This window comes from Dermacentor variabilis, chromosome 4 (assembly GCF_050947875.1).
Source record: "Dermacentor variabilis isolate Ectoservices chromosome 4, ASM5094787v1, whole genome shotgun sequence".
NCBI classification, from domain to species: domain Eukaryota; kingdom Metazoa; phylum Arthropoda; class Arachnida; order Ixodida; family Ixodidae; genus Dermacentor; species Dermacentor variabilis.
Window position 1 is genome coordinate 106,757,540 of NC_134571.1, and position 72,089 is coordinate 106,829,628.

The window sequence follows — 72,089 nt, forward strand, 5'->3', positions numbered from 1 at the left end:
ATAAATTGTTGGGTTTTACTTTCCAAAACCCCGACCTGGAGCCCTCAACCGCAGTGGAGGGCTCCAGAATAATTTTGACCACCTGGAGTTTTGTGTTTAACGTCGACAACAAGGCGGTATTCCATTTGACCTCCACAGGGAATCGATCCCGCGACCGGACGAATGTGATCGATGACACTACTTTGTTTTATTGCTTCAAGCCAGGCATTGGCTTTCATTGACCTCGACGTGCAAGTAAAAGGGCGAGCAGAAGCTGTGATTGTAAAATATGAAGTCTGCCAATAATCTGCGCTACGTCAGCGTCATCGGCCCACCTACGAAGGCCCCGCATGGAGCTCAAGCCCTCCGACAACGTCGTCATTGCAACGCGGACGTACCTGCTAGAGGCGTTGTAACCCATTACTCAGCAACTGACATAAACGGGACATCAAAGTGAGACACGTCATCCGTGTCAACATTACGCGAACCTCACACACTGCAGCCGAACCCAATGCGAAACATCGCATGAAATTGCGCATGGCAGGGCGCGTACGAGAAAGTCTTTTACGAGAGTAAAATCCACCCACCTTCAGTGTCGGCATTGTGCGGGTCAACCATCAAGGATAGAAGCAGGATTACAGGTGGTGTGACTTCCATTGGGAGGCTAAAATGAATCGCGAAACATTAAACACAACATGCGCGTGAGTGCAAGCCGAAAATGCCGAAAATGCCGAAAACGGCGCAAAACTCGAGGAATGCTGGGCACTTGCGTAAGCGGATGTCCGATCGCGCCCCCTGGCAATTGCTTTGGCGGGAGTGCCTGTGTTTCAGTCGCAGATTTCATTAGGCTGCCCTACGCTGTCGAGGAGTGCTCTGGCGCGGAGTTCGTTGGCCACTCGTAATCTGCCATTGGAATTCACTGTGTTCGCCCCTATCATTGTGCTTTTAGTGTCGCCAGTTTCTCTAGGCCTAATAAAAACTTAGTTTTGTCATTCACAGTTACGCTACCGTGTTCTTCACCGTCACTACAACGTGACAACATGCTTAGAGCATTGGTGGAAAAAAATTGCTGGCTCTCCCGTCATCTACAGTAGATGTTAGCACGAAATGGAAACCAATAAAGCAGATTAATTGGAGATAAAGTCTAGCGGCAATCTTAAAATGGGCGTAGTGCATGTTCGACACCACACCACACCGCACCACGCCATACTGTACGCTGGTCCATATGGATGTTGCCCAGCTAGAAGAAGAAAACCGGCTGAAGGCCGCACGACAGGCAGCGAAAGACGCCAGGAAGATATAGTAAACTGCCCAGCTAGAAGAAGAATCAATCGAATTCTGTGGTTTTACGGGCCAAAATCACAATTTGATTATACGGCACGCCGTAGTGGGGGACTCCAGATTGATTTTGACCAAAAGGGGATCTTTAACGTGCCCCCAAGGCAAGGAATACGGGCGTTTTTGCATTTTGCCTCTACGAAAAGGTGGCCGCCGAGGCCGGGAGGCCCCCTCTCCGGGTAGAAACACCTGAAGGAGGGGCTACGCAGCATGGCGCCATCTCTCGAGGCGACGCAAAACCCCGTGCCGCAGGGCTTGCAGATGGTTGGCCTTCAGCGTTCAGCACCAAAAGATGACAAGAAAGTGTATAGTGCCCTGTATCTTCCTTTTGAACGTCGCTATTGGAATGATAAATAAAACTCTAGCGTGGTAGAATTTATAGCTTGAGTGATATTGTGAACAAACATTAGGAAGAACTGGGAAGCAATATTTTTTTAGCTTGTTTGGGCAGTAACTAGCGTATTTAATGCGATCCTGTAGGAAGGGTTTGGGTGCCAGAGACCGCACAAGGTTGATCCAAATACGTGGCGAAGCTTCGGTCGAAAAGCTGTCCAGAAGAAATTGCCACCGACATCAGCAAAGGTGCTTATGGGAGCAGCGATTGAAGTGCGCCGGCGTGTAGAGGGAATAAACATTTGGAAAGAAAAAAGCGTTTTTTACTTATAGCGAGGCACAATTAGATTCATTCAACGACAATAAAATTCCTAGTCAATTTATACATCCGTTACGCCGGCTCACCTGAAAGGCTCGTTGTCTTAAAGAAGAGTGAAGATACCTGCTAAGCAAGCCGGACATTTGCACACACAGCGCAGCTATTTCCGCGATTTCCTCGTTGAAATCCTTGAGACCGATCCAAATGAAATAATCGGCAGAAAGGACCCTCTCGGATTCGACGAAGCAATTTTATTCTATGCCGAAAACCAGAAACTTCTGCACAGGAAAAAAAAAAGAAGTTGAATTTGGATGTCGTAGCCATTTGTGTTTACTTGGACACTATTGCCAGCAACACTAACAGATTACGCACACGCGCACAGCACGTACTCGCATGGAAACAACTTGTAGAATCGTTTCCTTGTGCATCAGCAGACAGCTTTACCCAAGGTGTAATCGGTGGGGCTCAGAAGGTGAGGAGAAAGCATGTGCAAACTCTAGGTAGTGGAGCCGAGGGTGAGACAGCAAACAAGTGAACTAGACGCTTGGCATCCGCGTTTCGCGACGTGTGCCGAGCGAACGCGCTGCACGGCATAGACTCGGCGGTCCTCTCTATCTGACTCCATGGTAAGTAGGTACGTGTCACAGGGTATGCGCTGCTCTTAAATGAACCTCTTTGACGCTGATTTGGGCCACAAGTTCATTGCCACTGGGCATGCAGCACACTTCTATAAACTTCTTTGATGCCACCACAGGTCAGTGAATATGCGCCGCAGTGTATATGCCCCGCCTTTCATTACAATCGCTATATCAAACATGTAATAAAAGATCACGCACTAACCATCAAGTCGATTGCTAGGAGCAATAAAGTTGCCAATCATGTTTGAAGAATGAACGCACCGCCAATGTTTTCTGTTGTAAGAGTGCGAGCGTCGGGACCAGTGCGAAAAAGAAAAGCTACGAAGCGCGGTTCTGGTGACTCGCGCAGTGAAATTTTAAGTGTAAGCCACGTAAAGCACGCTTTCAAGCGGTGCTTCGTGTAGTTGCCGCGTTAAAGCACATCACCTACGCAGTGGGCAGCCTTCTCAAGACGCTCTCGGCCTTCCTGCATGATATGCTGATAATAGGAGTAATGATGCTGTGCTACATATTTGATAAATAATCGATTGCAGCGACTAACACATGATCGATGAGAATACTGGGAAAGCTTTGCACGAGTCAAGCAACAATTCTGTCATGCCACTAAAGAAAAAAAAATAGCGATAAACGTAGTAGCTATAATGATACCATACGAAAGCATAATATCAGGAAAAAAAACATTCTTCAGATACTATCCGGTGTGATCACAAATAATTTAATAACGGAAATTATTTTACAGTGTTGCTAGGGTAACATTCTGCGCCTAATCGCTTCCTCTTTTTCAGAACATGAAAGCAAATGTCTCGGAGAAGCTATCGACAGATGCGACCTAGGAATAGAAATTCGACGTCTAGTGTCCTCACTTTGTGAAATAATTATACTTGCGCCACTAACGACTGCTGCTCGGTCAAGCATCGATCTCTGAGACAAAATAACGCTGTGTCGACATCGATTCTACTCAAGGTACGCCACTGGACAGCCGTCTAAGATCATACTGAGTGTGCACAAGATAGCAAGTGACCGACGGTAACAATGCGCTACATTGAAGAGCTCAACAGCACACTGATAAAAGGACAATATGTCCCGTACGGCTGTATCTGATCAACATGGCAGTGTACGGCCCGAAAGCACATTAATTAGGTGGTGCATGGCGCAAGCATGTTGCTGATATGAATCAAATTTGAGGACAGTGTGTACCTTTACAGGACAATAGAAACTATGTAGAAGTGACTGGCTGGCAGGCAAACATCAAGTCTCCCTGATAGCCTTAAATACATAAAGAATCATCGAATCTTTATGTGATCTCGCTATTGCCATTACAGATGAAATATGACGTGTTGATTGTGGACCAATATAAACAGTGCGTCTGCTCGAGACGATTTTTCAGGGGCTAAAAAAAAGGGTTTCGATTCTGGCTAAAAGCACGTTTACCTGAGAGAGGCAACCTGTAGCAGGCATCTTACTGAGACGTTCGGCGCTGTACGCCCTACGTGCACACTTAATTCTGGCCTGCCTTTGTCAATATTAGACTAATTCCTGAACGAACACGCCCAGAATGCCACAACAGCGAAGAAAATCAAGGCTAAAGGTACCTGCACCGTCGACAACAATCAAAAAAGTTTTGTTGAGGTTAAGCTTCCGCCAAGGTTTATCAGTACTTGCTGTGTTTCTTAAACAGTGGTCTAGTTCTTACGAACAGTTCTACGGAATTACCTAGGAGCACTGCATATCTGACTGATTTACGTCCCGACTGCAAATTGACAGAACTGGCAAGTTACTGCCTACATTTCTCAGGCTAACCTTAACCTGGAAAGAACAGCCGACAACAAATGTGACTTCTATGATTGATGCGCATCGCAAACTCATCCTAACAAGTTCTCCTTCACCAGCTTTAAGTTAACTTTGAATCTGCCAGATTGATAGTGCAGGGTTTGAGTAATTCGTGAACAGCTTTTGTTTTTTGTTTTATATTCGGCGCTGTAGTTTAGCACTTGTTTATAACAAACGCTTATAGAACATTCTACAAACCACTAAAGTGCCACTAATGCGCAAATCATTTGAGAAAATGTCAACTTGTCGATGCCAGAAATTGAGAGGTAGCCCTTCAGAACACTTACACAACTAAGACGCTAATTACCTGGCCTTGTCCTGTCCCCCTCGCTAATGAGTCATGGTTCGATAAAGTAACTTGTCATAAGAAACCACTCTACTACTTGTCATAGCGCCTGAGAACAGTCCTGTTTTATTAATGATCTTGCCATCTGCTCGCAGCAGTAGCCTGTGCACAGCGTTGTCGCTTAATAATATGTAGACCATGATGAATTGGCTCGAACTATCTTGAAAAACGATGTGACAGAAAAATGTCAAACAGAAGTATCATTGTGACAGCTGAGTTCCATTTCCACTGATAATAGCCATTAGGGACAAGAGGTATGTTACTATGTTCTGTAGTTTTTTTAAGTGCTCTAACTGTACTCAGTATGCCACGCTACTCTTATATGAAATCTCAGCTTCTACCATGTGGAATAAAAAGTTGCGGAATGAATAACAATTGCGAACATGTGTTGCGGCACTAAAGAAGGAAAATATAGGTCTTGGTTAAATGGGGCGCTTTAAGTATTTAAGAGACTGCCTGTATACATACGTTATTCTTCCCTCACCAGGTAATAATATATCGAGCGATTTTCTGCAGAATCATGTTGCAGCCTATGGTAATAAACTTGAGTTTCATTTCTAGAACTATCATCATCATCAGCTTAATCATATGTCCAGTGCAGGCCGACGCTCTCTTGCAGCGACCTCCAAGTGCCCCTGTCTTGCGCTAGCTACTTCCGACTTGCGCCTGCTAATTCGCTGATTACATAACCCCGCCTAATTTACTGCCGTCCTCGACTGTGATGCCCTTCCCTTGGCACCTATTCTGCAACTCTAGAGGTCCACGGGTTATCCGCCCAACGCATTACATGGTACAGCTGCAATTTGTTCCTCTTATTCTCAACTAGAGTATCGGTTACCACTGTTTGCTCTCTGATCCACACAGCTCTCTTCCTGTCTCTAAATATTACGCATATTATTTTTCGCTCCATCACCCCTTAGCACGGTCCATAACTTGTTCTCGAGCTTAATTGTGAAGCTGCAATTTTGTACCCCATATATTAGCCCCAGTAGAATGCAACAATAGTAAACTTTCATTTTTGACGACAGTGTTAAGTTCCAAGTCACAATTTGGTAACGCTTTTCGTAGGTACTCTAAACCATTTTTATTCGGCTATTCTCATTTTCGTGATCAGGGTTTCCTGCGAGTAAATGACGTAGATGAACGGACTCCTGCACAGACTCTAGAGGCTTACTGGCGATTATGAATTCTTGTTCTCTTGTAAGGCTATTGAACATTGTATTCTGCATGCTAATATTTAATCCTGCGCTTACCCTTTCTCAGTTAAGGTCCTCAATCATTTATTGCACTTGATCCCCAGTGTGGTTGAACAGAACAATGTCGTTTGCAAACCGATGGTTGTTGAGGTATTTGTCCTTCATTGTAACTCTCAATGCTTCCCTATCTGGTATCTCAAATACTCCTAAGGATACAGTGAGTACCGCTGGAGTGATTGTGTCTGCTTGCCTGACGCCTTTTCTTTATACGTATTTTTTTACTTTTCTTATGGACAAGCAATTTAGCTCTGGAATCTTTGTAGATATGTGCCACGATATTCACGCATTCCTCCTGTACTCCTTGATTATGCAATGCCACCATGACTGCTGCTACCTCTACTGAATAAAATGCCTCTCCATATTCCAAGAAACCCATATAGAGAGGTTGCCTATTCGCCTCAGATTTCCCAATTACCTGATTGGTGAAATGGATGTGAGTCACTTAAAATTTTTCTTCGTGAAGCCACCGCGTCTCTCGCTAGGTTGAAGCGAAGTCTTGCTCTGATCCGAACCCACGTTGCTTAGCTACCGCTTATCGCATCCACGTCACCTGGGTTCAAGTACAGTAACGCGACGCTTAACAGGGTGCGCCACGAATGCACTGGGTCGCTGGATGGGCTGCTTTTCAAGAGAGAGAGAAAAAAAATTACCGACGATTACGTTACTTCCTAATGCGAAATTTGAGCGCAGCAAATAAGCTGTTTCACCTTTTCGATAGATTGAGGCAAAGAAATCGAGCAACACATGTATGCGCTATCACAGAATTTTTTTTTATATTTCCCGTACTCCTGGATCATCTCGACGGCGGCGACGGTAAGCTTCTGCTTCGGCGGCACGCACCTCTGGATTCTGACGGCGACGGCGCTGGGCCTCTGCTCTGGCAGCTCGTTTAGCAGCACCAGCAGCAGCAGCAGCAGCAGACGGAAGACTTCCATCGGTCGTCTCGCTCATGGCTCAGAAAGAACTGGCAGATAATTTCGCAGTGGCGAACGGCAGCGGCAATTTCGGCTCGGGCGGTGCACATATACAGATCCGCCGCCACCGATCTGGCTCTCTGATTGCCACCGCACAGGGCGAACGGCAGCGGCAATTTCGGCTCGGGCGGTGCACATATACAGATCCGCCGCCACCGATCTGGCTCTCTGATTGCCACCGCACAGGGGTTGCATTGGAGGAGGAGCGAAGAAAGGAATTAAGTTCGAGCCGGCGCTTTAACAACCGGAGACTCGCAGGAAGAGGGGGGAGGGGGGCGGCGTGTACACCCAGCGGCAAACGATGGGGGCAGAAGCGCGCGCAGCAAGCGGACAACACGATAAAGGGAGGAGGGAAGAGATAGCAGCGACTCACTGATGCCGCTGACGCCGATACAGGGGGGGGGGACCCTTTCCTCCTCTTTCTGCATGGCGGCGACGGTGTTCTATGCAGTCACGTTATCTTGACTCTCTAGCGGCGTCAGCGGCATCCAGCGGTATCAGTCGGTCGCTGCTAGCGCTGGGGGGATGAAAGGGGGGCGGAGCTGGTTACGAGGCCGACGACGACGCGAAACCCAGGAACGGACGCCAAAGAGCTGCGCTCTAAAAACATTTATTGGGACCCTCGAGGTGGTTGCTCTTGAGGTCGAGTGGGTGGTGTCTTCATTCCAGGACTCCACTGGCCATGGCTGCTCGACGTACTTGCTGGACGAGAGCTTCGTGTCCCGCTAGGGTATCGCCGGTCAGCTGTACCTCCTGCCGCTGAAATGACGTGCTAGGAGTCTTTAAGTGCTGAGGTTTGCCCTCGCACCCCCACGAGATGTGAAAGAGTGTAGGGCGTGTGTCGCCGCACCAGAGGCAGATGCCGCGATATGTATGTGGGAACATTTTACTGTATCTGTGTAGGTTTGGAAATGTGTTGGTCTGTATAAGTCGGAGGGCTACGGCATCTTCAGTGCTGAGCTTTTTGTGAGGCGGAGGATAAATCCTGCGGTTGAGTCGCTGGATTTCGAGTCGGTCGCAGTAATTGGATGGCAGGGGCATGAAGGTAAAGGGTGGGGATTGATGAGACGATTGGTCTTGCCCCGCTCGGTTGATTAGCGCTCGACGAACGTCTTTCAGGCCAACAATTTAGTGAGCTGCTCCATGACTGCGCTTGGTGTCTGTCGCTTTGCAATAAACCTGTATCCAACTCGGGTCACTGAGTGTGTGCCACTGATATTGCGGCAAATTAGGGAAAATTCCTCAGCCTTCGCAGGCACCAGCGTTCCACGTTTCCGGTCTAGAACGCCCCGCGTGAACTTCTAGGTAGCGCCACTAGATGCGCAACGGTTCGAGAAAAAAATAAAGCGCGAGATAGGAGCTCGGTGGCCGCATCGTGTATTCGCGTTCCCACGCACCGGCACGCCTGAAATATGGAGGCCGGGAGCAGGCTTTGGCTGCTGCAGGGCTAGATGGTGCCGCGTTGCATGAGGGAAGCGCGAATGACGAAACCCGCTGCCATCAACGCCTCACGCATATCCCGTTTAGACATTGGAAATATGTTATGTCGCTACGTTTATTCAATGCTAAACGCGTTACCGTCGACTTTCATCGTGAGTTAGGTTCTGTCGCATATTTAGGAACGCGCGAAAGAAGCGTCCAGCTGCAGTACACACATGATACGTAACTTGATTTGACAGCAGCAATACGTTGAGTCACAATAATTATTCAATGCCAAATGCAATACCGTTGTTGGGGTCCTTGTCTAGGGCTCGTGGTTCAGAATCAGGCGTCAAACAAGAGAATCTCCAGCCCACGCTTCTTAAGTGCTTAAAATGTGGTACCAGGCTTGCGCTATAGCGGTGCGTCGACTATGCTGACTGAGCGGAGCTACCCCATCGACCGTCTCTATCGCCGGAAGCTGCTTGTTGATGAGAAGATGACGTTGTGACTGTAAACGAAAAGCATTGGTGTAATTTACGTATTTAGAACACACAACTGGCTCCATGTATATAAGAGCCCACTCCAGGTCGGAGTATATTGCATGTCTGATCACACTACAGTTGTTAGCAAACCCAGACCACATCACCCAAGCAAGTACTGATATTTAAGGGCCGAAACATGTCAATCCGCCCGTCCGTTCGGCCTTCGTCCGGACCGGGGCGGATAATATTGAAAAACTCGATGCACGCTCAATCCGCACGCGCGGATCCCACGCGCATTCCTATTGGACGAAGCGGTCTGTTTACAGCTGTTCGGCGGAGCAAAGGTGTTCAAGGTTAGAAACTACCTTTGACAGCAGATAGAGCCTCCTTCACGTAGAGGAGGCGCTGTAGCATACGATACTGGCATGTTTATGTGGATGAGGGTTCAAGTTACCGCGTCACGGTGAAAATGCGACTCTAGGCTGCCATATTCTGTTCTGCAGCTACACGTCTTGCATTAGCATCGTAATCCTTGTTCGAAACACTGCCCAGTCATCTTATCTGCGCTACCTTTAAAAAATACATTGCAATCGCATCATGTCGCAACACGGCACGTATTCTCGGACGATTGCCTTCAGCGCGCTCTGCCTTGGCTGTTTCAGCAATACCTCTCGAATCATCCAACGTCCGGCACTCTACTTCACGCGAAACTCATACTATTGCCGGAAGTGGTTCGTACGAAGTCTCCGTCTTCGGTGCAATGGCACAGTTTCTGTAGTGCTAGTGAAAGCTTGCAAGAATACGGAAAGCACGCACATATGTCGCGGAACACAGCTGCGTAGGTTGCCAATCTCCACCTTTCGCCATCTACCACCCGTCAACAGGCCTACCAAATTTTTTTAAGCTCTCAACTTTAATATGCTTGATCGATCTGGTCTCCTTATCAACAATACCTAATAGATAAATCGGAATCCATCAAAATCGTGCTGCCTGCTTTATAACTTCGAACTACAATCGTCAATTTAGCATTACCGAAATTAAAGGCGATGTTTCCCTGCCAGACTTGGATTCCCGCCGCTTTGTTGCTCTTCTATGCCTCTTTCATAAATACTACTATAACTCATAATCCAGCCGTTTGTCGCTTGAAATTCCTTCTCGCACATCTACTCGACTTCATAATCATCTCAGTTTCAGGCGAATTTTTGGTCGCACACACTCATTCAATAACTCTGCATTACCGCGCGCCATCGCACTATGGAATAGCCTTCCAAATAATATTGTCTCAATGAAAGATCATGCTATATTTCGTGAACATTTGGAACTTCACATATTCGCTTGACTATGTTGTACGACATTGCATTGCATTGCCTTTGTATCGTTTTGCGACTTTGTTTTCCATTGTATTCCCTTGACTTTGTATGTATTTTTTCCAATGTTTACCAGTTCCTTTTCCAATGTACAAACTTATTTGTTTCTCTTACTATGTTGTTCCCGTTTTTGGTTTAAATATTTGTCATTCTTCTGTAACCCCTTCCCCCACCCTACACAATGCTCCTCCGAGCCTGTAGGGTAAACTGAATAAATAAATAAAAAAGGCAACCCTCTTTACCACTTAGCACGCGTGTGAGGCTCTGAGTACAGCTTGCTGATATGCTTGCATTTGCTCGCTCATGTTAACTTTCTTTTTTTTTGTTTTGCCAATTTTAAGTGTGCTTGGACGCATGAATTGCCTTTTTTCCTTTCTTTATATGTATAACGCCACTCAAGATCAAGCGAGGCATCAAACTTGCATATCAGAAATTTAATATTCTCTGCTTGTAAACTTTCCAAACAAAATATAACCTTATAAACCATGTGCTCAGCGAGGAATGAAGTTCTCACCATGTGCAAAAAGGTTGCGGATAAGTGGTTAACTTGGTGTAACAAGGACTTGCAGTTTAAGCATCGACTGCACAATTCATTATCACTTGCACAAAAGCAATATGTTCGTATAGCGGTGACCTTATGCAAATATATACTTATGAGATGTTTTCGAAGAGAATATTTATTTGAAAGCAAATAGTTTATATTGCTGATAAGAGAACTTATACTGAATGAAATCAAAGAATTACATTCTTTCTTCCCGGCCTGGGTGGCCAATTTTTTGACACCTTACTACTTATGCATACCTGATTTCGCATTTAAGTAATGTTGAAAAAATTACCAAAATGCACAAAATTAAGCAGTGCCATAACGAGTATGCACCTTCTCTCATCCATGGTAGCAGACAAGATGATCGACTTGAGACTATTTGATACTGTCAGCATCATACATGAGCATTCTATTTTGATTACTGTACATATAAAAAATAAGCTCACACAGGATGCAGATGGTACGTGAATATTGTAAGCTCTACTCAGGTTATTTAAGTTTGCTGGGTATCGGCTGCGTGTTGTATTTACGTAGTAACAACCTAAATAGCTGATGCCCAACCATATTTTAGGAAAATGAAAAATGCATAGCATAACAAACAGCTGGCCAGTGCCTGTATTTTATTTGAAAGCAAACCGACATTATCAAGTGACTTAGCTTGGCAGTTAGTTCAGTGACCTCTCGTAGTGTGAAAAGGTTGATGTAGTTAGTGGTTTTGTGGTTGTCTTTCTTAATTAGTAGCTGTTTTACATGCACATGACAATGAAATGAATGCTCACATGGTGGAAGACAAGGTCTCACGAAAAGTGAGGGAACATTCATTTCCATTTTTTTTGTTTTAATAGCAAACCAGTTATTAGTTCTTTAGGTTCAGTTTTGTAAATAATGCTCTAGGTGTTATGCGTAAAACTGCAAGATTTGCGTGCTCTATTATCTTTTCACTATTCGGGTAGCCAAATGGCTGATATTTCCATGAACACTGTGAAAGAGAGCACATAAATGTGCAGTCAAGAGGCCACAGTGGCTCAGCCTCTGTGCCAAACGTAATATTGTTCCGCGAGAAAACACGCATACTGGCGAATTGGGTACACAGTCACATGCACTATTCAAATCCGCACATCACAAGTAATCTTTCTCTCCTCGCCGCATTGCTCCCCATTGTACAGACATCGTTTCAGCGCTGTGTGTGGGTAGTATTATAAATTGACAAATCAAAGCTGTGGTAATTCAGTACACTGAAAGCAACTTTGCGTGTGGCTCAGATAACATAGTGCTCTCGTCGGATCACGGCGAAAATGCATGTTCCTGGCCGAGCGCTGCAGATGGGATAAAGAACGCCTTGCTGCTTCCTGGTCGTCAGTCACGATGCAGCCGACCTTGTTCACCGAGCGCACGCTCGAGACCAACACAATACCGCTGCGCAAACGCTTCGTAACGTGGCTTTTTTTCATATTTCGCGGGGTTTTCTTGCAACCCGGAAAAAAGGGCTTCGTGAGACCTATCGTAAAGGAAACAGCTCGATCGGTGGTTTCTGAAGGTGCTCTACAAATCTGCGTATCATTCTTGGGGTCCCAGCCAAAAATTAAAAAGTTGGGTAGTCCATCATCATCATCATCATCACCACCATCAGCCTGGTTACGCCCACTGCAGGGCAAAGGCCTCTCCCATACTTCTCCAACTACCCCGGTCATTGGGTAATTGGGTAAAAGTTGGGTAATTAAGCTTAATTAGTGAATTATGGGGAAAACAACAAATTGTCCGAGTTACCACAGAGGGTAGTGCGGATAATATGCGTTCGATTCAATTCGCTTCCGACGCGCCTTTCATATCTAAATTCTTGGCTCAAGTTATGTGAGACACCCTGTACAGCTACCCTCCGGCGGTAGTCGATGTCCGTCCGTCTACGCGTCGCATCGACACGAAATAAAATTTTCGTAAGCCCTCGAAGTCCCTTCGTGGGAGGCTTAGGCCCGGCCATCATAAAGTGCTGGTTCTACAATAAAAGTTTATTCCTCCTCCTTCGAGTTTCTCGCGAATGCGCTGTAGCTCTCAGTATAAGGTAGGTTTCTTGGAAAAAAGTATAATAAAATTGGTCGCTGTGAGGATTCTGTCATTACGCCGAGTTGCATTTATTTGTCATAGCTAGTTCAAAGTAAAGTTGTAAACGTTACAGAATTCCCGTGATCTGTCCATACATGGGCTTCTACGAGAGAAAAACTGACAGCTCCATGTTTGCAACAACAACAACAACAGTAATAATAATAATAATAATAATAATAATAACAATAATAATAATAATAATAATAATAATAATAATAATAATAATAATACCCATATATACATAGATGCGTCGATTGAGGTAAAAAATACTACAGCTTCGCTGCTCATACTTCTTCACAGAGTGGTAGGGCTAACGTCCTTTTCTTTTTCTTTTATGCTCCACATAGAACAAGTGAAATACTGGAATGGAGTGGCTCCATGTGATTAGGCACCGTTAGAAGATGATGTACGAGCTGGCGCTGCGTCTTTCTCTGTCCCCAGGAAACAAATTGGTGGGGAGATTTACAATAGGAAGAAGTGCTGCGACGTGGCGTGACACACAGGACTTCGCAAAGGTCGACCTGCGAGAATTCGATCACCCTAAGACAGATGCCGTTAAAGTTCTGTACATCGATCGAAGATGTCGATCGAAAGAGAGCGCGGCATTCGACTACAAGCAATGGCGGTGTGCGCATGCAGTCGAGAAAAGGGAGGAGAATGGTGGGCTCGGCACTTCCGCCGATTCAACTGTCTTTGCAGTGTTAGGTCTAGCAGGCCGGTTATTTATTTGGAGCTCTCAGACAAGTTCGATTTAACTCTGTGCTTTCCGCGGTGACGGCTAAACCCCGTTCGTGTCCCTTGGCTCCATTGCTCCTTTCTCTTATCGGGAAGTTCGAGGCCTAGCAACTGCGTTCTATGTCACCACCACTACAGCAGAAATACCTCATACCATTCGTTTTGGTGTGCTGTACAATTCGTTTCATTCTGCCTTTCCACGTGGCCAGGTACGATCGTTAACGATACTCAATATGCACGCTATGTACCCATAGACCGAAATAAAATTGTGCACATACAGCGCACATGTTGCAATGCACATGAAGCGAAACTTTAGTTAATCGGTTGACTAAATGCTATCCATCTAAATTAGGCGCGTACAACTCTGGTTATACAATTTGACAAAGCGAAGTCAAGAGGTCTAAGGTGATTAATGATGTACGTCAATAGAAGAATGGTGATAACAGGTGGATGCTCAGCGGACGAGGCCTTTAATACATTTAGAGATTCGATAGCCCTTTTGTGACAGTGGCACACACCTATAATTAAGCACTGGTCATGAATGGGTGCTCACCGAGTGGCCCATACTCGGTGAGCCAAGACTGAGTAATCCAAATGTGAAAAAAAAAAGAAAATCAAAGACGTGTCTCAACATCGTTCGCAATCTCGTTATCACGTTCTAATACAGTACATTTGGTTTAGAAATAACGATTAGCCTGAACTATGTGTGCATATTTTATGCCCTAGCTGATTTTGTGCATAATGCGTATTAGACCATCCCTTCCTTCTCTCTTTATTTCCTCCTCATCCTCCCATGCGTATTAGAAGTGCGCTCACTGGCACTATTTTGTCGATCAAGATTTTCTCGTCTCCTGTTAATGAAAAAGGATGGAACACTGCGGTTTTGCATCGAGTATCGTCGTCTAAGTCACCAAGAAGGACGCGTACCCACTCCCACGGATACGCAACACACTCAACTGTCTCTGCAATGCGAACCATTTTTCGTTCAAGTGGCTTATGTGTTTCTTTGCTGTCCTTCATTAACGTGGTTATCGAGGGGAATGTTTGTCCCTAGTGCCAGAAATCATGTTTCGTTAATTATTTGCGCGAGTCCTCGTAGCATTCATATTTGTTTCAACATAGATCGATTCCCTTCGCATGCTGAAGTGCTTCGTGGCGCTGGAATATAACTTAGTTTATATTTTGTACTAACTATTCTTGTACAGCGTCCTGATTACCAAACGAAAGCATGTACTCCACTAAATTGGACAGCTCCGTCTTAGTGATACAGCCTGCTTCTATGCCAGGCTCAATGTAATTTTATGTCAAATAATCACAAGAGGCACGCATATTACCTTAGAGCTTGCTAGGCTTGACCTATTGATATTTTTCTAGGCTCACAGTTATGATAATGCATCAACAGTTTGCGAAACTGGTTTCTTGCAGAGAGGTGACCTTGCTGATACGTGGAAAGAAACTCAAATGAAGCGTGAGTACCACTCCTGCTCTTGTAAGGCACATAATTTACCTCAGACAGTTATTTGCGCATCACGCTGTCACCCTTGTTTTACAAACACGAAGCCAAGCAAAAAAACAAAACAGAGGGAATTGAACGCTCTCTGAACTCTTGACCTTGAAAGTTAGGCCCTGAAGTCCAATGAGCACGTGGCCTGTTCACAAAATTGCTGTTTCGCGGCGCAGCTGGGGATGGCATCCATCGGGTGGCCCGGTTCCTTTTTTGAGGGATTTGCCGGTCACCGTCACATGTGCGTTGTCGCACCATACCGAGCCGTTCGCGGCATCTTTCCATCAGCACCGCTGAACAAAGGGCAGCAGCCGAAGGTGTCTCAGCCGTGGGGGCACCAAAAAATGCTTGCTCCCCTTACTTCGCCCCACCTCATCCACCCTTGCTCGGGGCACCACCGTCATCATCTGCAGAAGAATCAAGCCAGAATTTATATTCAAATATCAGAGCACACATATCAATCTACAGCACGTTTGCTCGAGCAAATGCAAAAAACATTCAATTTGACATCATTCGTACCTTGCATAAGTAAGAAACATTTAGCAGTAGTGTAAACATGTGTTAGACATCTCACAAATAAACTAACTACGGATATCATTTAACAGCGACAGTCGCTATGAGCGTATATCGAAGTTACTGGATTTAAAAGACAGACTTGCAACCACTACAATGTCACGATGCTGACAAACACAGCGGTGTGGACATAAAACAATATTGCACCTATTTCTCTCCTGCACTAAAATATGTAACCGCGAAAGCTACAGCTGGTGAGAGCTACAGACACACTGAAGTTATATTCCCAAACAGGGAATTGGGAACGTTGACGATGGTTAGCTGGCACTTAATGGAGTCGAAACAAAGTGAAAGAAATGGTAAAAGGCAAGGAAATGCAAGAAATAGTGCTGGCCTGTTATTAAGGTATTAAAATGAGTGTGTTTTGGAAGAGGCGTTTACAGTGGCACAATTGACAATGTAATTCAAGATGAGAGGATGGCGATCCATTTAATGAATTCCTTTGTTCTCGGAGGGGAATGTTAACACATCGACCTGTTTGGCCAATATGCATATGACCGCAGAAAAGGGGAATTTCGGACACCACTCTCGAAACACCAACAAAAAAAATGATTCACATTCTTCAGGCTGCATTTACCATTACGCAATGATGTGCCCTGTGCCTTTCTTTGCCCGCTACAAGAAATGTGGCTAAGCCTGTGTGGTGCAGGAAGTACCACCCGCACGAACCCATTATACAGGCGTCTGATATATACAGTTTTCTGTGCCAAATAACGAAGGTAAATTTAAAATAGAAGGTAAAGAATGGAGTAGCCTAGTAGCTACGACCATGCTGCCTTCACAGCTTCCAGCATTGACGTAGACCTTTATTATTTGTTGCCGCAGGCCATATTGGTAAACAACGTTGAAATGTGTACTGTAGAATGTAACTGCAAATTTTGCTATAAGAATTAATGTGGTATTTTCGTTGAGTCCTTTATAGAAATTTCTAAATTAAATCTAGCTTCGTGATTCGGCTCGGAAAACTGTATATGCAGAAATGAAGTGTCTGTATAGGTTCGTGCGTGGCGTCAATATGAAGGCGTGTGTGTTAGTCTTCAGATATGTGGACAATTACTTGATTTTACAGCGGAGCTGTTAGCCTATAGTTGGTCGTAATTTTTCGTGTTCCCGTCCGTCACAAAAAATTTTGGCCAATCCCGGCGGCAGTGCAGAGCCAGGAGCAGTGGCTCGTACCCTCGTAAGGCGCATGCTTCAAACATTCGGCAGAGTGAAGCGAACAGTCCATACATTCTTTTGAATCATGCATACAACGTTGAGAACAGCATACATTTCCGTAAAGAGCAAGCACAAAACAATAATCCGAACCACATAATGGATATTAAGGCGCTCCTCATAACAATGCGAATCATGTAGCGCTCCCCGCATACGTTTCGCGGTAGAGATTACTGTTCCGCAAGCTGCCGCACCGATGGCAGCTTGCGACGTGGCGAGTGACGTCCCTAGCTTTTCGTATATGAAGAAAAATGCCTAGCAACTCATTTAAGTTTTGTTGCAGCGCACCTATGAGTGGTGGCGTGCAGTAAAAAAATTATAATTACTCCAAATATTCTAAAGCAATAAAGCATTGCATACCTCCCTCAGCGATCGTAGTGGTGGTGCTATTCAACAGCTTCGCGGGTCATCTATATTCACAGTGCCTGAATGGGGAGTCATTCTTTTTCTTATTTACAAATTATGCACGTCATTTGTACATAGTGAAGGCATTCCTGATGGAATTGAAAATTAAAAGATGGGTCTAGAATTTACATCCGAACTGCCATGTAGAAATAGATTGCGGTTCCTTGATGTGTGCATACATTTTGTTGCTGATCACGTTTGCTGGCAGAATCAGCTGCGATCTGCAAAAGCGGTTTTAGGTTTCGCGACAGAACATTCAAAAATTGTAAAGCGCGCGATTGCCTTTTGGTGCCTACGCGCGGCCTTGGAGAAAGTTGCGTGCACAAGCTCGGGTTATCCTATGCACCTCATCAACTCAGTTTTTGAAAAGTTCATGCTAATTGTAAAGATAGAAACATGCGGGCGTCGTCCTTTTGTACATCGTGATGAAAACGGGAATTTGTCAGTTACTCCCTGTGTGCATAAAAGGCCGCATGACATAAAAAATGCGGGAAAGCAGCATGGCAAGCAAGTGATATTTTCTGCACCCGAAAGGCTCAGTTGCATTTGTTAATTTGTGCACAGATGGGCACATGGCACCTCACTCGGTGTTGGGCAATGCAACCTGAATCATGCATATCATTTTGTTGATGGGGTTTTAAGAGTGGTGTACAAAATTCCCCTTTCCTGTGGTCATATGTACATTGGCCAAACAGGCCGATGTGTTAACTTATGCCTCAGAGAACAAAGAATGTTCACGAAATGCCGCATCATCCTCTCATCTTGACTTGCGTTGTCAGTCGTACAATTATAAACCACTCTTCGAAAACACGGCCATTTTGTTCTGTACCCTGACCAAACCATACGATAAATTTTGGAAGTCTATTATATCACCAAGAACGCCGCACTTTGTGTAAGACAACCGTTGTTATTACTGCAAGCCAAATAATTAAATTTGATTAACTCATGTTGAACAGGTGCCTTGGAGCCATGTTTGTTTTACCTCGTCTTCAAATGTGCCATGCGTTCATTTTCTATATGTGCACATGTTTCCATACATCCAGTAAAGATCCGTATTGTGTGAGCGCGTGTGCTGTGTGTTCCTTTTCTTCGTTCAGCGCCTTTCTTGTGCTTCAAGTTTTGCAGTAATGTTTGCCGTTGGTTCTTTTTTTTTCGACGCTGATGTGCCATGTAGCCACTAATGACCAATTGAGCTTCGTCAGCTAACTCTCAAGTGCCGCAACCCTCTCGTTCCAGTCGTCGCAAAGCGTCCTCCACTTTGTCAAGCGCCAAATCATCACGTGAACATTGCTGCCCCCATACCGGGAAGTCGTCGCTCAAAGTCGTCACTCGCGTTGAATTCGGCTTGCAGACGACGAATGAGCGCGACAGCCATCGCCCCGCTTGTAGCGCTGTCGCTGTCGCGTGCAAGATCACATGTAAGGGGTTTATACTTGTATATACTATACGTACGTGCATACTTGTACATACTACATGTACGAGCCGATTGCGAAGAGCCGGCCTTCCCAAGAAGCAAGAAATGCTGGTGCAAGCACTGCTTTCCACGCGAACGAAGGCGGTGTTAGCATCTCCTTGTGTTGGAAATGTTCTTTGGCGAGTATGTTTTTTGCTAAGCTGCATTCAGCGATCCAGTGAGTACGTTTCCAGGCAAACAACTGTAGTGTTATGTTCCTGCATGCCTCCTCGTAGAACGTAAGCTGTGATGCGATCTTCAGCATTTGTGCGCTGCCCCAAAGCCGTCGGCAATGTACACAGACGGTTTAAACGCGGGAAAAGTTTACCGCCTGTTGTAGCACGTGTAGTACAGAACCTTCATCGGCGCGCCATCTGCGCGCTACTCGTAACCGGCGAATTCCGTCGGCTACGTGAGATGGTCGGTTTCTTATGTGTGCGAGAGAAGGCAGAGCGCAGCGTCTTGGCATGAGCAGGCTTTCCAACATGTGCAAACTTTACGCTTGCACTGCGTTATGGTAGCTGCATGCAGGCTGTTTCACAACACACGTGCGAATAGAAAATTCGCGGCGCTTGGCAATGAAACCTGCGTCAAGGGGGGGGGGGGGGGGGAGGGATAAACATGCACCTTCCGTTCAACGTGCTAAATATTTTTTTTAGGAGAACTAAAAGCACACATTATTGATAAACTCCGGTAGTAATCGTCACGGAAGTGGTCAGAGCACAACAATTGCTCTTGAGCGCTTGAAGTTGTTTCGCTTCACAGCACCCTTCCACTTAGCTGAAAGCTTCTTGTCTTGCCGGAACTAATGGAACATCGGAACATCGTCGCGGCCGCTGGTGTTTGTGCAAGCGTAGGCTGCGCAGAACGCCGGCATGATCGGCCTACAAGTTCAATTGATGCTGCGCACGTCAACTACGACTCCTACATGCGCACAAATAAAGGAATGCAGGGTCGAGCGAAGCAGATTAGGACGGCACGCACGCAGAAATAAGCCCAGTCGGGCACGGTCGCGGAGACTGCGAAGGAGCGGAACACCAGTGTTGACGTCACTAAGCCGCGGTTTCAGGTCTCCGCTCGCATCGTCAGCGTCAGCAGCAGCGCGCGGCGCTCGACGGGGGGCGGAGCTACAGCGCAATTTTAACCGACGATTGCGTCGCTCCTAAGTGAAAAATCCTCCCCAAAATTTTACCTTCATGGTTAATAAGGTTCCTGCATCCGTATATGAGCGTCTTATTGAATTCTACAGACTCTTCAGTTTCCCTTTAAAGCAGTGTTTCTCATCTTGAAGTTGCTGACAGTTTTGTATTCGTTGTGTACGAGTATACCTCGTACATTAACCGGCTTCAATTGCTCAGTCGCAAGTTGAGCCCTGATGCGGCAATTTCCATAAAGTAATTAGTAATAATTTCTTGATTATTGACATGTGTGATTATAGAATTTGACTAGCAGGCGCGAGTAGCATGTTTTTCAAAAAGAAACTTGTCTATCGTTTATGCATTTCGGAATTATTGGATTCTGCTCAACATTTACTTATACAACTAGTTATCTTTCTCACTTTTTAAAGAGGTAACAGATTATGAACGGGCGGCAAACGACCTAACTACACTAATTTATTCTTGGTATTTGGTATAACTATTTTAATAATCATGAACCGTTTTATTTTCAAACTTTTACGCTGTCTCTAAGACACTGGTGCGCGTAAAGCGCTCCCATGAAATACGTTTTGATGCGGAATATATATGCACCACAAACATCCATTTTCACTAGGAGGGCTTGAAAGCTCCATTTACGTTATTTTTAAATAGATACCAAGTTAGCGCTGATTGTGTGTTACATCAACGAAATTCCTGTAAAAAGCTGACCTCCGAAGTTCACTGGCCTACCTATAGTTCTTCTAATGATAACGTCACTGATGAATGGCCAAAATACGCGCTGCCTCAGCTAACATGAGCCAAACTATTTATAGAAAAGAAAGAAAGACGTCTTACGATGAACAAGAATGGGACCAACGCTGTTTGCTTATCAGTAGCCACAGCTTTCAATATCACGCAGAAAATGAAGCCAGCTGGAAACTATTGAATATCAATTTTTCAAATCCAAGCACAAGTTAGCATCGAAGTTCTACAATTACACCATTAAATATTTGGTAGCCCAAAACTTTTCGACAAATAAGCCTATTAAATCTAAGTCAGAAAATATACCTCGTTTCGAACAACACCGTTAGCCCCAGTCAACTTTTTTTAGCTTACCGCTTGTGAACATAATCTGCAGAGAAATAGGAGTATGCAGCTAGTTTGTTTTCATGTCGACATTTTTGATAGATTCATTGAATGTTTCAACTTCATTCGTGATCGAGGCAGAGTGCTTAGCTCCGTCTGAACAGAACTGTTCAATCAGAATAATGAAGATTTGCAAGTTAAGACATCTTAGCCAGTCTGTTTCCGCTACTGTTTTCAGTGTAGATTTTCCACATGCGCATTCATAAATTCTGACAGTGCTTACCTTTGCCGACGAATTTGAGCGACTCCGATGTGATTCAAAAGCGCGATTTGCCCTTGGGACCTTCACCGACAAACTCGTGGCCCAACCTCGTATCGCACTGGCCGCAGTACACCTGCGCATTTTAAGCCAATGTGCTGCTGTAACTGGTGATACGCATTCAATAATTGCTGATAAGAGAAAGGAAACTACAGTATGCCGCAGGAATGGGATAACAACGCAGCAGGAACTGCACTGCTTCCCAGTGAACTCGTGCTAAGATTTGAAATGTTCAGTTGGAATCTAGCAACAGCGTGAGAAAGACTTAAGCGGCAGAGAGTTGCGTATAATAATAATAATAATAATAATAATAATAATAATACTTTTATTGCCAATAATCAAATCAGTACATTCATACAGGCCTGCCAAAGCCTTTGAAGGCTTGAGCGGCAGTGCCTGGCAGGCAGCAAAACCATACACGGTACATTGATATGCCAGTTATAAGCAGCGAACTCAAGTATAGAACACCAAAAAAGGTAATTAGAATTTATAGTGTCTATGAAAAGAAATTTCATTGAGCATAATGAAACACAGAAGTACAGCAATGTGGTTGAACAAAAATTACCGTGAGATGATGCATAACCATATACCAGACGGACCATCATGGTGCAAAGGAATGGCACAACCACATGCATAAAACACAAGCAGTAACGGTAAATAAATGGAACAAGTACGTCTTTACGAACAGACACGCCTTAGTAGTCTCTTTAACTTATATTTTGTTTTTGCACAAAATGTGCTGTGCGGTAATTTATTGAAGTAGGTCGGCACATAATAGGCCCGAGCTCTAGTGCCGTACCTTGTGGAACAACGTGGCCTCCAATAGGGGTCCCTGGGCCTTAAGCATCGGGAAGCTGTGTATGGAACTAGGAATTGACTGCACCAGAAGTGTTTCAAAACAACCGTTTGCATTAAAAGATCATTGAAATTCGGCATCAAAAGTACTTTGAAACGGTCTGTGTCAGCATTCAGGTTCAGATCATAAGATATGTTTTTTAAGAGGGAGTGCAGTATCGCATTTATTCTGTTGTGCCAGCGGACAGCACAGTGCCCGTAAATTGTTATTCCATACCGGAGTAGACTGTAGCCTAAAGCATGTGTTATAGTTTTCCTTACTGATAAGGGCATGTAGTATCTTATATTGTACAGTAAACAGGATACGGCGCGAAGCTTTTTACAAACGTAAGCAAGGTGACTGTTCCAAGAAAGGTCGCTATCAAGATATAAACCAAGATATTTTACAACAGGTGAGTACTTTAAAGGTCTACAAGAACAAGCTGAACAATCTGAAGAATGCAAAACAAGAGGATAGTCAAGGGCTACCCTCCTTAAAGGATTATGGAAGCAGATTAATTGCGTCTTAGATACATTTATAGTAATTAGGTTGTTTTGAAACCAATCCATAGCTTTTGTGGCAGCAGACTGTAAAGAAGCAATTGCATCATAGTAGCTGTGGGCGGTAGTTACGATCATCGTATCATCGGCGTGTTGATAAAGAGAAACGGGTATCACGCTAGAGAGGTCATTTACAAAAATATTAAATAATAATGGGCTGAGTATAGATCCCTGCGGAACTCCAGCATTAATAATAGAGAATGCACTATGAACTTCCCCAACTGAGACGACCTGACGCCTACCCCGAAGGAAATTTGCTAACAACGACCAGAAAGCACCCCGAAATCCTAACAAGAAAAGCTTATTTAACAGCATGCACGACCGTATATGCGTGACCCTAAAATAATGCAGCAAGTTGGTGCGGTAAATGATTACCTAAGTCGGGGATAGCTTGCTTGTGTGGCCTTGCATCCCATCTGCACGCTATCCCGTGATACACAACGAACAATATAAGTATATCAGAATTCACATACATCCGCAATGTTGCTGCCAACCCAATTCAAAACCCATCTCACACAATATCCCAATCAACATGTCCTACTCTCTCTATTCAACATCGCGCTCAACCCCGATCTATACCCGATTTAAATCCCAAATTATATCCTGGTGCAATGTCTTTTCCAATTTCGCTAACCACAATGCCTACACCGGTGACGCCACTAAACATTGCAAAGTTCTACTCAACCTCACCATTAACTTAACTGGAACTATTGATGCGCTCACAGCAGAGCAGTGTTCCTATGTTTCAACCACTTTTTAATTGTCTCAGGTGAACGATAAACGACCGCACACACTGCAGGCCGCTCCGAATGGGCCCTCAATAAAATATTTGGTGAAGTACTAATCGGCAGCAGTGGTCCAAGGCATTTCAAGAGAATACTGGTGACAAGTTTCGCATCTCCAGCATAACCATTTTTCCTTTTCGTTTGATGTCATTCCAACTTTATGTTGTTGGCGCACCGCTTTCATCTGTTCCAGTCACCGTTGATGTGCTTCAATGTTTCTGGCGCCAAAGCAGTCACGTGCCGCCTCAGCCCAGCGCCGGTTTTTTTTATTTGCCTCCCTAAGCGAGAACGCGCTTAGATCGGCTTTCTAATGTGTTTTCTACAAAAACATTTGAGGTGAATGTGAGCACGTAAATCACGAACGTGGTTGGGATGATATTTGATGAGCACGGGTGATGTAATCCATGGAGACTTCATACCGCGTGCTCCGATAAGATATTTCTGGCATGGTATAGCATCTGGGGTATGTACTCACATTGTTGTTGTGTGACTACATGTGACTCCACTCTTAGAGTCACATGTAGAGTCACCCTAATTACCATGGTAAACGAGCTCTTCCAAGTTGGTGTTCTTGGTAAAGTAAACTTGGGTAAAATTGGCTGTTTCGGCCGGAGTGCGATGCACTGTTATTGATAGTATGGTAGAGTTAAAAAACGCGTTATCTCACAAATATAGGGTGTTGCAGGCGTCACACATCGATGGCGCATGAGGTAAGACCGATTGAAAACCGCCGGTGTTTGGGAATGCCCAACGAAACAATTAGATAAGATTAGGTTTGCTTATTTGACGCGAAAGAATCACACGGCTCGTTGAGTGATTAAGCCGGCGGAGTCAGTAGCAGCGAAATTTCACCTAATTTCCCATTGGCTGCGGCACCACGTTAATAGCGCGCTTCGACGGAGCAGCGCACGCGCGTTGGAACACCGGTATCGTTAGCGCGTCAGGGGTTGCGTGAGCGGGGAGGGCCGCGCCGCGACGACACGTCACCAGCGCGGCTCGACGGAACAGATGCGACGAGGCGACGCCGAGGGGCAAGACGTGTTGTCGTTGGCGAGACAGTTGCGCGACGCGCTTTCTCGGTCTCTCGTCGCGGATGTCATCGTTGGTATGCGTGGCACCGCAGGCTGCTACCGCTTGCTGGCTCGTGCAGCACGTACCGTTGTACTATATTGCTCGCAGCCCAAAACTCAAAGTACCGCTCAAAGACATTCAATTTGGCATTAATGCTTTCGTAATCACAACTCGTAAGAAGTTTACGGGTCCCCGAATTTTACAGCAAAGCTGTATATGCCTAGGCGAAACAGTCGTGGTCCGACCACAGAAACGCTGATGCGTCGGCATGAGCCGTTGTTTAGGCAGGTATGAGCCATTGTTTATTGAGGTATCAGCCATTGCATTGTCTTACGTGAGATACGGAAAAGTTTTTCATCGAGTAGGCATGGAAGTCATTGCAGAGAAGGGACACAGAGGGGGATGGGGTCAAGACAATGTCATGATCACATAATTAAAGAAATACTTTTACAGCGAAGCTGTATATGCCCAGGCGTAGCGCTCGTGGTCCAACCACGGAAACTCTCCGGCGGAAGGGGCAGCGCGCTATTGGTTATGCTGACAGTGACGCCGTTTCTCTCTCGCAGCAGAGCACGCACACAGCAGTCTCGCTCCGACTTCGCAATAGGTTCAAAAATGTGTCCCTGTCTTTAATTGAATGAAATACGCAGCCCCGGTGTGTCACTCGGTAACTAAAGTGCACAACCGAGTCATTAAGACAATTAATAACGCATTATGCAACACAAATGCGTCACATAATTCAGAAACACTTTGATGAACCCACTGGATTAACACAATAAACCGGGTATTGCACCCCTCCATGATGGTGATTATGCAAAACAAAACGTGCGGCATTTCCAATAAACAATGATAAATTCAAGCGAAACGTGTGCGTAACCTCATCAAGAAATGCAAAGACGTAACCCATGAGTGAGACGGCGTTTAAAAAACCCTCGGAATTAACCCAGCGATAAACATCGGGGTCGCACATTTCAGCTTCAGTGGTCTACCTTCTTTACGGGGTGCATGGGCGGTTTTTTTTTGTTAATTACTGGTCGTTTCAGTGGGTGGACACGTCAAATGATGAGGAATGGCAGTCTGTGTGCGCAGCGCTAATCCCGGCGGCAAGCATCAAGAACGCTGCCCCAGAAATCTGGCGGCACAGTTGAAACAAGTGAGCGGAGCCTGACGGCGTGACTTTGGTAACCAGACGCCACTGCGTCTACCTCGCCTGCCTGAAGACGACGTAACCTTCCGCACATATGGGCTGCACATGTACCGTAGATATTCACGGACACGGTGTCGGCAGGTCGGCAACGGCATAGTTGCTATCGCAATAGAAAATAACATTGATGATTTGGCGGCAAATGAAAGAGAAATTCGTTAGCATTACGTCGCACCTCTTGGAGGTCCCTGATCAATGATTTATACCGCATTCAACACATTGCAAATTGTTGTTCAGGAGCTGACTCGACACATGTCTCCCTCTTCGAAGAGCGTCGTGCAACTCACGGTGGTCCGGAGGATCAACGTCAGGTGCCAGTATGCGAGAGGGAAGGGCAGAGACCCAATTAGGCCGTTGGTTCTGCCAGTTCCCGCAGCGCCTGCAAAAAAATCACTGCCACCTACGAGCTGTGCCGATTCTGGTCTATATACGTGGATTGGTTGTGAGTTTACTTTCTTTATTGATGTGAGCAGTGACCTTTGATGCCACTGCCGAGAAAAGCACTCCTCATAGGTGAGCCGATCACGAAGATAGTGCAACGCCGGGTCGACCGGCGGCGGAGGTGAAGCAGGCGTTAAACACTCCCCATACGTGGGCCGATCCGGAAGCTAGTGCAATGCCGGGCCGACCCGCGGCGGAGGTGCAGTTCATCATTAAGGGGCCCACATACACTGCTCCGCTGGTCATCCTTCTTCACTGTGTGAAAGGGCACCGAGTTTTTTCCGTCACACCTACGATAATAAATTCACTGTCCACGCCACTCAGAATAAATCCTTGAAAGTACCATTTGTCATGGCGCTCTTTGAGCATAACTGGCCCTTGCGCCATTAAAAACCGCATATAATCATCATCATTATCATCATCATCATCATCATCCGTTGCTTCTTATTCCCCCGCAATTTTGAGCGATGCTCAAGTGTCAGCGGCGCGTTATAAAGCCTACATGCCGTCCACCAGCTTTCCTCTTCTATGTCAAACAATGACTCTGCCGTCCTGTTCTCCGTATTGATGCGCTTACCTATAGCAACCAGGGCTGGAGAGAGCGGCGAGAGAGGATTAATACTGTGTAGAGTGCTCAGGTGTTGCTTTTTTACCTCAGGGAAGATACGCCGTCGTAAGAGAGTGCGTGGTGACTAAAATAGGCTATCTGCTTCGGGAACTTCAGATACTTAGATTTAAACCGTGAACAAAATGGGAAGAAAAGCAGACGTTTGCCAGGTCATGCGGGTCTGCATCAACACAGCATCACTAGTAATGCAGCGTCCCATAGAAAAAATAATCACTTGTTTTGGTGCTATGAGATGCGGCGATATCGAAGCGCCGGAGGGAAGACTGAAAGCAAAGTACTTTTTATTTTACTTGAGTAGAGAGAATACCTCCCTCTCCGACCGCAGTTACCCACAGCGGCGACCTTCAGCATTGCAAGTGACGTGATCCGTGACGGGATATGACAATCTTCGCTTTACACGAAGGTTGTCGACCTCCTCTGTTTTCCGCCACGTTGCGTATTCATAGCGAGGGTGTTGAATCTGTCAGCCTTGATGTCATTAGGGGACATACGAGGTTTATTTAGGCACGTGCTTGCTTTCCTAGCTTCACATCTTACATGACGCCATCGGGCAAAAAAGAAGGATGTTCTACATCTGCCCACCATGGATCTGAAAGGAGCTGGCTCACACTCTCAAGGCTGGAAGATCCAGTACACATAAATACCGAAGTTAGTGGACGGACTGATGACCGTCGCAGTAGCATAAATGGCAGAATATCGCACGCGTTATGCGAAAGTTGTGGGTTCGGTGGCTACGAGCGACAAGTTGTCTATTACGCCAATTTCATTTTCCTTTTTGTAAACCTAAAGTTTAATCACAGCAATTAACCCTAAGCTTTACCTTGCGTCCTTTCCTCGTGGCTTTCCTTATAAGGTCGTTATTACCCAAAATCGCGTCCTTCTGCTTCCCTTCTTTTCATATGGTGAATGTTGCACTGACACCAGTGGCTCTAACTTCTGGTTGGATAGACACGTCATTTCTCGGGTAACATTCATATTGTTCAAAATATGTCGCACCATAGTAAGCTCACACAAACAAAAACGTGATTTAAGGTTTATCAACAGCAAAAGAATTTCTACTTTTCAATATCATGTTTTGGAAAGAACTGTTAACTGCCTTGGCTGTGCTGCGCAACGTTTGCACAACAGACCTTTTCAATGAGGACGCTCTGGGTGTCGCCATAATTTCCTCTTGGCTGTGGTAATTGCGCATGAACACCCGCGGAAAATCATTGAAGACGTTGCCGCACGTGTTTTTGAACTCCGCGCGCCACAGTCTAGAGAGGAGGTTCGTTGCAAACACGGTACTAACACCGTCCGAAAGAGAGGTCCGTAAACGCCACCGTGAACCAAGACTTTAGATATGGCTCTATAAGAGGCGCGCAGTGAGTGGAAGCAATCAGTCAGGTTACTAGGAGAGCTGAACTGACAGGGGACGTTTTCCTTCGTCGTCTGCTCACATGTTGAACATTGAAAACGAATAACTTCTGTTCCCGCGCGCCAATTTTTTAAATATTTTATTGATCAGAGCATAATATAAAAAAATGCATTCCAGTGGTTCAAAAGTTGGGCGGAATGATGTTGCAGGGCCCATTTAAGACATTATATCGAGGGGCTGCTCATTCGCCGACTTTCTGCACGGCAAGATTGTGAGGCTAATTATTCAGAACATGAGATATATGTGTGAACACAAAAAGAACAGTCGTCTGAAGTGTTTCAATGCTTCCAACGTCACATTGTAATTACCTATAAGCATGTTCAATGCGGCACGTGTGATCACATCTGCTTTGCACTGTGGTTGGTAGACTCTGTAGTGCTCGCCTTACCAGATTCTAAACCTCTAAGAAGGATGACAGAGTCGTGCAAATGATTGCCTCGGTGCCTTCGAACTTAATAAACTGCATCTACTAATTCTTCACTTCGACGAAAGGATCATAGCTTAGAGCATCTGGCTCTCAAACGGAAAAGTACGGAGCTCACAGTCGGGTGAGAGGCAAGTTTGGCGTGCTTTTCTTATATTGGGGTTTTGTATAGGACGGAGGCGCCGCGAGCCCCCAATCTGGGGACCAGTATGGCTTCTTGCTTTGGTGTCCACGTTGCCCCTTTGGCGTCCTGGAGGCACTACCAGTGCATAGTAAATAATCATACGTTGCATACACTTCGCAGTTGCGCAAGTTCTCACTCCTCTTCACCCATATACACAGTGTACGATCCACTGTATTATATTAGTGCATCTTGGTGAAGCCATTTTAAAACACAGGTAAAGTCGTTGTCTTATTTCCTAATATATGCACTCTTTCATTATTAGGTCTCTTTTCAGAACGGTTCTACGTGCCAGTTTCAGCGTCTCAAAAAATCGTAAGTTTCAACTCACCCTCAGCGCTTTTGGCTTATTCGGTTCGGGCACTTTCTTGACGCTGTTCTTGTGTATGGTATTGCTGAATGATGGCCAGGGCGACTTGTGGGCGAACTTCGAGCCACTCGCGAACAGCTTGTTCCCGCAGCTGGCGCACACGTAGATGCCTGCACGATTCATTGCCCCCTGTCTCATGCTCGAACCAGACAGCAGCTGCTTCAGCTTTACGAGTGAAGTGCGATTGAAGTGCGTACAAGGGCAATTCAAGTTCATAGTAGCTGGATGAAATTTGAAAGCGACAACGTAGGCATGAAGCTCATGCTGATACATCGATCGAGCCACGGAGAAATTTGTGCAGGGTGCCGTAAGACGGCACTAATATGCGGGCGCAAGTGGTCTCGGCACATCTCGTCCCATGCGATCCAACTCAATTACTGCCAAAGCTACCCTACATTTACATTAGTAAACCTAGGGTTGGTGTATTTTGCTAGAGAATCGCATGAGTCATGCGGAAGCTGTTGGTAAGGCTCGCACTGGCGGCAGATTGTTGTTAACTCCACTTTCGTTTGCGTTTTGTTGAACGTGACTACATATGGCTGCTCTAAATGGCTTATAATTTTCATGGCTTCAATGTTTATCGACCTCCTATAGTTGTTACTAACACCAAATGGAGCCCCAACATTTAGCGTGATTCTTCTCACTCATAAAAAGACCGTATATATAGTGGTCCAATAGCTCAGCCGGGCATTATTAGTGACCATGAAACAAAACGAGCTCATAAGTTATTTGGTACGTATTTTCCAGCCAGGCTATAATTCACACATCTTTGGCAATAGCAGCTGCAAAGCAGTATTTATGTTTCCAGTCACATTATTCACGAGTGTTCCTGTTGGACTGAGCAGAGAGCTATGGAAGCGAAAAGGAGCGGCGCGCGTCTTTGGAGAGTGAGAGAAGAAGCACAGAATTATATAAATAAGCATTAATTGCTGATACACAGTGGCACGATTGGTTGATCGATGAAGCGGTCGATCAATGGATTGACCGATTGATTGATTGATTGATTGATTGAAGAAATATCAGATAGAAAGAGAGGAACGTTTAGCGTCTACAACGAACAGCTTTACAAGAAAAGGACCTGTATCAAGAAGGAAATATCGTGTTCCGGTTCCATGGGTGCTGTGACGCGCGACCTTTACAACGAAGTTACTTTTATAACGAATTATTTCAGAGGTTCCAAGCACTTTGCTATGACGGCGTTCGGCCGAGAAAGCTAAGAAAATCTATCAAAAGCGCAAAGCGCATTGCGAGGAGAGCGATCTACAACTAGTATAATAGCTAGTATTTCCATGCAAAAGCCAGGACAAACCCCATGGTCACGTTATCGTCCTCTAGTCCTCCCTCCGGTCTTATTCATGCAGCCTTCGTAGCGCTGCACCTCTTCCTGAAGGAAGTCCTCACTCCACGCCGCTCTATGTGCCGAGCAGTCCAGTATCAGGTGCTTGTTATGTTGGTCTGACGGATCGCTAGCACTCTTGCTGCAAGTGCATATAGAGCGGAGGGACAACACCGTACCAGAGAGGGACGAACGTCACCGTCGTAGCGCTCATCCATGACTTGTGTCATCCTCTTGTTACCGCTTCGCGTTATTCGTTCTTCCAATAAAAATTACGGAAAAACCAACTGGCTAAACCGTAACCACTTCGAAGGGCAGGTCTAATCTTCCCACGGGTGCCTGAACTGTAAGCCGATACAGTGGAATTGGCATGTCCTAACTCGTAGGTCTTGCACTCACCCGCTTCGAAGTGGTCCCGGTACACCTCGTCGTCCTTCCAGCTGTCGTGCGACATGGTGGCGCCGCACGTTCACCCGCGGTGGCGGGGGCGGCAATCCACTGCCCAGCCGTCGAAGAACCCGACAGTGGCTGACGGCGGCTGGCGTCGGGCCTCGAGCCACGTCTGACTCGTGGCACGAGCCAAACGTTTCGTTTAGTTTACCCTTCTATGATGGCGCATACCCACTGTTGGGTATTGGCCAAGATTCGGGAGGTATTAGGAAGTGGTAGTTACTACAGAAATTAGTAAAACATTTTCTGGGAGACTGTAATGAAAACAGCATATGAATAACATTAGAAAGCTGCACTGAAACAACTAAAGACTCCTCCGTGGCTGAGTAAACGTGAATTACTTCCTCTTCGCCGTTTAGTACCCGCACACCGGAATAGTCTATCACGTAGTATCAGCTAGAATATTCGTAACAAGTTTTTCCGAAAGTAGTCGTGTGTTTCGTTTTGTCAATATAAGTTTTGTACGTATTTGTAATTCTAAATATCATTGACCACACAAAGCAGGAGTAGCTCATTGAAACTTGGCGAATGCTTCTGTACCATTCCAAAGTACGCTGACATCGAAAGCAATGTATAATAAACATCCAAGTCATTATCTTACATATGCGTAAAATTGTATTACATTAGCGTCATCTTGTGCAAATGTTTACGTCGTTAGCATTATTGTTTCCATGATATTTGCTTAGTCCTCTGTTGTTACAGAAAACTTAACTGTGCTTCAATTCAATTCAATTCAAGTTTATTACATACTTTAGGAATGATTCATCGTTGCGCATATACAGTATAGGCATATATACTATTTACTCTGCAATTGACATTAACCGGCACCTTTGCAAAACTTTTATGTGTAGCTAATCACTAGTGAAGTTTCCGCGAGTTACAGAAAAAACACAGGTATTCTTGATGGGTATCTTTTTTTTATCTAAAAATGTAAAACGACTCTCTTCATACATCAAGAAACCTACAGAGCACGTTTTTCTTTACTGTGTAGTGGACTGCTAATACATGTGATCGGGAAATTCTCACAAATATATTTATGAGAATTTTCCCGAATAGTATTGTTACGTGGATTGCCCTTTCGCATTGCGAAGGGTTCCTTCATTTTTTATAGTTCAGAAATACTTCAGTTTTCTTTAAAAAAACAAATAAAATCAGGACTAAGGGCGCTAACTGATGGTAACTAACTGGCACCTGGCTGAAACCCTGATCCCTGCACAATCTTTGCTCCAGCGAAGCAGACTCGGAATAACGTAAAATAGAAGTCAGAATAACGTAGAACTATTCCAAACAGTTTTTATTCTAAACTGGCCATTAGCCTTCTGTAATAGGCCAAAATTATTCAGGCCAAGCCCATATGGGCGGGCGCCGCACCCATTTCGGCGGAGTAAATAACAATTCGCATCAATTTAAGTGATAGCGCTGGATTGACAGGGCCATGAAAGACGACAGGACGACAGGACAAGTCCCTGTCAACCAAGCGCTTTGACTTCAATTGCTGCAACGAACCAACTAGCCCAAAAATCTGCACTCCTAGACATTTGCAGTTCCGCCCGAAAGGCGAAGCACCGACTGCGATAGCAAATTATTAGATAGTTGTACGAAGTAAGGAAGGATAGTAGTTTCATCAGCCGTATCCACTCGTAAACATTCGTTTACTAACTAAATTAGTAATAATAGAATGTGTAAGCGCTACTCAACGAGGACGTAGAAAGAAACAGACACACAGAGACAGAGCTGTCTTTGCGTGTCTGCTTCATTCTACGTCCTTGTTCAGTCGCGGTTACCCATCCTGTAATGGATTCCAACCAACTAGCCCGTGAATGTGTTTTAACTGAATTAACCAGCAGGGTTTTACGTCCACACAGGTAAACATGAACACATCTTGCTCGATGACAGCGGAAACTGTCTGTGAAAATGCTGGAGTTAGGAATCGCGGCAGTAGCTGCGAGCCAATTGACCTCCGTGCATATGTCGCTTCAACGCGAACGATGCGTGGAAATCACAGCGCATACGAAGCTACCCACCCTACGCGCACTCTGCAGACATCGCAAGTCACTTTGAAGATGAGGCCAGCGCGAGCGCGCACTTTGGCCACGTCGCAGATCGCTTTCAAGACACACGAGCGCCGGCAACGCGTCCCTACGGCGTCCGCCAAAGGCGTCTACTATGGCGGCCGCGATTCGCGCGGCCAACGCCGTAGTAGACGCCGCGGTTGGCTCCCCTCCATACGGAGCGGCGGGCAAAGAGGACATCGAGGCACCATAGCAGCCGACAGAGAAGAACGTCCATCTTCCCTTGCCCGACCCCCCTGCCTCGCGCGCCACAGGAGAGAGCACGCTTCTGGGCGGCGTTTGTCGCCCGCGCACACGAGCTTGAACCGCGTATGCCCACTCATCCTCACACGCCTTCACTAATACGTAACCTCACGGCGACGGCGCGGCAGAAATGCGCTTGGAGTGTCCATATAATTTATATCGCGATAAAACTGATTGGAATAGTTTTACGTCACCTCAGCCAGGGGCAACGCAAGAATAACGAGGAATGGTGTGGGGTCGGGAGGGAGGAGAAATTTAGACATGGGATTGATGAGGTAAAAGCGAGATAAGGTGACACACGGCAACCTAGGAGAATCTTGCAAAAAAATCTAAAAACAGGAAAACAACTTGAGCAGACACTTTAGCCGCAAACTACATTTTCGGTTAATAAGGAACCATCGTTAACCCTATTAGTAATACTGCCATTTTTGTTTTTGACGCAAATTTTTGCAACAGTACGCAGTCGAAAACAAATATAGGTGACCGGAAGCAAAAGCAGACGTAGTTCATCACTAGCGTTTTCGAACGGTCATGAATGAGTACTTCCAACAAAGAGACACACTCATTTTGCGTAAAAATCGCACAACACACCAAAGAATTATTTCCAATTCCGGATTTCTCTCTTTACAAGTTTATTGGAAGCGATTCTTTCAGAAAGTCCAGCAGTTTCTTCTTTCTGGTTAGCAGTTTAGGAATTCTATACCACAGCTTGACATCCCTCAATTAGCTATAACTTTAGGTAGTTTACAGTTGTTCACACAAAAGTGCCGATCTGTGGTAGTGGGACGATAGGGAGACACAAATTTTGACCAACACCCTTTAGTTTGTGTAAACGTATAAAGTGATAGCTTCCCTGTGTAAGGAAGACTTGGTGGAACTTATTTATACATTATTTTATACCTAATTAAACCTTAAACACAGTGAGCTGAGTTTAAGTGTTAATCTTGACTACGATGGTACAAGCCACGAGAATTTTTTGCTCGTTTTTGTTTTGCTGTCATGTGACATCGTGAAGCCTTTTATTGCTGAAACGGCTACAATGTTCTAGCACCCTTTTGTGAAGTTCCGTTTGCCGGAAGCCGATCGCTTTCACGTGCGATGGGTAGGAACGGTGCCTCATTCAGAGTTCATAGAAGTTATTGGAGGAACCCGAATGTTTAATAAAGCCTGAACAAGATGTAAATTAAATGATGTGTAAGTGGGATTAAACGACTAATCCTCTTGGTGCACTTACAATTCACATGCAAATTACCCACGTGAGTTGTCCAGCGCGCAGAGAAGTGAGGTCGTATACGGAGGAGTACACGTGGATATGGCTGTCATTGCTCAATTTCGGAATAGAAAGGCCGCGTGTTCAAAACAAATATTTTAAAACACGAAAAAGCATTGAAATAGCTTAGAGGTTGTCTATTCACCCGTATACATTCCTTCGCGAAAAGTTTTTGCGCCTTTTCTCTTCCTATGAGCTGCCGGAAGGTCCACGAATACAGTTCTCCTGAGGTGGGGAAACTGTGAAACGACAGAAGCGACATAGCTAATTGGAAAGGATTAAATATTCATAACCTCGAAATTGTGCGCAAAATCATAGGCACACAAAACAAATAAAAAAAAGACGACAAGAACGTATATTGTCAAATAAAAGTTGCACAGATCCCACGCGCTGTGGGAATCGCTCTTATGTAAAGAGAGGGAGAGAGAGAAAGAAAGAAAGACACGACAAGTAGATCAATAACAAAAAGTCTAGTTTGTTATTCTGGATATAGCGAAAGGAAAAAAAAATATTTCAAGAGATACGAAGAGTGTAACGCGAGCAGTGAAACGGCAATCGGCGCACAAAATTAAAGTCGCGCGTGTCACTGTCACAGTCGATCACGCACGATCGTAGACCACAGGAAGTGATCTAGCGCTCTTTCTTTTAACGAACCATTTTGCAAGTAACTGGCTGTCTAGCATTGGTTGGGCTTCCTCAAAGCACCACCAGGTGGAGCAACGCATTTGTACAAATCAAGCAGTTGTGTGTGCGACGGGAGCGTATACGTCTGTGTGACGGCAGCAGCAAGATGAAGATGAATGGGACGACGATGGTATTTTACTACTGCATCCGTTCGACACGAATTTCGATGACATGTCGGTTGTTGGGTTCGGTATAGGTATTTAACGGGCGTATCATAGAGATACGTGGATCGTGACGTGATCTGTAATGAAGTGTTGTAGAAGCATACGTGTTTTTATCTGTCTCCTGTGGCCTGTGGTAAAATGACGATGCCATTTGTGCTGCTGCGAAGAAGTGTTAAACCATCATCAGCCTAGGTCTATGATCGCACAGTTTCTTCGTAGCCTTGCCTCTTACGAGAAATGTTCTGGGTAATGTGAGTTGTACCCGTATGCGGTGGAGCCGTCTAACGCAGCGTTTCAAAGCGCGAGCTGTCATAGGGGAAAAAAACAAACACGATAAATTGGCACGTCAGGTGGGCACCAAGCGTCTGAAAGACCCTGTCACTTTAAGCATGAAATCTTTTTAGGAGTGGATGGATAGCGGAGCTTGTTTCGGTATTGGGCAATAAAGCGTCGCCTTGACACTGTTAGCCAAAGGGAAATTAAGTAACTTTTCTCTCTGTGGCTCTAGCGTTTCAACCTACGTATCAATAAAGTAAAGCGATGCAATTATGTGTAGAAATAAGATGTGTGTGCTTCTGGCTATTTTGTTTTTAGGCCTCTTATAACTTTATTCATTTGCTTCATCTGTTGCGCCAACAGGCGGCACTTTCGCTCTTATCGCTTCGGCTACGATTCTGTGTGTCTTCTCCTGCCGCTTTCTACGCACGGGAACGTTTTTTTCGTATCCGCTGCAGTTCAAAATTTTCTTTCTGTGCCCGCAAATGTTTCAGCAATGCCGGAAAACTGAGGAAAGGGCACCAGGCGTGCTGCGCGGCTGTTTGATGTGGCGAATCGGAGGGAAAAACAGCGAGACGAAAATTTTCCGTTCCCCAGCGAATGAGAGGTAAGCATACTTTTTCTGCAGTCGTTAAGAAACACGCGCTATCCTTATCAAAACGCTATAGGACGAAACAAAACATGTTCCGCGGTTGGTTTCAAGTGAATGTCTTTCTTGGTTTGTGGCGGCGTGTTTCTCTGCGGTGTTGTAAGATACTGAAGATATTTGCTTACAGTTGCACATGGGTCACTGGATGCTGGGAAACGCGCTGACGGAAATTTCGCTTCGGTTTATGTTAGTGGTCGCTCTTAATTTTTTTCCACGAGTAAAAAAACTTGCAATTTATATTTTCCGAAGGCATTTGAATGCTTCTGCGCAAATTGTTTACGCTGGAGAGCACTCCGGTGACCAGTTTTCTGTTGGGACATTACAAGCTTTGAATGTTCCTGAACACTGCAGAAGCCCAAAAAAAAGTATGCAGGAGTCACCATTTGCGCTTTGATTTACAACACAATGTTCGCGTTAAATGCGCGACGATCGAGATGCGCTTCAATTTTCAACCTGTGCAGGGGACAGAATTTTTTTTTTTTCGTTGCTACTTCGTACTCCCAACTTTAGTTTCACGTATAGATGTTCTTTAATCACGACCACGCAGTATTTTGCCCAGTATCCTTATGTGACATATGGCGAAATTACGCTAAATGGGGCGTCCTGGCGGGACGGACATGGGAGCAGATGTACTATCGGCCAAAAAAGTAAACGGACCACGGCTTAGGTGGCCGGAGCGACTGCGGGGCCACACCAAGGCTCTATCTTGCTCCGCACGCTGATGGCGAGAGTGCGCCGAGTGACGCCAGGCCTCGCCCTCGTGCGTGGCCTCGTCACGCTTGATAAATTTCTAGTGCACCGTTCAGTTACTCTGCTGCTGACGGTTGTGCCGAAGGAGACTGCGCATGGCCGGCACTCCAGCACGTGACGCTATCGTGCAGTAGCGGGTGGACGCAGGGCATCAAACCGCGGCACTGACAAGGAACGAAGACGGCGTTCTGATTGCTGTTTTGCTTATATTCACTGTATCTTCCATATTAGTGCATGTTACCGGTGTCTACCGCTGCTCGATTTTAGGCAACATCGCGCAAGTAGCCGCAACGCCAGCTACAGTGGCGCGCTCTTTCACGTCGGCACGACGAGAGTGGGAAGCGCTGCGCAAACGTCCGAAGCCATACCGGCGGCGCTCTACGACTCGATGCCATGGCGAGAAACCCAGTCGTCGCGGTCGACGGCAACTTTTCATCCCACTAAGGACCCCTACCAGCCTTGGAATGCGTCCGTGAATAAACTTTCACGATTTATCTCTCCGTGGCCGTACTTTTGTAAAGTTTCACAATGGCCTACGCATTGAACTAGCTAATTAAAGCAGTTTTCAGAGGCGTCGCTGATATCAATATTAAACCCACTGATGGACGCAGTGCCGGAAAAGTAATCTCGTCAGAAAAGCCACGCCCGCAGTAATGCCTGGCTCCTGTAACTTCTGCTCGGACCACTTCACAGGAAGGAACTACGCCAACACAGCCAAAACAAGATTTTTGTGGTCGGGTGTGCTCACTGTTGGAGTGGAATAGCAGTCCCTGCTGAAGAAAATAAGTAAAAGAAATTATTAGTGTTTGAAAATCTGTGCTTCTGTAGTTCTGTACAGAAGCCAATTACCAGGGCATGGCGCAATTGCCATGAGCATGGCGAGCGCTGTCTTGACCAAGTCGTCTGCTAAGACACCGGGTGCCATGTTACGTTACGCAGCAGAAATTTGCTCCAGGCGCGCTATGAGACTGCGCTCTAGTCAACATCTCTTTATTGCTGGCTCATCCGCGGTGCGAAATGTTTCCCGTTATTGGCTAAACTAAGATGCCCAACAGTTTTCGCTGACAGTGACCGAATTGTCAGAAATTAGCAATGAGGAACTACAAAAATCGCGACGCGCTTGGCGCTGCAGCATACGATACGCCGAAGTTAGGAGCCGTATTCTGTAACTGTTCGCTTTGAAACTGGTTCGCTCTCGCTCTTACGTCTGAGTTACGTCACTCGGAGAAAGAGTGGAACGTCTCGGCACGAGGGAGACCAAAGAACGAGCGGCATGCTGTCACAAGGTCGCGTTATGATTTTCGTTTGTACTTTGGGGGCGATATAGTAATTGAAGGATGTTGCTAGTTTGGTAAAAAAAAGCTACCTCCATGTGACTAAGCGTAAAGTTCTAAGAGGTAACTGAACAGCATAGTAAGATCGGTTTTTTTTTCCTCTGCACTGAAAGTTTCATAAGGAGTGAGATGTTCATGTCGTGTTTCCATAAAACGATGTCATATGACACGCATTTGTCGAGAGTGGAATTCCCTTTACAATGGACCATGACATTCAAGAATAGACAGGACGCTGGGCTTGTCCTGTGTGCCTGTGTGTAGTGTTCCTTTACACATTGTGCAACTTAGCCAGAAAATTGCCAACTAACCCAACAGATTCCCTGATGATATATCTGTCTTTAGAGGTTCTACATCGCCGTAGCGAAGCGAAAAGATGAAAATATATTCAGATACCGCGGGCATCATTAACCGACTTAAGAACGATACACAATAGGTATCGCAAGTCAACGAGGTTGGACAGCTGCCGAAAGGTTACCACGGGCAAGCACTAGAGAAGTTTACGTATCATGTGAGCCACCAACTCTTGAGGCGCCAGCTGGCACTTCATTATCGCAAGAGGAAGGGAAGGACATGGAGAAATGCTTTCTGGAGCATACTGGTGTGTTCACGCAGTTGTGCGGTGTGTCTACCATTCTTAAAGATAAGCTAACTAGCAGTCTGCTATAAACAAATGTCGCATAGGCCTGCTGCAGTAGTTCTACTGTGCGTGGCTTATGCTGCACAAAAATTGCATAAATCTGGATTGAAAAAACAGCAAAAGAGAAAGTCCGCTGCAAAAAAAAAAAAGAAAAAGCTCTAGAAGCTTGAAAATCAGGAAACGTTTTCTTACTGATATTTTTTTTTTGTAATTCTGGTAGTTCTTAGGGAGGTCTCCTGGTTAGCTTATCTTTACAATATATTTCGGCACATTTCGATAGTTACACAAACATTGTGCAGCGTACTGTCTCTGTGATGAAAATCATTTCTTCCACACTTGCACCCTCCTCTTTCAAAATTATTACATAGCTACCATACAGGGATCTTCGGATGCTAGAATATTCTTCAGCCTATTTAGGTAAAGTATCGCAAGTGCTAATGTTGTTCGATACCGCTCACCTCAGTGTTCTTATTAGTATGGCAAAAGTGGGCGCTCCTTTCAGCAAAGCCCCGAATAATCCTAATAAGCAAAAAAAGCGTGCTGTGCCAGAATGGAGTGTTGTAGAGAAGTTCAAAGCATTTCGCTTCCTCATTGTGTCGACATCGAAATTCTTATGACGGATGAGCTTCATCCAATGACTAAACTCGTAACATAGCTCTGACACTGGTCCTATGCTTCAGACAAGTCGCACAAAACTGGCCATGCGGACACTGTTAAGGAAAGAGCACATTATACATATGTATAAAATATGAAAAAAGGCTACAGATATTTTCAATATAATTTGCTAAATATTTATAGGCGCATTAGCACATTCAGAGGTACGGAAAAACATTTCTAAGTATAACATGTTTATAACATGTTTCTTGGACTGGCGAAAATACCCGTTGTACGGAATAAAAAGAAAGTTATTTTTACTGGTTTGCGAAAGATGTGGATTAGCTGCTCTTGATAATCTGTTTATTATACACAAATAACTGTTGCTACAAAAATTACTTCTGTATTGACTTGCGTTGTGCACAGTGAACAAACTTGGCCTCTGTAGCGATTTTCTCTCTGAGAAATTGAAGTAAACTGTCGTATGTATGCATGATCGTAGTATACAGAATGCGCCGATTTGTAGTGAATAATGAACGGAATGCTCAGCTCTACGTTATTGTGCTCCTATGAATGCAATAGGGTGCTAATAAAAGCAGCAAATAAACCACATTTTTCTGCCTACTCATTTTTTGCGAAAACAAAATAGACGCGCACCTTGAACATAAAAGGATAAGTTTTCACACAGATGCGTTGCTCTCACGCTGTCAATACGACAAGAAAATTAGAAGCCGCAGAAAACAAGACAGTAAAGGGGAATTCAAACAGGAAAACGAGCTGTAAAGATAAGTGCTAGCGATGTTGGCTTCCCTTGGTGCCTGCAGGGAAAGTCGTGTGCTCGTCGACCGTACGGCATACAACAAGCTGCATGGCTTTTGGCTGCATCAAGCCGTTACCGTGGCAAACATGCTTGATTTGTTTTCTTTGTTTTTTTTACTCTCGGTAGTTTGAGCTACCAAGCACCAAGGTAGCTTAATGCTTGGTAAACGTTAACTGCATGACGCAATTAACTTTTACCTGCGGGGAATACCAGCTGGCATTTCCCTGCTTTTAGCTCCCGCTGTAGGCGACCCTCAAGGGACCTTGAGCTAAAAGCCGGAGCCGTTATCCGGGCACTCAAATGAGAACACTGGGCCAGTTGGGAGAACAAAACGAGATCCCCCACCCTTTGTACGGAGCCGCATTACATACGCTAGTTACTGCCCTAAGGAGTTATAACAAAATTGAACTTCCGAGTTCTTCCCAATGTTTCTTCTCAATATCACTCAAGCTGTAACTTCTAGTACACTGAAGTTTTATTGGTCAGTTCCAATAGCGACTTTCCAAAGGCAGGTACAGGGCACCATTGCCGTCTTTTTGCGCGGAGACAGGGTTGCCTGTGCTCTGCTGAACGCCATTGGTCCGTGAGTTCTTCGGCGCGGGTTTCGCTTCACCTCGAGAGATAGCGCCATGTCTCGTCCTTCAGACGAGTATCTTCTTCTAGCAGGGCAGCGCACTCTGTCTATCTGGCGTCTTTTGCTGCCTATCGGGCCGCCTTCAGTCCGTGCTCTTGTTCTAGTTGGGCAGCGTCCATATGGACGAGTACACAGTATGGCATGGTGCGTTGCGGTGAGTTGCGGTGTGATGTGGTGGGGTGTGCCATTGCGAACATGCACTACACCCGTTTAATCATTGTGGCTAGTATCGCCTCCAACCAATCTGCTTTGCCGGTTGCCATTTGATGCTTACATCAACACTAGATCGCGGGACAGCCAGTAATTTCTTTTACCCCGCGATGTGTATGCGTGCGATCGAGGCCTAGTCGTTTGAGCTTCATGCTGTTGTGCTTGGAGGCGAAGGTTTCGCTCTTCAGTAGGTGATGCACCTCATTTTATTACGGAGGCTCCAAATGAGGCGAGACAGGGATGTACCTTATTACCTACCGCAAAGCACTTGGAATAAGGCAAAGAATGACTCGCGCATAAATGCCGCGCTGCTGCATAATATAACAAACTAAACACAATCGGCGCTTGTTTCGGCTAGCAGCGTCAACTTTGCAATTAGGAGCACATATGTAGCCACGACTTGTAGCACTTAAAACATGAATATTTGCTCTATATAAATGGTAATTCATGTATTAGCGCCGAACTTACGAACACAATGTTTTCCTCAATTGGACATACTTGTACATTCCTTCACTTAAATACTGATAGAATTTTGGTCTCTTATAAATTAAGTGCGAAGCAACGAATGTTCCACCAGTCAATTTTTTGTGAACGCGGGAAAATATATTGTTGCCTACTGTGTGCTGCAGCCTGCATGTAGTAAAGTACAAGTACTTACATGGAGTTCATGATATTGAGCAAATTTGAGTAAATTTTAGCGTATTTCGAATGTGAAACCGCCGCAGAGAGCAAAATTGTTTTCAGATCTTTTACAGCAGAAAAACAACACTAGATATGCTCGCGGCCACCCTCAGTGATACAAAATATAATTTACTGTCACATTTCAGGACGCCTTAACGTAACTTATGTGTTAAGTGAACTTAAATTGGCTGCTTGTTCTATAGAATATACGCACGCTGTGCATTTTCAGAATTATCGAGACAACCCTCACAGAATTAGCTGGAAGATGTTGGTACGAAGCAGGCACGTACCCACGATCTTTTTTCGGAGGGAGCCCAACCCAAGGTAACTTTGCTATGAAAATGAATGGTGGGGGGGTTGGGGTACGTTTACGAGAACAAACGTCAGTTGTGCCTACCGTTCTCCGAAAAGACGCGTAAACCCGCAAACGGGAAATGCAATAAAGTGTATCTCACAGGCACGCCTGTAAGATGCACCTCTCCTTTACTTGACAAACAACGAACCACATCAAATGTTCTCGCGCAGGAAGAACACTGCCAAGAACAAGTACACAAGCGAAAGTCTAAAGTAAAGATTTCTGGTAGTGTTTTTTTCATTAGCTCTGGAAGCATTATATAGAAATATATATTGCGGAACAATTACAGTTCTTTTGAACCCATCGTTTACTGCTCCACCAAGTGCCAAACGCGACTCGTATTTTAATTTAGGAAGTTGCGTAACGATGCGTAGCCGCCGGTCCCGTACAGCCGCGTAGAGCGCCGGACGCTACAGTTCTAGACGTGCTGCACCCACCGCAGAAGGTTCGAAAAAAAAACATAAGTATAGCAGAGAAGTGTCTATGTCAGGCGGCTCGACTGATAACTGCAGACGTGTTATTCAAAACACACGGAATAGTTCTCCACTTCCGGCGGCGTTTTCTCTACTTCCATTAAGTAAAAAGATGATCCATAAATGTTTTCACAAACAATGGCCGATTTCTTAATTTTCGCCTTTACTTCCTGTACGGCTGCTGCCTCGACTCTCTAGTAGATCGCGTAATTTCTGAACTTCTTGCGACTCTTGTTTCCAGTTGTCAATTTGCGCGAGAAGTGATCTACAATTAGGTAACGGGTAACAGGTAACGGACGAGGTAACGGGTGACATTCATATTGGTTACGGGTTTAGTGGTTGATGCAGGGCTTGATGACGGACGCTGTTTCCCATGATCTAATTTGCCGCCTTTCTAACACATATTATGGTTCCGAGGATCTGCCAGCGTTGCGGTGAGCCTTCACTCGTGGAAGTGATGAGGCAAAAAGAAAAGTTAAAGGCAACTGGCGTTTTCTCCTGCCGCAACTCGATCCAAGAGCAGGCAGACCAGGTTACGACGAACTGAATCTTTTTCCTGGTCCCTGGATTAGTCTAAACAAAGAAGGTTGAACTAACGAAGGAACAGCGATGCGCATCTCGAGTTAATCGCGCGGGCACCGAATAGATGAGAAAACTAGCCTTCACATCCCAGGAGATGCCGATAACTACCGCCATCCAAAAGGAGTGAAAGAGGCAACAAAATGTTGACCACCGAATAGCTGTCAAGTGCAAGCTTGATTTGGCGGCGCTTTAGGATTGTGTGTGAGGAGTCGTAGTGTGGGCAGAGAAGGGGTGGGGGGAGGTATGCCACTTAAATACGGGGGGGGGGGGCCTCGGGCCCGCCCGGGCCCGCCCTTGGGTACGTGCCTGGTACGAAGCTACCTTTATTGAATTAAGAAACCCTTCCAATCCATTATGCAGCGTGTATACTTTATTACTTATGCCATGACGAAAGCGACGACATGATAAAGGTATACGCAAGACGGAAGGTTTGCACGTGTGCGTCCGTGTTTGACTTCGAAAACTAAATCAGCCCCGCGAACGACCTGCAGGAACGCTGCGAGCGCCGCCTACATGACGTCGGCGCACGGACTCGCGCCTGTCGTCTGCCGCAGTTCGGGTGGTGTCCTGGCGCCTTCTCTTTAACATTTCACCAAATCTTAGTCCACTTGTTTCCTTGCGTCAGTACTTGTTAAAACTCTGCCTTTTGGCTGCATGTCACTTCCCCTGATTTGTTTTCTTTTTAATTCAGTACAAGATGTAATTCTGTGCAGCGTTGTGCCATGTTTTCAGTTTACTTGTTTTCTTGCATTATTACATGTTAACAATTCTACCTTTTCCTGTTTTTGCATTAACCTGAATTGTTTTGTTACTCTTTATTTGTTCAAAAGGCAATTCTGTATACTATTATGTCATGTTTCAGTTCTTTTGCTGACGTGTGTAATTATTTGTAGACAACTTTACAACTTTGCTGCATTTGCTCTAACCTAATTTGTTTTGTTCTTTCTAATTAGAACAGGGTCCCCTTACAGCCTTGAGCTTTGGGACCTCCTTCTGTGTATCTTGTTACTGTGCTTTTATTTTCGTAAGTGAGTAAATAAAAATTCTTCTTCTTCAACTGCATGACGGTGTAAGCACTTTTCAGTTGCTGAGCTCGCCACCAACATCACGGATGATTAAAAGTTATTACCCTGACTTCGAAACTATGTGGTGTGCCGGTTATCTACTTACTGTGTGAGATATCACGTCGTTTCAGAAAATTGTATTAGCCACCGCAGCCTGGGAAAGCGTTCACTTCCTTCGCAAACCGAATGCGCTGTGCCTAATGCATTGTGGCCATGGCTTCTGCGAAATTACAATGATCAATGTTCAGATCAGTCATTGTCGTGTATATCTTAGAAGGTTGGCTGTGTCGTGAACTTGATGGCACTCCATCGTCAAAAGTAAGTTTTCTTTACCAGAACAAAAATTAAACTGCTATAGATCAGGATGAAGGCTGTTTGGTTATTTAGTGCTGCGTATATTGGCCATTGTGCTGAATGGTAAAACTGCCGGGATAAGAGAGCCCAGACGGACTAGAGAGTTGCGTCCGACCTGTCCACTTGGCCTCCCTTTTCCTGATAATTTTACCGCTCAGCAGAATGATAAATATTAAAAACGATATTTTGCGCTGTAATTGTCGGATATTTTCTTCCAGAGAACAAAGAATAATGAATAGATGATGCCAGCGCTAGTGCTAAACCCAAAGCAATTTAATAGGACACGAGTATATCGTTCATCAATGTTAACGTGCATTTTTCGTTTATTTATTTATTTATTTATTTATTTATTTATCTATTTATTTATTTATTTATTGAGTGTATTGGCCTATAACAAGGAGAGGAGTCCCCGTGGTACACCTAACTTCTGTCTTAACTTCAACCCATGTATGGTAATGTTCTGTGTAGCTGATGCACAAAGCTATTTACAATATATTTACGCGTAGTACAACGGTGGCTAACATGGTGACTCTACATATTAATCGGAAACTCGTAGTTTTCCTCCTCTGCAGTCTAGCCGCAATGTAGGGGCTCTTCCGTATTAATAGAACAGAACTTTCCCGTTTTAACAACGTCTTTTGGAGTGAGAGACGAGACTTCTAGAAAGAAAGAGAAACAATCGAAAGTAGTGTTTCTAAACTGAGTTTCAAACCTCAGTAAAGCATAGAAATTGCTTTTAGAATGGACTGTGTAGAATGATCCTTCTGTGTTTCTCCCTGGTACTGAAATAAAGTCGATTGATGCCACTGCAGTTTAATTTGTGCTTTGATTGGCGTGGCTATTGTTGACATTGATTAAGTAATTTGTGAAGTCGCTTTAGTTTTTTTATCACTAAGAGTTTTGAGACGTATCAGCTGTATGTTACCGCTCTTCGTCTCAGTGGAATGATTTTACTCATTAGCGTCTCTTTATGTGGTTTGAAACATTCTTGTAGATTAGGAAGTGCGCCCTGGCGTGGGACGCACTATGTTTATTAAAAATTATTAATCTACTTCATTTGTTTAGAACCAAGCCTGCAATTAGAACAATTCCAAAAAGATCGTAGTAGTTTTCGTTGCAGTAGTAGTACATGTTTGCTTTTCTTTATAAGCATCTAAGGTGAACTTTTTCTATGTCCGCGCAATTTTTCTGTGTAGGCTCAAATTTCAACTTGCCCTATGCACATGGACGTTTCAAATCAAGAAAATTTGTTCTCTCCCTCTCTTTTTCTGTCAGATTTAATTTCGTTGCTCTTTCTACTCGCCTTTCTTCCGTTCTTTTTTTTTGCTGGTGGTCAGCATGCAGTGGTAGAAAAATTTCGTTATCATTCGCCATGATCATGCATCTTACAAGACAAAAAAAAAGTCAGTTCCGTCCGAAAGACGAAGCATCGGTTGCGACAGCAAATTACTGAACAGCAACACGAAGTAAGGATAGTAGTTTTATCGGCCGTAGAAAGTTGTAAATAGAGGCACACTAAATTCATAAGCATGGTATCGCTCGCGCACCAGCAAACGTGAGCGCGTCTGACTCGATGACCGTGGAAACTCGCTGTCCAAACGGTGGGGTGAGAAAACGAGGCAGCAGCAGCGAGCGAAGTGACAGCCATGTGGACTATTGGCTCAACGCAAAGCGAGCGCCGAGAACACACAGGATACACAAAGCTACGAGCCGCCGACGCACACTTTGCTCCCAATGCAGATCGCTGTCAAGATAAGGCCACCCGACCGCGCGGTGTCGCCACATTCGCAGTTGCAGCCCCAGTAGAATGCCGCCGCCCCACTTTCCCCTCCCCCGTTGCCTCGCAACCGTGGCCGCCTCGCGCATGACGGAAGACGGCGCGCATCCTCGCCGCTTTCCTCTCTTTCGCGTGGGCAAAATTGAACCACGATTATCGGCTCTCCTCACATGCCTTCACTCGCACATATACTCTTAAGCAAAATTACACCCTTTTGGCACACAACGATAACCGTCTTCTGCCTTGTCCGCATTTCTTTTCTTTAACGCAGCGAGCCCAGTACTTTCCAGTAACCCACGGCATGCGCGTTATCAGCATGACATAGCATTCCCGACAGGAAAGTAGCGGGCACGGCGTTTTCAAGAAAGGAAACGCAAGCAAGGCATATGATAATTATTGTTGTGTGGCAGAGATACACCCCGAAGGGTGTAACTTTGCCTAAGAGTGTACAGCGTAGAGCACGCGGCTACGGTGGTATCGTTCTTTGACTTTTACAGAAGCTCACAGCGACGCCGACGGCGGAAGTACGCTTAGAATGTCCATATAATTGCTGTCGGAATAATAAACCACTTGATCATTCCTCTAATTTGGACCCGTACTTACTGACATTTTAGTACGGTAAAAATTGTCGTGGCAACAGGCAGTGCGGTAGATTTGGTTGGGCAATCAGACTTCGTACGAACGAAGTCTGATTGAACGAGATAGAAGGCTTCGTGCATTCTATCTTTTATTCTGCGTGCCTGCAAAGGAACTGCGAGTTGAATTTTCCTCCTGCAGTTGGAATTCGTTCGGCATGCCTTCCGCGCGTTTTCGTAGCAGCATTCATTTTTTTCCTTATAATGCCAGCAAAATATGCCTTACAGAGACTTCTCCTTGTGCGATTATTTCTTGGGGTTTTTGTCGTGAGCTGTCGGCGTAGATTGTGAATCAATACAGTATTAGCGTCTTTTCATATTCGTCCTGTCTTTGTTTTAGTCTGACGTGCGGGCAACTTGATTAAACTAATTAACGCTTTGAATGGCTCTTCGCCAGTCATACCTTAAGGCTTCGCGATGTAAATTGCTTTCTCAAACAGTTCGGACATCCTTTTGTGGTTTTCTTGAGTCAATGTGTTCGTGCAAATTTCTTCGTCATGATCGCATCTGAAGAACGACGTTTTTCGTGGAAGCCCGCTTAATCCTTTATCGAATTCTGCTGTCCCTGCATAGTACTCTTCCGGTATTTTCTTTTGAACGACCGCAGTTATGGTCAAGAACTTAACCTTTGTGTTTAGTCAAGTGCTCAGTTCACTCTTCTGAATTAAGAGCGCCGAAGTGCCCTGCTATCATTGTGTGTTTTTGCGCGCTCGTTTATGTTATGTTTTTATACTCTTTTATGTTCATGTGCATTTCTCCTCTCACAATTAAGTGGCCCTTTTGCAGCGTACAGTTTGAATACTCTGGCTTTTTGAATTGTTTGATGAGCCGAAAAGTGAATGTTGCTAAGTTGCGAGAATATTGTGAGAGAGTGGTGCCATTTGTGGAGGCATCTGTGGTGGGAGACGACGAGCGTGCGAGTAGTGGCACAAGCCATTGCTGACAATGATAATTTTTGCTTACCGGGATTTGTTGACGGACCCGAAAAACGCACAGAACCCTAACCGTAAGCAGCTTCGCTGTAAAGCAATTTAGTGATGCACCTATTCAGACATCTCCGCCTCGCACTATACCGGATTATCATGTTTACGTCACCGGGAATTTTTAAAAAAATCGCATGTGGGAGATACCATAATTCTTATCGTTGAGCCGGATTACTCGAAGAGGCGGAAATTAGGAGCACGAGAAATAGAAAACATATTAAAACGATTACCAAAGCGTGTCTATTTAACTTCATAGTTAATTACTTTAAGGCACATATTTGTGATTTACGAACTGTAGCCCGTGAGTCTGCAAGACGCAACCACTTGTATTGCAAGGGTGACACCAATTTCGAGATGATATTTCCCAAAGTGCGGGAGAAAGTACATGGGCGTTCCCGATACTTTTTTTGCTTCAATGCACAAAAGTGTGTTTTAATAAAAATATATAGATAGAAGAACAGGGCATTTCTACGGCTAGTTTGACAGCACGTAACTCCAAGCTAGCGTTCTTCCGGAAATTAATTCCAAATGTGTACGCCTGACAAACTCACCGGCTACAACTCTGAAATTCCAATGTGTGCCATAAGGTAATTATTTAAGCAGTTAATTGGTCAACTTGGATAATTAGTTAAATCTGTTTCGATTCCTCGTGCAAGGTATGTCCGCCTCTCTGAACAATGTAGCTGAATGACTAGAATTGTGTTATTGTCAAAAAGTGATATTTAAATATTCCATATTACTTAAAAATGATCGTTCCATATAGTACGCTTTTCGCATTTTATAGTACGCAGTCTTGTAGCCTACCTGAAGTATACATCATTTCTTAAATGCCGTTAATAAGAAGTCACGTGAATCGCGCAACGATTCACGAACATGGAAACAAGAAACATGAACAAGCAGTTGTAGTTTACTTGGTTTGCCCATCACTGGGAGAGGGGAAATTCCTGCTAACCCTGTCTTCTTGCTGCTCCTGTGCGTTTTGAAAGTGCGCTGTACTTCCAACGTTTATGCGTCTCTTCATTAAGGGACCCTGGCGGACACAGAATATACTGCTGACATTTGTCCCAAATCTCAGTAGACCGTGCAATTTAATTCATAGGAAACATCAAGTAGGAACAGTTTCAGAAAATACGTTCATATGTAAGAGGTTGAACGAATGAAGTAACTCGTCATAAAAGTACTGCGATAAACTTAACTAATGCTCGCGTAGAGCCACCGTTACTGCTGTGCTTGACTTGGCTTTTCCCGAGGACGGGCGCGAGCCATACTTTAGGATCATCATCATCATCATGTGCCAGAGACATGACTGGTCATCCACGTCTCTACAGTGGTACCGAGTACAAAATGTATTCTCGTCCCCAGGAAAAATTTCAAAAACCTGTACGCATGCGGGGACTAGGAGAGAAATTACCATTTCGCACGCCAAGGAGGATTTTGGTGTCGTAAAGGTGTGCAGAATACGTTACGTGTGGCAAAGTGAAAGGTGGGTCACCGAATACCGTGGTGGATATGAACTATCCCTGACAAGCGTAGCTCTATCTCACTTGCCTGGGTGCACATTCCCGAGAGTGCATTTGCATCCCAGCGCTTTTCGGCGCACGGATTCTCAAAAGAGGAAGCGACCAATTGAACCGCGACACTGTGCCACGACAACTGAACCACGACGGCATAGATATGATGACACCTGTACCTTGATCAACTGTTTCTTTGTGGCGCCTTTCAGAATAAACGAGCCGTGAGTTAGCTCTTGCGTTGCGTGCTTCCTCCTTCGTCCGTTTTTTTTTATCGCGCAGTAATCGCATATAACATAATAGCTCATCGCTACTCAGCCCCTACTTAAACGGCAGCTTGGACAGGATTGGCAATGGCCGAGAAACCTTCCCGCGCCTTTTTTAAATTATTATTACAAACATGCCTCCCTTGCCATATTCTGATTGAGTGAGTGAGTGATTGTTAGTGCTGAACACAGAGCGGAGTCATCCTCCTTGTGCCTTCGGGAGCATCGCAGTCATTGCGCCTCCATGTTACATTACTAAACCACCAAGTCCATTGCCATACTCCCGAGCTAGACCGCCGGAGACAATCGCTCACAACCGTAAGCCTCACCTGCTTTGACTTGTATAGCGTAACACCATCGACATCCCCGGAATTCAACTTATGCAACCTTACATAGTTCCCTGCCGCGGGGGCTTAGCTTCTATGAAGTTGTGCTGCTAAGCAAACTCTGGCCACGACATCCGCATTTCAGTGGGTCAAAATTAGAAAGTATCTGTATCCCGTTGATTTTGGACACATGAAATTGGCGGCGAGGAGTTACGGAGTCGCCATCTATCGGAAGCGCCTCGCTGGCGTAGTATGAGGGATCATGCGGCGCGGTCCTCATAGGTTTTGCCGCTCACTGAAAACACCACGCGCGAGCTCTCCCGGACATTTCTATAAGTACTTTCGAAACGAGAGAAGTTTCTTACTGTCTAAACAATAACCTTGGGCAAGCTGAAAGCACACAATCGTTTACAGGCGCTATCTCCTTACCAAATACGTACAGTGAACGCCACTGCGCGTGGTCGCCGCGATGGTGTCTCCCGAACCGGCTTCTTGCGTGAAAGGTAGGTAAACGCTGAGTGCAAGCCATGTGAAATATGTTCTTATAGTATTTGTATAACTAAATGGAGCGTAATAGAACGAAGCCTCAATGCAGCGATCGCGCAGATTCGCAGCGACCGACTGCGCGTCTGCATGCTTGTCCGCGCACTGTGTCCCTTTCACCGTGCGCGCGTTTTCGCACCGTGCCATGAGCTTTAGACCGCAGAATATGAGCATTTGACAGTATACAAGCAACCATTGTTGCGTGGGCGCTATTAAAGCTGTTCAAAAATAATTTCATTGTAGAGACTTCGACGCCTGTGATGTCCCGTCGCGACAATTCAATCTTTTTTTTCTTCTAAATTCTTTGACCTTTCAATATTATTTTTCGAGTTGCATCGCACTGTATGTTTATCGGTGTTCTCAGCGTGCAATTTCCCGCTGTTTCTTTTTTGTAATCCAGTGCATTAATTCATAACACAAACATGACCATATGCCATGCTTTCTTTAAATGTGCTTCATACCGCTGCCTTTCCGCTCCACTGAACTTGCCAGTATCTATAGCATCGACAAGTTCATAGAACAAATCGTCATGACATTAGTCGGGCAGCGGAGTCGGGCGAGCTTCTCAGTGCGCGTTTTCAGAACATCGCAGACCGGGCGCCGTAGCGGAAATCTTCCTCGCGTATGTGCTTCCTGCATACCCGAGTTATAGCCGATGACTGTTTGCCGGTTTTATGTTTCGCGAGCCAAGCTTCACGCAGCTTCTTGTCCTGCGGCTACGTGTGAATAAGGCTGACACCGGCCTCCGTTACGTGCGTCCGGCCCTGCGGAACCGAGCAGTAGCCTACCATATATTTTGCGCGCCTTCAAAGGCAGCCACTACCTATTGTAGTGCTTTGAAGCGTTGTAACGGAGACACTCGAAGTGGAAAAATTTCGCCACTAAATGACGACCGCTTCAGCTCGCTTCGGCGCGCCCGAAGCAGCCGACGCGGCCGCTATGTCCACGTGATCCCTCCTGGCACGTCACGCCGACGGTGGCGCCAGCTTTTCCAGTGGTGGAGCTCGAGGCCAATATCCCCTGGTAGTCAAAATTATTCCGGAGTTCGGGTCCATCTTTTTCGGTATCACGTTTTCGAGACAAGGCTGGGTAAGCGGAAGACCACATTAAGCTATGTACTCATATATATATATATATATATATATATATATATATATATATATATATATATATATATATATATATATATATATATATATATTATAGCTCAAGGCGGAACTATGTAGAAACCAAGCGTAACTGCGAAAACAAAGGTCCAAGCTAACGCAGGCCTTTTATTACGCCCTAAAGGAGACCAGAGAGAGCATGATCAGCAAAGTGCTCATTTGTTACGGCAGAAACATGCAGGTATGCAGAACAGAAGGAGCGTTTCCTTTGTGCTCTCTTTCTCCTTTGCCTAACGCAGCAATTACCTGATAAATCTGAGAGACACGACAGAGCTTCACAGGTAGGCATGCCTTTTTCAGCTGCTGCTATTTTATAGATATTTAGGAGATGTTGACGACTTTAGCTTGCACTGACTACTCTTTACAGCATAAAATAAATTTGGAGTAAAAATTAAACGACAAGCCACCACTGAACAAAAGAATAGCAACAAGAACGGGAAAAAATCTGACAGGTGCTGCAAATGGCACTGAACACAGTTCACAAAAGAAATAACATCAAACACACTCCAACATAAGGTCACCTAATATAACTGCGGAAAATGCAACTCACAAGAGAAGTTACATAAAATACGTTAGAACATTAAATCCGCTGACATATATACAATCATTACAGGTAGCAACATAAGTCACGTAAGGAAATGTTAACGTAAAATCAGATCTCACTCACTAAATAAAAAAGTACAAGTTACACAAAGACAGATCAATTCGTATTCCTTTCGCTGGCCATTTGGCCAGCGAAAGGAATACGAATTGCAGTCAGTAACATTGAACAATATTACCGCCTCCCTCAAATATACGGAGCGCTGCTAGCACTTGTCTCTGAAAAATATATGTTCGCTATGGGCCTAGGGCCTCTTTAAGGCTCAAGGGTCTGTGTTTAACTGCCATTCAAGTGCATAACAAAATGGCGTCTTTCCGTATCATGTGGCACATTCTATTTATAGATTGTATATGTCCTCACCCACGTGACCACAAATGCATTGCGGACTATAGCGTGACAAATTTTATGGCGGAAATGTTTTGTATATTTTTCAGGGAGAATCAAGCGGCGAACTATAGTGTCACGAAAATCTGCTGGTCTCTAATGTACGTAAGATATGAAATTCGAAGCAAGGATCAGGAGTAAATAATGCTTAAGATATTGACTGTTAATCAAATCATGCTTCTTTGCAATCACAGGGGGAAGTTTGTCTTAAATAATGCGCAACTCGCTTTGTGATATAGTGAAGTCGTAACGTCACTTTGTCCCTATGGATTTTCGCGCCTCCTTGTCAGCTACAACATTCCCTGGGATAGTACAGTCATCAGGTACTTACTTGGGTATTCACTGGAATAAGTTCTTTGACTCCTTTTGTAAGCTTCAAAACTTTCATATGTAAAAACCGAGTCTTGTGAATTGCTTTATAGGTTATGGTGATATGATAATGCTGCGTGGGAACGTCCGATGATCACTCTTCATTTTTATTCTCGATGATCAGCTTAATTAGAGGAACATCAAAATTGTTTTAAACGTGGACATAAAATTATACATGTAGCACCATTGCCATATATCTTACAAACTCAAACCTCTGTGGGCTTCTAGCTTACACTATTTTGTCAATGCAATAATCGGGAAGTAAAATTGGAAGAATGGCGCGCACCTCCTCTTGTCATCACATTTTCTTAGCATCCTATGATTTATTTCTTCTCTTCCTTGGGAGACGGGGCAGTGGCCCCTTATCTGTAAGCAGTACACCTAAATCATAACCGACGAGTGATTTCCATAAACAGCTTACATCCTTGTAGAAGAAACCACATATACTATGTGACGGTAAACATATTTACACTAGGGTTCTGAAAGCCCACAGTACATTTTTTGAGCGTGTAATGACTAGTTCCGTCGCATCCAATTTGTGGGATTATAACCATTAAAGAACATGCCATATATTCTGGGATGCTACAGAGTGTTCAATAGCAACTGGAGACGAAAACTTTTTCTTGTCGACACGAGGCGTATAAACTTACCACTGCCCGGAGGGTAGCTATATAGAGCTTCACTTTAAAGCTGCGGTGACGTCTCTATTTCTGAAGGTCAACATATCCGCGGCAAAATGTTTACCAGTGACCGGAATAAATGTACTATACAGGCACACGTGCGTGTCCAGAGTTCATGGGAGCATGTCTAACTAATGGTCTGCACGTTCCACTGCCTAAGTATCAAAGTCCCAACGAATGTGATTGCCAATACTCGCCCTAATTGCTTTCACGTGTCGTGTGGGGACGTTTCTTGTGGCTAGCCATATTTGCAATTTCTTTCTTTTAGTATTAGCATAGGATATGATAGGAAAAACTATTTTAAAAGGCCGGAAACCGATGGTTTAACGCGTCCTGACGCTGGCCAAGCAGCGACCGGGGGTTATGCCCTACTCTGCACTAACCCAGTTCGGCCCGTTTCTGGTAGGTCGTGAGGCTTTTGCTTTTCGATCGCACCCCGGGCCTGCTGGACGGCCCATAGTTGTGTCCTTGTCTATGGACTACACTGCCCTTTGAAGTTCGGGCGGGTATGTCCTGGAGGTAGCTTCGGTCAGGAAACTGGCACAGTCCCACATGATGTGCCATTTGTCCGCCGGACACGCTCCACAAACACCGCACACACCACTTGGATGAATGAATGAATAAAGCCTTTATTTTAAGGAAGGGGACGGCTCTAGGCCGCTGATGGGGATTAGGAGGGAAGGGAATGTGGGTACCCAGACTGTTGGCTGAAGCACTTCTTCATCTCAGTCTGGGATCTTCCGCTTTATGCAGGCTCAGGTGCACATTCAGTTCCGCCGCTCTCACATGGGCTGATCGACCCCCTCTACACTACTCGAAACAGGCCACTTTGTCTGCCATATGTCGCAATGGCTTTCTGTGTTTCAGGGTTAGCTTGTATTTTAATTCCTAGTGTTCTAATGTCTCCGTGTAGTAGATGCTGAATGTTGGATCTCCCTTGTGAAAAAGCTGCACAGCTCCAAATGAGGTGTTGCAAGTCTGCTCTGCATGACTCCTGGCAATGTGTACATCGGGTGTAAGTCTTCGCAATCGTAGCTTGTCTGGGTTGGTGCCATTTCTCAAGTATATGTGGTGTATATGCAGCGTTGGCCATAACCTTATTCAAGAAAACCTCTTCCGTGCGGGTAAGCCCGCCCTTGTCGTCAAACAAATGTACTGGTGTAGCTTCTAATAATCTCTGTTTACTGTCTGCTTTTATTTTAGTACGAATGTAATGCATCCGTGCTCTGCTAGGAGAGCCTGCAGCCAATATCTTTAGGTATGGATTTTGGTCCACGGGGTTTGGCGAGGAAATGGAGTGTGGGGAGCTGTACGCGTAATCAAGCCCACCCGCTTGCGCGGCAGCTGCGTGAGCGGCTGCGTTTCCCCCATCCGTGCCGGTGTGCCCCGGTGTCCATAGGATTTCAACATTTGTCCCATTGTCCTGTATTCTCTTTAGCTTTTTTCTGGTGTCGTTGGCCACCGCATCATCTGTCGTAGGCCCCGTTAATTCGGCCACTGCTTCGTACGAATCAGTAAGGATCCGATAATTATTTCGCACACTCTGCTCTACAATGTCTCCCATGTCAATGGGAATGGTGTTGACCGCTCCCCATATAGCTAAGAGCTCAGCGTGCAAGGTTGCACCCCCAGGAAGCTGACATGTGTGATAGCCATTGTGTTGGGGTGCAGATGTGCTAACCCAGGCCATGCTTGCTATGTCGTTTGTGATTGCAGCGTCCGTGTAGCTGTCAGTGGTATGCTGCGGCGTGCTTAATCCCAATCGCTTTTCAAATATTTTTCTAGCTTCCGCGTTTCGTCTGGCGATAGGGCGTTGTTGCCTCCGTATGCCCAGTGGTGCTTCCCATGGTGGCGTTATGGTCGCTTCCGCGGGCTCTGGCTTCGCATGGACTTGTTTATCCCATGCCATGATCTGTTTTCCTTGTGTCGTGTTTTCCAACCGGGATCGCATTCGAATTCGTGCTTCACTGATTATGTCCCGTATAGGTGGAATCGCTACGAGCTTGACAGGTCCTCGTTCCTCGTGTGCTTTGGTAGCCCAGTGATCGTACGGAGGGTGGCCCTGTGTAACTTTTCGATGTCGCCGAGGTCTCGTTCAGAGAATTCGTACAAGGGTGCCCCGTAAAGAATCCTTCCAACCGCGACCGCTTTTGCAAGCGTTTGGCACGCTTTCTGACGCGCTCCGCCATACTTGCTCGATATTCGTCTAACCATGTGCAACAGCGGTCTCCATTTTTGCTTGAGTGTGCGAATCCATAGCTGGGGGCTGTTGCAGCTAGCAATCTGTGCTCCAAGAATCCTAATTTGTCCATTGGCCGACGTAATATCGCTTTGGCCGATGTGTAAAGTGATCTGCTTGTTTACATTGGTTGCTTTCTTTCCGTCTACGCTGATGAATTCTGTCTTCTCTGGCGAGAGTTGCAGTCCGAGGTTATCTAAAGTGTTGCTAAGGCTCAGGATCGCTGCTTGCAGCTCAGTTTGCATGCTCTGTATGTCGGAATAATCCGCCGCTTCCGTCCATATTGTTATATCGTCGGTGTAAATAGTAAAACGGGCTGAAGTGTCTCGCTCAAGACTTTCTGCCACACGTGTCATGGCCAGATTGAATAGCATAGGTCCGAGGATGGAGCCCTGGGGCACTCCCCTATCCAAGTAATAGGTCTTCGGACTCCATCCCGGTGCCTTGCCATGGAGCTGGATTGGTCTGCTTTGGAGGAAGCTACGTATCCAATTGTATGTTCTTTGGCTAGGGTACCCGGTTGCCAGTTCCTGTAAGATGGCCTCTTGTTTCACGTTATCGAATGCTTTACGCATATCGACTGCAAGAATATAGTCAGGCATCTGTTTGCGAGACTTACGGTTGATCACTCTGCGGAGCAACCAGAGGCAGTCATGTGTGCCCATGTTCGGCCGAAAACCTGCCTGCGCAGGATGCAAACCCGGTTGTACATATTCGATGTAGTGCTGCATTCTTGTGTGTAGCATTCTTTCTATCAATTTGCAGACAGTTGACGTTAGAGCTATGGGGCGTAGGTTAGCTGGTTTCGTGTGGTCTTTGCCCGGCTTCGGTATGGGGTAGATGAGAGATAGTTTTAATGAATCTGGCACTAGTCCGGATTCCCAGGATTCATTGATAATTGTTAAGAGCTGTTCTAGAGCTTCATTGCTGAGGTTTCGAAGTTCTTGCCAAGTCACTCCATCGTGCCCGGGAGCTGATTTCGTTTTGCCTTGTGCAAGGGCTGCTACGAGTTCACCCAGCGTGAAGGGCGTGTCTAGCTCCCCTTTCGCGTTGTTTATCGTTGCAGAAGGCAGCGGTTCAGGAGGCGCCTCTGCAGCATGTGGGAAGAAAGTGTGGATGACGCGGTCCTCCAGCACGGCAGGCTCATCTCGCAAAAAGAGCTCCGCGAGAGGAGGTGCGCCTTTTTTGCTCCCAAGCAGGCTTCTTAAAATCTGCCATAGCCTTTTTAGGCCGGGTTCCCGGCCAAGCTTCGCGCACGTATTGTGCCACGTGTCTGCTTCGAGTTGTTGTTGGTATTCCTTGATGAGTCGGTATTGATGTTTAAGGCGCATTAGATCTTTGTGACGCTTTCCTTTATACCGGTATTGCTGTGTGAGGCGGTTGACCTTCCGCCATAGATTTGCAAGGTGCATATCCATGTGAGTTGCAGTGTCATCCCATTGGATAGTTTCCCTGGCCTCCGGCCGTGCCTCCGCTACCATAGCGCTGACCGCCAGGTGGCCGGCGGAGCGAGCGGACGCACCTCACCTCGGCTCCGTGTATTTTCACTCGGGACGGCGGATTTTCGACGTGAAATGGACTGATACCACCCATAATCGGTCAGTGAAGGTGTTCGGCACCCGTTCTCACCATTTTTCGTGCAATTCCGATCGTTTTTGCCCGAAAAGGACTCTACCGCTCCGAGCCAGGCGCGGAACGCTAGGCCTCGCGTTGTACCTAGCACAAGGGCCCCCGCCGCCGCGGCCGCCGGTTAGGCCTACGGCCACCGGTGCGTCTAGACTCGCATCGCCTGCGTATTGGCCTAGGCAACGATGATTTACAGCGTAGAAGGCGACGAAATCAGCCCCGAAGACTTCGCTAACGACCCGCGCTGGTCGAGAGCAATCCAAGCCCGCAATGTGGTCTTCCCCACCCTAGCCACTTCGAATCCGGCTCTGAAGGCTTCCCAAGCTCACCCACCCGCCGATCCGGCCACGTCGGCGTCGCCCAATCAAGGCAAAACTATTTCTACAAAACTTAAACGTCATGCTCCCCTACCAAAACTCCCGGCTACGGATCTGAAAGTAATTTTCCGACCTGGTGGCGGATTGGATCTTCGACAATGTAACGGCGGCGCGCTGCTGCCCATTGTGTGCGCGGCTGTGAAGCTCAACTACCATGACGCCCGGCAGCACGACCGACTCAGAGTTAACCCGCACAATAACTCATTCACAATCAGCACCCCTGCCGAGGTGCGTGCCAAAAACTACGTGCAGCTGCAGACGCTCCAACTCAACGACAAGCAATTCCCGGTAAAGGCTTACATCGCCGCGCCCGACGATGCCGTACGTGGAATTCTCTACAACGCAATCTACAACCAAACCCAAGAAGACATATTCAACGGCCTCGTCGAACTAAACCCTAGCCGATCCTACACAATAGCAGACGCGCGCCCTTTGGGCCGCACTAAATCAATCCTGATCACCTTCGTCAAAGCGAAGGAGGTTCCCAAACAGCTCAACTTCTACGGAGCCGTCTATAACTGCCACCCCTTCAAAGCCAAGGTAGAGGCCTGTTTTAACTGCTGGAGACCGGGCCACCGACCGGACGTCTGCCCGCAAGCTGTCAGCAACCGATGTCACAGATGCGGCGACACCCATCCGGCAACTTCAACTCCCACATGCGACTCCAAATGTATCCTGTGCGGTGGCTCCCACTTCACGGGGTCCAAAAAATGCAAAGTCCGGTTCGACCGGGCTGGCAAACCGAAATCCAACACCAATGCTACAACCACCACAGACAATCCTGCCGGGTCTTCATCCACCGAGAGCACGGCTCACCAGTCCCGGTCATCACGCAACCGGCTTCGGAGCAACTCCAGAACCGGTTCCAGGTCCGTCTCACGGAAAAGCCAGCACAGGAGCCGGTCCGGCTCCTTCCCGCCACTACCGAGATCAAAAGCCCAGCCCATGGATAAACAGGTGAGCTGGAAGCCGGGACCTCCCTCGCTCGCTAAAGAGAATGAAGAGCTCAGAGCACAACTCAGACAGCAGAGTCTAGAAATTGCAGAGCTACGTCAACAATTACAACTACTTCTCAGGAGAGAACAGCCTACAAAGAATTCTGTCCCCCCCAACCCAGTACAAAATATCACACCTAAGCAACTCACTCCTTCCCCTGCCCCCACCTCCTCCTCACGCGCTGCGTCACCTACTCGCAACCCCCCAGTTAAGCGCAAGGCGCAAGCTGAATATGACCCGCCCAACTCAGTAGACACAGCTGCGCTCACTCAGCTAACCTCGATAATTCAAAGTCTCGAACAAAACATGAACGCCCTGCGCAATGATACTGCAGAATGGATGACAAACATTGCAGGCCGGATGACTGCCCTCGAGCGACGTCAAGGCGCACATGCGGCCTCTATGGCTCAAATCCAGCCCCACATGCAAGGAACATTCATCACCCAGCCACACGGCCCAAATCTCATAGACTCGTCAGCTGCCCCCCAACATGGCTGCACAACGTAGCGGCATACGAGTGTGGCAGTGGAATTGCAGGAGCTTCCGAGCGAAGCGCAACAACCTGCAACTTCACCTCCAAAACCTCTCAGCAGACGAGATACCTACCGTCATAGCATTGCAAGAAACTCTCTGTAATGTCAAGCTTCGAAACTACACAGTTCATGAGTCAACCAGCGGGCTGCCACGAACACGAGTAGCGACACTGGTTCACCGTAACTTTACCGCAATTGAGCACGATTTAGAGCTTGATGACATAGACGGCCTCCTAGTAGAGCTCTTACCCCGCACACGCAAGGGCAGCAGCCTCTTCATACTGAACATATATAGCCCGCCAAAAGGCCCTCCGGCACCTCTCATTGCAGCAATGCGCAAGGCACTCACGATCAGTGCGGACCACCCCATTCTGATAATAGGAGACTTTAACGCCAACCACACCAGTTGGGCCTACCGTAAAAACTGTCGTAAAGGCACCTCGCTTTGGACTTTCATCCAGAACGAAGGCTTATCCCTGCTCAACGACATAGACCAACCCACAAGGATCGGAACGAGTATTCAACACAACACCAGCCCCGACCTAACCCTCTCAAAACACCTCCCCAACAGTCATTGGACCAACACGCAGCACTCGTTCGGTAGTGATCACTTTATACTCAGCACCGATATCAACCTCACAACCTTGGCCCAGGTTAAAAAACGAAGCCTGGAGGTGGTGGACTGGGACAAGTTCCGTCAAATCCGAAGAGACGTCCCAGTCACCATCACAGATCTGGACACCTGGACACAAACCCTCACCAAGGACGTGGCTGGGGCCACATCCACAATCCCTAACACCCCAAATGCAGAGACGGCAGACAGTCGCTTACTACATCTTTGGGAAGCGCATGCCAGCCTTCAAAAAAGGTGGCTCGCTCACAAACACAATCGACCACTTAAGAGGCGCATAGCCGCTCTCGTAAAGGAGATTGAAGCACATGCAAGCCAACTGGCACACCAACAATGGGGCCAGCTGTGCTATCGTATGAGCGGCAACCTCGGCCTCAGAGACACGTGGACATTTCTTCGTTGCTTGCTCGAACCAGGAGGCACAAAAGCAGAGCAAAGGAAGAATGTCAACCGCATTCTGCACAAGCTTCCTTTGCAGGATGACGTCTTGTTAGACGCTCTTAAAGCACATTACCTTACCACAACTCCACCTACCCCGCTCCCTACTTACACCGGCGGCCCCAATCCTACACTAGATGAGGACATTTCCAAATGGGAAGTTAAAGCTGCCATACAGAAACTACGCACCACTTCGGCCCCGGGGGCAGCCAAAATCAACAACAAGATGCTCAGGAATCTGGACGAGCGCTCCATACAGGCTATAACAGACCTCTTCAACAGGTACTGGCAAGATGGAGCACTACCAGCCCAATGGACGCACGCCCGCATAACCTTTATTCCGAAACCTGGCAAACCCCTAGATCTAAAAAACCTACGCCCAATCTCCCTAACATCCTGTCTAGGCAAACTGTTCGAACATGTGGTCCTGGAACGCCTACAGAACCATATGGACGATCACGACCTACTCCCCCACACGATGATTGGCTTCCGCAGTCACTTGTCGACACAGGACGTTATGCTTCAGATTTCAGAAGAGGCCCTCCACCCCCGACATGCAAAACGCACGCGAGCAATACTAGCTTTGGACCTAACCAAAGCCTTTGACAACGTCAACCACTCCGCCATCCTAGAAGCGCTCTCGGCACTAGGAACCGGCCCGCGCACCTTCAAATACATTTCAGCTTTCCTAAGACATCGCACAGCAGAAATCAGCTTCGGATCTCTCTCCTCCCCAACCTTCGCACTCGGCAGCAGAGGCACCCCGCAAGGGTCAGTCCTCTCGCCGCTGCTCTTCAACATAACACTCATTCCCATGGCCAAGGCGTTAAAAGCAGTACCTAATCTCTCGCACTCCTTCTATGCCGACGACATTACCCTGTGGACAACCACAGGAAATGCCGGAGCCATAGAAGAAACATTGCAGTCCGGTGCCGACCTGGTGGCAGCGCATGCTGCAACCGTCGGCCTGGCATGCTCCCCTACCAAATCCGAGTTACTCATTCTTCGACCACCTAGATGTAGGACGGACCTAGGCCCCCCACCTCCAATAAAACTCACGTTGGACGGCACCCCCATCCCAGAAGTGGAAAAGGTCCGAATCCTAGGCATCCTACTCCAGAGTAACGGCAAGAACACCGCCACGATAACCAAACTCACAAACACCGTCCATCAGACAATGCGGCTCATACGACGAATTGCCAACCGACACAGGGGCATGAGAGAACATGACCTCCGTCGCCTAGTTCAAGCATTCGTCGTCAGCCGCATAGTATACTCTCTCCCATATCTCTTCCTCACGAGAGCAGAAGAAGAGAAAATCAACGCCCTGATTCGCCAGGCATACAAGACCGCCCTCAACCTCCCTCGACACACTTCCAACGAACGACTTTTACTCATGGGCATACATAACACACTAGCCGAGCTTACCGAAGCTCACCGGACGGCACAACTTGAACGTCTCTCCTCCACCCCTACAGGCCGCAGCATTATTAAGAACCTAGGTCTTAACCCAACCAACTCTCTCCGACCTACATACCCCACCCCCGGGGCCACCCAAAAGCTTCTAACAGTGCATCCACTCTCAAAAAACATGCACCCAGTCCACCACCAAGCTCGACGCGCAGCAAGAGCCCAGGCACTACACAAACGTTACAACCAGCACACGGAGGCTGTCTACGTAGATGCCGCGGCATACACCACTCAGCCAGCCTTTGCCATTTGCGCAATCGGTAACAATCTTTCACCTCTAGCAGCTGTATCGGTCCTAACGCACACCTCACTAGAAGCCGAAGAAGCTGCAATTGCCCTTGCGATCTCCTCAACCACTGCCACACTCGTATTCAGTGACTCAAAAACCGCAATCAGAAACTTTTCAAAAGGACGGACACATGCCGTCGCCCATAAAATTCTCAACTCCTCTCAGCCCCCCACTAGGCCCATTCAACTCATATGGGTCCCCGCGCACGCGGGCCATCCAGGCAACGAAGCCGCCCATGACACCGCTCGAGCGTACGTCAACCGAGCAGGGCAAGCCGCCGAGCCAGGAAGCGCCCGTGACCGAATGGTCACATATCACGAAATTTCACTCCACTACAGAGAGCAACGACTCCACTATCCTCCGCCTCACAAATCACTCACTAAATTAGAGCAGGTGACGTGGCGCCAGCTACAATCTCGCACTTTTCTCTCCCCCGCCCTTCTAGCGCTAATGCACCCAGGGTTGTTCTCTCCAGAGTGTACCTTATGTGGAGCCCCAAGAGCTGATTTCCATCACATACTGTACATATGCTCTGAGTTCCAGCCGCCATCAGAATGGCAACTCACTGACCTCGAGCGATGGGAGGTCGCGGTGTCCAGCTCCGACCCAGCTGTCCAAAAGCAGCTGGTGGGCTGGGCTTCGGAAGTCGCCGGACGTCACCGACTGCTGGCCACTTCACGAGACCAAGGGCCAACCCAGGAATAGCTTAAGATACGGCTCAATATTTATTAAAGTTTATCACCACCACCACCATAGCGCTGAATTGTTCAAAGTCCGCAAAAGAGTCCCCGGTAGCCATTCTAAATTTTTTCCAGTCAAAAAGCACCGTTTCTCTCCTCTCTCGGATCTTTTTGTGATTGAGCGTGATAATTATTGGTAAATGGTCGCTTCGCCATGTCGTCGATTCTACGTTCCATTGCCTTATGAGCCCTGGAGTGGCTAGTGTCAGATCGGGCGTTGTGTCCTGTTGTCGCGCGTGTAGCCCTATGCGGGTTGGTGTTTCTGGTGTGTTGCATATGTCCAGAGTTGACATTTCTATTGCATCGTGCAGTATGCGTCCTCTCGGGTCAGCTTTGGCGTAGCCCCATGTTTGGTGCTTGGCGTTAAAATCGCCCCCCACTAGAATGGGAAGGCCTCCGGCTTGCGCCTGCACCTTACTGAGCCATTAGTAGGAGTCATTCCGGTGCTTGCCCGTTAGGGGTCTGTAGTACGTGGAGACTGCAACCATTGGCCGGTGGCCGCGTGGACATAGCTTTACTGCCACAATTTCTCTAAAATCATTACACAAATCTGGTATCTGCAGTTGGGTTGCGGTGAAGTCATGTCTTACTAAAAGAGCAGCTTGGCCTTGCGCTTGTTGGTTTCCTTTGCCCTGGTGTCGTATAGTAGCCTGCTGAAAGGTTCGGTAACCTCGAATAGTGCATTGTCCCCTTGTCTCCTGTAGAAGCACAACAAGGGGTTTGAATTTTTTAATTTGCTGTCTTAGTGTGGATCCATTCTGCGTAAAACTTCGACAGTTCCATTGGATGCATATAGGCCGTGCCGTCATCTTTCATCTGCTGGCTTGCGCCTTTTAGGTTCGTCATGTTGTTTCTGAATATTTCTCTGAATTTCCGTGAATATCGCCTGCATCTGAGTTTGTATTGCATTCGTTACTGTCTGAAATTCCTCCCGTAGGTTCTTTTCGAGGCGCTGGGTCTCAGTGTGTCTTTCCTGCCTTAGGATGCTCAGCATCTGCGCATACGCCGAGTCTTGGGCTGTTAGTGGTTTTGGCACTGACGGTGCCTGGTTCTGCTGGGTCTGTGCAGGTCCTGCGTGTTGCAGCTTTCTAGAGTTTGCCGTGGTTTTCCGACTAATTGATCGCCCGACCCGACTGTTAGAACGCGTGCGTTTTTCTCGGTCTGCCGGCGTCTCTGATTCACGTTGCCGTGGCGTTGGCGGTGGTTGCGTATCTCGTTGCTCTGGCGGTAGTCGTGCGAGTATTTGCTGCAGCATTGCTCTCAACTGCTGATTTTCTTTTCTTAGTTCTTTTATTTGTTGCTCATAGTGAGCGGATAGCGTGGGTTGTGTGGATGTTCCCGCCAGTACTTTTTCAGACCAGGTCACTGTCCTCTGACCTTCTTCTATGTTCTGCACGACTTTCTTAATGTCTTTCGGTGCACGGCTAGGACATGCTGAGTTTAGCGATATGTGGCCCTGTTTCTGGCATGCAACACAGAATAGCTCTTCATCGCATTCGTTGTCTTCAGGGTGTTTTCTACCACACTGTTTACGCACTTCGTCTGAAGGGCAATACTTGGCAATGTGTCCCAAGCCGTGACAATTGTAGCAAGCTATAACCTTCGGTGTGTACCCATGCACCCTTGTGATCTCATAATCGAACACGAGCCTGTTTGGGGGAGATTCCGTATTAAATGTTAGCAGCAGCATGTTTGTCTTCCCGAGCAGACGTGCCTCTAGGATAGTTGCAGTCTCGCATCTCAAGTGATCCTTGATATATTCAATGGTCTGGCCGGGACGCACCTTGACGACCCCCCGGCTGTTCCCCACCTTCTGTGTTGGCGTTCTTTCAATTATCACTTCATACGTACGAACGCGACCGCTCATTTTCTCAGCTAATCGTGTCAGCGCCGCAAGCCTCTTCGCGTGTTCTTCATCCCTGACAGTAACCTTTATGCAGTTCGCTGCAGGGTCGTAGCGGAAAATTGATAATTCTGCAAGTTCCCAACTTCTTGCCGTCATCTCTAGTGCTGCTGTTATAGCCTGCTTAGGTATGTCATGGACGTGTACCTTGTTAAGTGGCCTGATCGAGAGTGCAAAATGAGGTCGACTTACCCGCTCGAGGCGAAGCTGTTCGGGCTTGACTTTTCTGTTTGGTTTCCGCTTGCTGAAAAAGGACCATCCGTTGTCCTCCTCGTTGTCTTCATTGCTATCATCGTTGTCGTCCACGCTGTCATCCTGAATATCCATTTGGTCGTTCACTTGCGACTCCCTCCTTCTGGCCTCTTCCATCGAGGGACGCGGCACGGCGTCTTCGGCTGCAGCTCGGCGTTCACCCGGAGTTTCGACGCTCTCTGCGCGCTTCGCTCGTCGCGTTGTCTGCATTTTGGAGGGGCTATTCTTCAACTTTTCGGCGTCTCTAAGCTGAGGTGAGCATGGAGTTCCCGCGCTGGGTCCACTCGAGTGCGAATGTTGCTGTGGTGGCGACATGATGCCGTGCTCACCTGGCCGGCCTCGCCGAGGCCGCACTCGGGCTAGGCCCAGACGTGGTTAGGCTTAGGTCAGCGGGTCGCCGTCGAAAATGTCCTCGTAGCCAGAAAAAAAACGTCAACTGGAGCCGTGAAAAAGCACACCACACTCACAGAAAGTGCTCACAGTGTCGTTGCTCAATGTTTTACCACGTAGAATGGTAGTTCCACACAAGCTAAAAAGAAAACATCGAAGAGCCAAAGTGGGACAAGTCTTCACACTCTGGCGATCGCAGCGCCCCCCTCCCACTTGGATAAAGTTCGCGTACCCCACGTGTAGTACCGCGGGGGCGAGGAGTGATCCGGGTTAGGTTCGCCCACGATAGAGGTTCAAACAACGGCAGACTACTATACACATTATCTTTCCACAGATGGTATCCTAATACCAATATTTGAAAATATCAACAAATAATTTTTAGGAGTTTGGCGAATCCACTAATAACTCTTAAAAATTTGGCAGTGGCTTAGCTCGGCTATGCCAGGATACACGTAGCGAAAGCTAAGGCATAGCATCGTTAGCCTTGGTTAATCTTGATTGCAAGTCCAGGTTAGTCTGGTTGTCTAGCTATGTTGCGGCGTTTAGCCAGTCGTTCTTGCGATTATTTTAGTTGTTTGACACCAGTGAAAATGTCTGAGTCCTTTTCTCTTCCTTGACGTACGCTTATAAAAAAGTAGTCCGTATATTCTCCGCCCAGTTGCTTTGGCGTCCACGCCGAAACACGTTCGCACGACGTTTATTCATGAATACTATGTCAGACCTAGTAGCGTGAATTTCCTCATGTGTCCTCAAATCCGAACCACGACCGATTCAGCTGGCAGCTATCTTGAATACGGGGACCAAAGTAGCAGCACTTGGACTGGCTTTACTCTATGGCTCCGTGGCATTGGGTATCGTGGACTAGTCTTTATATGCTCGCTTTCATATGCTCCAAGCTGGCCGTGCTACGTGGTACGGATTGGCATGTTCCAGCACCAGCTTGAGCGACGGGTAGTAGCCACATTCAACTTGTGCATTTTCAAGTGCTATCAATAGCTCAATGTGAAGCGCAGTCTACCAAGGCATCTAGCCCGCACCACTGCCTAACGCCAAAACGCCCGCGTTACGCAGTCGCTACCGTCCTGTGATTTTTTTGTGTGTTCAAGTATGATGAATAAGAAAATATTGTCTTCTTGGTTATAGTTAATACGAGTTTGTTAATTTAATCCATGTGTAGGAGTTGCATATGTGTGTGTACAAGACACTGTTCAATTCGCAAATCCACAAAATGGAGTAAACAAATTAAAAATTCTACCAGACACAGATTGAAAAGCCAGTGTACACATACAAAGCGCACAGCTATCTATCCTTTCTAATAGTTGAACTTTCACTGCTCGATGTTTTGCAAATCCTAGCTCCACTTTCTTTTCTCGTTTACACAGTTCAGACAGGGAAAGGCCCTTTTGCACTTTTATGTCGCGACAGTGGCGGTGAAGTGGTGGAATTAGGAAATTCGGAAGCTGCATAAAAAGGTCCTCGAGATTCGTGCCCCCTCAAGAAAATTGAAGGAGCGAGAAGCCGATATCGGACTCAATTATATATGGCACTCGTTGATCCATAATTAAATATTGATCGCCGTGCACGGAGGACAACACAATGCTCATCTGCATTGTGAATACTAAGCAGGCTTCGATCCGAGGATGCCCGCCACTTGAAGCAAAAGCATCGGAAAGCACGCTGCATGCGTCCAGGACTTGATGATACGGTGCAAACAGTTATGTTTATTTCATTATGCGAGGATGAACGAACTTGAGAACTGCGCGAGCAAACATAGAGGCAACTATACGAGACCGGTCTTTAGAAAAAAAGAAATAAACGAAAGATGCCACAGCAAGGAGGAAGTGAAAAGATTCTTGATTAGTTTGGTAAACTACGCAAGAGCCTTGCGCCCGAACTCTTCGAGATATTTCTTGAGCAATGAGGAAAAAAACTGCCGGAAAATGATGACCAAACTATCAGTATTCACGACAAAGGAAAGATCGGAGATGATGCATTCATGATGTGGCTCAATGATAATTAATGGCTTAAACGAAAAGCCATTTCACAGGGCTCTTCCAGGGAACAATACAAAGGTCGTCTGGGAAAGAAGCTAACCTTAATTGCAGCTTAAGCGAGCTTCAGTACGATAATAAAGCAAGATTATTGCTTGCAGTGCTGTTGTTGCTGTATTACAGCTCGAGTACCGTCTTATGTAATTGCAAACTTCACCAGACTAATTGACGACGTACGCTAGATCAAGTAGAAAGGGCATTGCAATGAATCGGTATACTTTATATTTCAGTACACGCATCCGACCGTCTGCGCTTTGACGTCATGCTTGCGAGAATTCACTGCGAGTTGCTGATAGCTAGTTAGCATATGCTAACTTACTTTAGTGCATATTCACATGAATGCTGTAGCAAATTGACTCTTGACTCTACCAGCAGGGTGATTTATTTTTTCTAATCGGTAACAGTCCTTAAGAATGACCTGTGGCGCATAGCACATATCTGCTAATTTAGCTGCATTATTCGAAGAGGCGTGCACAAACTGGAAATGAAACTGCATAACTGACAAATTAAGAAAATATGCCTAACCAACGCTTAGCTAATTACTTACATTCGCGCACTTATTTCAATGCACGAATTGAAGCGTACGATTTCACAAGGCATAAACACTTGGAACAAATTTTTGGAACTGCCACCAGTATTCAGATGAGCACTGTCAATCTTGCGCTTAAGATGCACTGTTTTTTCATTTACCCTTTTAGCAAAACAGATTTTTTATACATTCAAGCTGAAACATTACTGGGACCCGGATGCATTTCGTCCGAGCATACTTTGAGAACGCATATCTCGAAAGGGGTGTTGTTCTCAGAATTTGTTCCAAATGGATTTGATTGTCGTATTCACCGGCTCAAATTCGTAGAGTACATTGTATGTCAGAAATAAATTAGCTTAAATTTACTTAGCTCCAGTTTAATAATGAGTGAAATATTCACGGTAATATATCGAGCAAACGACGTTAACCTCTGAGAGTAATCCGCCACAATAAGTTGAATTCTGCTTCATGTCACGGATGATTGTTGAAAGTTCTTTAGTGGCACATCCTTAGAGCGATCTCACGGCGTCTGTACATAAGAAAGGGAATAACTTGAAGTGGGTGTAGCGCAGCATATGCAGAAACGGCACCACTAATGAAAAAGACGATGTTTCTGCGGCGCGAAATCTGCATAGTTGGCTTGAACAGACAAATCAGCAACACACGCGATGGCATTGTTAGGTGTCGATCGTCGCACCTACAGGGCACATTCACACGTTTATCCACGCATTTTCATGTAAGCTGTGTCGACTGCTCTAAATTGCTAACGTGCAGATCTTTAAAACTACAGCCGAGCATCTCCCCTACCCCACCCCCCGGCCCACCCCCCCGAAGACGAAATAGCGGCCTTCTGGATGTATTGGCTATCGAAAGTTCCGTGCTGCACCCATATTTCATTCAATTTCCGACAATTAGAATTGCTCGTCAGCCCACAAGACTGTGAAGGCACTTAGCTGTTTCTTGATGGCGATTGACCTGAGTGAACGTCTTTGACTGTTACCTACGTATACCTAACCTTCCTGGAAGTGGAATGTCTTAATGAATTGTTTGAACTATATATATATATATATATATATATATATATATATATATATATATATATATATATATATATGTATATATATTATGTGCTAACCTGGAATTGTTGCTTTGACTTTTCAATGTGATGAATGTTTTTCAATGTATAATTGTATAATAGCCTAATTAAAAAAATAACCTTTACATGCGTGTCAAGAGGTGAGTGAATCAAACATGAAGACGCACTTAAGGAAACAAGTTTTCCAATTGTTTCTTCAAATGTCTCCGTTTATTTTCTTTTTTTCTTTATCCATGTTTGCTGCGTTCTGATTCAACCTTGTAATGAAAAAAATGTTGAAAATACCAGAACACCAAAACGTCTTCTGGGAGAAAAAAGCCCGTCTGCAAAGACGGTCAAACTACTCAAACTAGCGCTCAATATATGTTCCCAGTTTTATCACGAAAATATTCTTTCGATTTTATTTGTCGTTCAAGGAAATGGGCATAAAATTCTTCAAAGTTTGTTTCAACAATCTCTTCCTTTTCTGTATCAAAAGGGACGAAATTCAGAAATGTATCCATTCATGAGAACTGTGCGTTATAAAAGTACCATTTTCACAAACGTCGTGTTTATATTACGTTTGGCTGTGTATGTTCCTCTAGAGCCCACCACGACGTGTGTTCACAAAATCTGCCTTCTGTAGGACCATTGCCCCATTGGTCAGCAGTCGGGTATTACCGGTACTCTTGCTAGGCATTAGCGTCGTAACCAGATCATCACAAACACGGGTTTTGAAGCAACAATGATAACCCTTGGTGATCGTCCTTCCAGCGTGCAAGTGTTCCGAGGGCCTTCAGATAACGCATTAGTATAGTGGTGATCATTTTTAATCTTTCCGGAATTTTTAAAAGTCCCCTATTGAATATAACAAAATTGTAAGTCCTTGACTGGGATTACTCAAAGAGAGTGACATTACTTCCAAAAAAAATCTGAACACATATATGGCCATTAAAGAGAATTCACTAATTAACTTTTTAATTCATTACATTGCGGCACATACTGCAATTTAAGAATTGTAGCTGGTAAGTTTACAAGGCGTATCCACTTATAATTAATTTATAGAATGACAGTAGCTTGGAAATGTGCACCATCATGCACCGTTCTTTCACTTAGGTTACTAAACAAGGAACTATTTCATGCACTGAAGTACAAAAGTAACTGAAATACCCAAGTATTTTGTCACAAACACACTGGAATATTATATAGAAACTGCATGGTCTCAACCTTAGTTCGAGTCTAGTGGAGTGTTCAAGACTAATAGAGATTAGCGAAACCCGAAGGCTAAGGCACCAATAAGCAGGGTGGCCAGAGTTTATAGTACATACTTCCCACGCGGGTGGACCGACGCCGCCAAGCGTTAGCAGACGATAGTGGGCGATAATACAATAGTCGTACTAATGGAAGTATGTAATTCCTATTGAAATTGGAAGGCGGTTCATTTGAAGCTGATACGTCTTGCAAACTCATCGTCTGCAATACGTAAATTGTAAATGTGCCGTAACGCAAACATTTAAGAAAGTAATTAATGTTTTCCGTCAAATCGGTGAATATATGTTTGATTTGTCGTGCTATATAGTAAAGCCCACCCCTTCGAATAATTCAGCTTGAGGACAAGAATCGCGCTATCGGCTACAGGAGATTTTTAAAAATACCGGAAAACTTCGAAATGATCACCCTGTATAGTGTTTTACTTTGAAAGCAATGAATAGGGCCTAAACCTATTCTTTATCGAAATCGAGAAATGAATTTGACGTTAAAGCAGATTGTTTTGTAAATGCTTTGCCGCAAAAGAGTACATCAATGCGTCGTGCAGGAGCGCTGTTGCTGGCAATCAGGGATAGCCTGTGATCCCCTTCGCGGTGCTCCCGGTCTTTCTTCAATGCGTTGCACTGCGAAGGCTACGCCGAAGCGGGGAGCTGCCCACAACGCTCCGGCTATGGAGCGTCACTTTAGCGCGCAGTTAGCATTTGATTTTGGGTGTTCACACAGATACCACCACTCCTGATTTTGGCCCTTGCGAGGCGCCAAATTAACAAGCTTACGGTTGAGTTCACGGTGACCCGTCCCTTTGCAGTCCTACTAGACGGCTACGGGCGGCTGTTCCCCCACCGAGTGACACGAGTCGTACATTTCCTTTCGCATTTATCTCTACGACAATCACACAATGTCTGCGAGTCGAAACAAATTAATATTCATGTTAGATCGTGCTAGTTCGTCGCCAGCGCACAAAACGGCTAAGCGATGGAAGCCGCACTCCAGAATCGCGTCGAAAGGATTCCCAACGTAACGAACTTCTACCATGATGGCGAGAGACTTGGAGGATGTACAACTCCGGTAGCAGGTGACCTTTTCATCAGATGCTAGCCCTCGGGCCTTCGGTCACGTCACCCACAGATACGAATAA

At 46.0% G+C, this 72,089-nt stretch overlaps 1 long non-coding RNA gene across 1 annotated transcript; it reads right to left on the reverse strand.

Annotated features, from left to right (window-relative positions):
* Positions 1–15,212: 15,212 nt before the first annotated feature.
* Positions 15,213–29,366, reverse strand: LOC142577870 (uncharacterized). Its single transcript, XR_012827086.1, has 3 exons — positions 29,232–29,366; positions 21,319–21,430; positions 15,213–15,574 (listed from the first exon to the last, which is right to left on the reverse strand). It is a non-coding gene; the product is annotated as an uncharacterized LOC142577870 (long non-coding RNA).
* Between the last annotated feature and the right edge of the window lie 42,723 nt (positions 29,367–72,089).